At 31.5% G+C, this 72,089-nt stretch overlaps 3 protein-coding genes across 7 annotated transcripts; all 3 read right to left on the bottom strand.

Annotated features, from left to right (window-relative positions):
- Positions 1 to 4,198: 4,198 nt before the first annotated feature.
- LOC115952764 lies at positions 4,199 to 12,307 on the bottom strand. 4 transcript variants are annotated; one of them, XR_004083533.1, is made up of 9 exons: positions 12,215 to 12,307; positions 11,788 to 11,950; positions 10,687 to 10,792; positions 9,567 to 9,749; positions 7,062 to 7,574; positions 6,163 to 6,246; positions 5,990 to 6,085; positions 5,699 to 5,819; positions 4,207 to 4,859 (listed from the first exon to the last, which is right to left on the bottom strand). XR_004083533.1 is itself a non-coding variant. In XM_031070005.1 (8 exons), the coding sequence occupies exons 2-7, from the start codon at positions 11,833 to 11,835 to the stop codon at positions 6,024 to 6,026; spliced, it is 996 nt and encodes a 331-aa protein (XP_030925865.1). In that variant the 5' UTR covers positions 11,836 to 11,950; positions 12,215 to 12,307; the 3' UTR covers positions 5,288 to 5,819; positions 5,990 to 6,023. The 4 variants fall into 4 exon arrangements, 2 of the variants coding, with proteins under 2 accessions (XP_030925865.1, XP_030925868.1); XR_004083534.1 differs by lacking the exon at positions 5,990 to 6,085 and having other exon boundaries at positions 4,199 to 4,859; XM_031070005.1 differs by lacking the exon at positions 4,207 to 4,859 and having other exon boundaries at positions 5,288 to 5,819.
- A 2,846-nt stretch (positions 12,308 to 15,153) lies between these two features.
- LOC115952763 lies at positions 15,154 to 23,323 on the bottom strand. Of its 2 annotated transcripts, none has more exons than XM_031070004.1 (7): positions 22,897 to 23,323; positions 21,694 to 21,854; positions 20,523 to 20,628; positions 19,379 to 19,561; positions 16,623 to 17,111; positions 15,712 to 15,866; positions 15,154 to 15,593 (listed from the first exon to the last, which is right to left on the bottom strand). In XM_031070004.1, the coding sequence occupies exons 2-7, from the start codon at positions 21,739 to 21,741 to the stop codon at positions 15,249 to 15,251; spliced, it is 1,326 nt and encodes a 441-aa protein (XP_030925864.1). In that variant the 5' UTR covers positions 21,742 to 21,854; positions 22,897 to 23,323; the 3' UTR covers positions 15,154 to 15,248. The 2 variants fall into 2 exon arrangements, 1 of the variants encoding a protein (XP_030925864.1); XR_004083532.1 differs by having other exon boundaries at positions 15,181 to 15,593; positions 15,712 to 15,808.
- A 21,097-nt stretch (positions 23,324 to 44,420) lies between these two features.
- LOC115951201 (two-component response regulator ARR9) lies at positions 44,421 to 46,510 on the bottom strand. Its single transcript, XM_031068388.1, has 5 exons — positions 45,973 to 46,510; positions 45,724 to 45,827; positions 45,524 to 45,601; positions 45,068 to 45,138; positions 44,421 to 44,949 (listed from the first exon to the last, which is right to left on the bottom strand). The coding sequence occupies exons 1-5, from the start codon at positions 46,073 to 46,075 to the stop codon at positions 44,628 to 44,630; spliced, it is 678 nt and encodes a 225-aa protein (XP_030924248.1). The 5' UTR covers positions 46,076 to 46,510; the 3' UTR covers positions 44,421 to 44,627.
- Positions 46,511 to 72,089: the final 25,579 nt, after the last annotated feature.

Here is a 72,089-nt window from a genome sequence, read left to right on the forward strand (position 1 = left end):
CATATGTTTTTCATGATTCTCAAGAACCATGAATAGCATAAAATAAAAATAAAAATAAAAAGTGAATATGAAATTATGAAGAAAAATGGTAAAGGAATGAGGAGAGCAATTGAGCAAAAGTGAAATGATAGGATAAAAAATGAAATGTAAAAAGTGGAGGGAAAATGACCATACCTTTATCTAGCGCGTGTTTGAATCAAATTTTGCTTTGGATTTTTTTTCTACTTCAAATCATAGATCCAATAAAAAATAAACTTGTATTCTAGAACCCGAAACTATGGAAAAACAAAAGGGTCAAGGAAGGAAACAAACAATATTCAAAATTAAATGATAGAATGACAATAAAAATAAATAAATAAAAAACCATACCTTAATCCAACGAACGTGAAGGCATACTAATCCCATTGTATAATATTCCAATTTTGTTTTTTAGAATCAAATATTATTCCAAAATCAGAATAGCTAAGCACATAACCAAAAAACAAAAAGGTATAATATGCTCATTATTTTTTTCAAATAAAAAATCAAATACTTATGCACTTTCAAAAGGTAAATATAAATGAAAATTTGGGCTGATAAGAGACATCTAATCAAGTAAAAAACCATTATCAATCAACATGAAAAATATAGAAAAACCCACCTAGCGTCAAGATCATAGGCACAAAATGAAGGAATTGGAGATATAGTGCAATGAAGAGGGAAAATATTGTGAGTTGGGTGTGGTAGTTTTCTTATTTTAAATGTAATCATATCTTATCCAATTGCGATTATCTGTTTGTTTGTATATATTAAGAGAATTCAGAAAGTTAGTTATTACTTTTTTTCCTGTCAACAATACCCATAAATTAATTAACCAACAACTTAAAAATAAGGTTAAAATAGTAAATTGGAAAAAGAAAGTTAGTTATTGCTTTTTTTACTGTCAAAAATACCCTTACCTAAAACTTAAAAATGGGGTTAAAATACTAAATTGACAAAAATAATAAATTCCTACTTCTACGTTGAAATGTCTTCCTACTTCTAATAAATTCCTACTTTTATGTTAATTTAAATTCTTACTTCTACTCACTAACTTCCTACAAAATAGGATTACTTTTTTGTTAGTTTTAAAACTCCTCCAATCTATAAAACGCACTCCACGTATTCATTTCTTTTTTTAACTTCATCACAATGTATTTGTTTCTTTGATCTTCCTTTTTTTTTTTTTCTCAATTTTTTTTTTTAAATTTCATTACACCCTTAGATTTTTTTTATTATTATTTTTTTTTTTTGTGATTGAAAAAAGTAGAAATCCCAAATTATAATAAATGCAAATTATTAATCTTTATCCAAAAAATAGAAGAGCCTAAATAGTTTAAATGTGAAGGTTTTTGAAAGAACGTGAAATTTTTTATTATATAAAGTTTTAAACGTGATTTTAACTTTTGAATTTGGCATGAGAAAAAAGAAAAGAAAAAAAGAAAAGGAGGAATGAAGATTAGTGATAATTGTTAAATAGATGAGAAATTGAATTAAAACTCAAATATATGAGAAGTTTTAAACGGTTTTAATTTTTGAAGTAAATATCCCAAAATTTTAGTAGTGATAAACTTAAAGAGATTTGAATTTTTGTAGTGGGAGAGTAGAAGTTTATCTAAACTCAAGAATTTTAAAAATTGGTAATATGACTTATTTTCCCCCTTAATAATTATAATTTGTTAACTTTTTAAATCTTACGTTTGTTTGTAAGGATAATTTAGTTTGTAAGTAGTATAGATTAGTGGTATAGATTTGTTTGAGATTAAAATTAAAAAAGAATAAAAAACGTGCTTGATTATTATTTTTTTTATAGAACCATTCTTCTTTTATTTTTTTTATTTTTTTATTATTTTTTTGATAACGGATAGAACCATTCTTGATAAGAGAGTTTGCATTTTTTCTTTTTTCTTTAAAGTAACCAGGAGTAATTTTTATTTAAAAGGATAACTCAGAGTATTTGAATTCAAATAGGAAACAAACTTATCAAATAGAGAACAGATGGATTTGAATTCTAACATGTAGTGAGATGATCGTGATTATAGAGTCTTGGATGGTTTGAATAATGTGAAATCATGCTTTTAACCTTGTTGTTGTCTTTTATAGCAAATAAAATTAAACTAAAGGGTATATTATTTCAGAATTTGTATGAAGATATCTTGATACACTAAAAATTGAAGGCGAAATAGAAGAATCCTCTTATTAGTAGTATAGAAAGATTATATGCTGTTAGAAAATTGAGGAAATGTAAATTTTTAGTATTAATAATATAATTAAGAATATGAACACATTTCTTGAATGTATTGAGAAATATTTGATTATTTTCACTATATTACTCTCGCAATTATTTTTATATATTCTCAATTGCTTCTTAAGGGGCAAATTTGCTTTTGTATTTTGTTGAATTTTGTTTAACAGTTGCTAAAGCAACTGAATTTGAGTAAAAAGACCATATTTCAAATTGACTGCTTCTAATATAAATTTTAGGAAAAACACCATAAAAATACTTTATTTTATAAATAATTGAGAAATGTTATTTCCACAATACTTTCACAGAAAATCCTAAATAGCAAACTGTTACTGGTTGTTATTGGTGAGATCAAATTAGAACTAGTAACAATTTTACTATCTAAAATTTGTTGTGAAAGTGTTGTAAAAACATTATAAACATAGCACTTCAAATGAGAAATTTAGGTTTGAATCTTGTCTACACCATTAATTGATCGATGTCTTAGAATAGTGATTAAGAACAATTATTATGGAGTGGACGCTATAGGATGAAATTCTATTGTATCAATCAAAAAGGAAAAAAAAAGAAAAGAAAAGGAAAAGTTGGAATTTTTGTTTTTATTTCTATTTTTTTATGGAAGATAAGCTAGGATTTCCAAATAAAAACAATAAGATAATTTGAGAATATCCAAAAAAGGATGAACCTGATATTTTACTTTAAAAAAAAGAAAGAAAGAGATTTCTATCTTTTAATAATTATATATATTGTATAAAAGATAACTCAAATCTTTAAAAAAAAGTTATAGTGAGAGATAAAAAACATAAAAAGGTGAGAGGATAAAAAAAAGAACAAAGTTTCTCTCCAATCTAGTTTGGAGAGAAACCTTACAAACTCATCATATGTTTGGAGAGAAACCCTACAAACTCATCATATATATTTATATTGAATGTGAATTTTGAAAATCTAACCGTTAGATTGCATGTTCTTATTAAATCTTTAATGCTTACAAAATTTCAAGAAAATCAAAGATCAATTGTTATGTAATCAAATAAATGTTATAATTTCAAGTTTTTGTAATCTAAAGTTGTATATAAAAAAAAAAGTTAATTGATCAAATAGTAAATAATATCCAATTTAAAGAAAATTTGATATGTATGTTAAGAACATAAGGAATATGAAATTCAAAGGTTAGATTTTCAAAATTCACACCAAAAAAAAATATATATGAAAAATTTGAAAAGTTTATTTCCAAACTAGTTTGGAAAGAAATTTTGTTCTAAAAAAAAAATAGTTATATAGTTTCAAGTTTATCTCAAAGAAGTTGTAATATTTCAATATTTGATTTTGTTTCTTTTTTACTTTGAATTTGACTATAAAAAAAGCGGAGGGTACGCTGTTTAAAATTTTGGGAGTTTTCTCCTTTCAAAAAAATAAAATAAAATAAAAATTGGGGTTTAATTTTTTATTATTATTATTTAACTTACTTATTCTCATTCGTTGAAAAATTTTAAGTTAATTGATTGCTGGTATTTTAGGAAATTCAAAAAATTGAGTTCAAAGCAGGGAATCCTTTAAAAAATTGTACAGATGAAGGAATTAAAAACTGATTTGTGTAATACCACATAATTACTCAACCACTCCCTCCATTACTCTCTAGGGGCTGCCTGCCATGTTGCCATGTAATATAGTGTAAGGGTCAAGTTAACAGATGTCCTTAGGACAATTTTTAATAAACCACAATAGGAAAGTTTTGATACTATTTTTATGAAAAATATAAAAAGTTGTTAGCAACATTTATTTCTTTATTATTCTTCCAATAAAATGTTTCTAAAAATAACTCTTAAACCAATGCCCTTAGGGCATTGGTTAACAATTCCTATGGAGTAATAGATAGGATTGAATGCCATATCAGTGGAATTCACTCCTATATAAGAGGGTGATTACATAATCCAGATAATACAGCGCAAAGATCGAGTTGAGATCAGAGCAACACAAGTGCATTGAACTTTTGCAATGAAAATTGATTGGGATTGAATTGGGCTAAAAATACAAATTTGTGAATGGTTAGAGCCATGTTCAGAACAGTCCAAACTAGCTCGAGTCGATGTTAGATTCCGATTGTCCCAATCTATGTACAAACTAGAAACCATTTCAGCTATAGCTCTAAAGTGGCAATTGAATGAAAGAGTTACTGTTTTGAGTATGAAGGGTGTGGAAACTGAGAAGATGAAGAGAGAGTGGTTTTGCCAATGGAAGTCTTGGTTAATTTTAACATGTATCATTGGGACAGTATCAGTTTCCTAAAATTCAGATAAGGCAACCTATTTCTATAAACAAATATTCATTGATAAATTGTTACCACCATTTTTTTTTTTTTTTTTTTTTTTTGGGGGCTATGGAAATAGGAAAACAACTATTTATCAGAGACAGAGGACCCCATGTTCCCACTCCGCTTCTTGTCCATATTGACAGCTTAAAAGCGTGATGTATGACTGGAATCCCACAAACCGGGATGAGTAAGCACAAAAAAACAATTTATTTAATTGTCTTCATTTCATTAATGTTTCTACATTCTAGACCCACTTCTCGTCCTAGCTTTCCCCATGGCACAAATCTGCAAAACAACTGACTGATACCATAAGGTTTTATTTTCTTATTCCAAAAAACCTAGCAGCACAAAATCACAGAAAAATTCACCGAAAATTACCCAATGGTACTAAAGAGCGAAATTTTCCATGATTTTTTCTAGAATAAGTTTATTGACCCACCAAAATTGATAACAAATTTCACACTTGTACGAAGTGGCAAGTTGTTAACAGTAGATAATAAAGTAGTGTCACTAGTGTGCAATCAATAATAACCTGCCAACTCAACGAGTGTAAAATTTATTGTGAAAACAATTGTGTCTATAGCATTGCTCTTTTTTTTTTTTTTTTTTTCTTGTGGCAAGGGTCTCACTTTTTTCAGGGATTCTAAAACTGTAAATAATTTAAATCCAAATTTTCTAAGGATTTCATGTTAGCATGATAACTTGAGACCAAATGGCACAGAGAATTAAACTTTACCTAAGAATTTTTATGAGATACATACACAAATCAACGAAGAAGAAAGCCTTTTCAAATGTATCATGAAGCACATGTTATCCAATTTACATTCTTATTGCATTGGGTATAAGAGACATTACCAAAACTTTAAAATCCACATGGAAGATTTTGATCCTTAGACGCATCTATACGTCCTTGTCAACTGTCAACCTCTAATTCTAATGAAAGGATAGTAAAGATTATCCACAAATCTATCATCATCATACCAAAGTACCAATATTTGTTTCTGTGACACAGACTGTGCAGTAAGATCACCTTCTCATGGTCACTGAAAACCTATTTTCAACATCAGTTTTAACTTCCCCCCAAATTCTTTTCCTACAGAAGCACTCCAAATGTAGATTCTTACCAATACATAACGTCAATGAGCTTCTACACACCAATTAATACCTTCAAGGAATTTAAAATCCAGTCTCTCCAATTCTACGATGCTATGTACAGACACTTCTATCCTTGGGTTCTTGTTAGACCTGTAGCAATAAAACACAGGATGAGCAGTTAATTGTGCTATAAGACTCACAAAATTACTAAGGAGTGTCAAGATTGTGTTTTTGAGGACTAAGGGCTTTTAACTACAGCTGGCAATTTGCGTTGTGAAGAGATAGTGATGGCATATAAGTGAAAGCAGCCCAGCAACTACCTCAAATAGCAGACCAGTAGATATAGCTTATTCACTATTCACTCCCAAAGTCTTCACAACTCAAGCCCTCTGATATAGATTCCAACCTTTTATTGTCTAGTGTAAGGCCAACACACCAATATCAGTTTCAAACTTTGAAACATGAAACATGAAAAATATGGCAAAAACCTAACCTTGATGTTCTCTGTCACGAGAATCGAGAAAGCTTTCTGAATCTGTTGCTAGGAAAGGTGATCGAGGGTAAGTCTCCAGTATATCTGAAATTTTCAGATGTATTACATTAATACTAAACGTACATACAATGTCTTGGAATGATTAAAGCTACGCATACACCTAGATACATGTTCTAATACAAAGTAAGATCCTGTTCATAAATTTAGTTAGTTAAAGCTATGCAAAAACTCATGCACACAGTTAATGGCCAACTTTTAAGTTGATATCATCAACTGAACTCATATAGCCCAATCAGCATTTCCACCTAACAGTCTATAATTGTTTGTATTACAGTATTTATTTATTTATTTTTTTACATTTTTGGTTGAAAGGGTTTTCATTCTTTCTCAGATGAATTTTACGAACAAAACAGTTGTTCCACTTAAACTGGCTGAGTTCCAGCTGCCTCGCTGACTAGAAGAGTAATCTTGAGCAAAAATAAAGGAGGAGCATATAAAAACTGATGCAAGAGCACAACCAGAAATTATTTCAATATTTTATTAAGGATTTTCATTGGATAATTTTATATTTTAAGTTTTTGTTAGCTAAGTTTGAATTGTGATAGGGATTAAAATTTCATGTTCTTAGATAGGGATTAGTTTAGTATTTGGATTAGTAATTGAGTTTGGCTTAGGATTAGTCATTTATCTTTATCTCTTATTTCTTGGAAGCACTATAAAGCTCCAGATGATTTATTTTGTATTCAAACTATTTTGATTAAGAATATTCATTCATGCAAATTGCATTTGTATTTGGTGGTGAATCCAAACAACTGTGGGACTGTTCTAAGGTGGTGAAGCCTAGGCTGTCCCGCATCGTTCATTCATGAGAGAGAGAGAGAGAGAGAGAGAGAACATACCAGAACTCTGAGAAAAGTCTGCTGCCAGGTCTGAGAGACTGAAATTTCGAGGAATCTGGCCTAAATATCCAAAAGAAGAAGATTCCATATCCAGAATTTGTTCATTCAGGGGTTGTGAGTTAGACTCTACACTGGGGAAAGATGCAACAGATGCATCCCCAATTGTTGGACGCAATTCCAGGACATTTCCATCAGAGCCAAACATGTAAGAGGAACTGCCAGAATATCCAGTTTCTGATTTGATTATCCCACCATTTATTCCTTGAATCATACCCAAGTTTGAGCTCTGAGCAGATAGCATATTTGGTGGGGCATCAATCCTACTAGAATGAGCAGGCATTTGAACAGCAGCATGCATATTTGGGTGCAACAATGATCCACCATTAGTAAATGCATTAGGCACACCATTAGTAAATGCATTAGGCAAACCGGAACCAATAGGGTGGTGGATATTTTCTGCCTTCACAGCTGGTCCTGTATGCTCTGGGCCATAGCAAGCTGAATTCTGGTGCACTGTCAAATAAAGTAACTATCAGTTGCCAATTTAATGAAAGTATGACATGCCATAACAAGCATGTGCTGGAAATGAAATTGTCCAAGGGAGTGATCAAGGAAGCATTAATTGAAGTGCCTTAACAGTCCTCAGGCCATCCAATAAATATGTAACAGACTAAAATATGGCATTTTGAACAAAATTAGCCCAGCATTACAAAGGAAAGACCAAATTATGTCCACCTCCCCTCCTTTGCCCCCACCCAGCCCACCAAAAAATGCCAAATTCCCCATAATATGAAGTTGGCTACATGCCTGTAATTATATCACATGCTATGCTTACTTTTGTCACCAACTTGATCAACACTTATTCACAAAGCATTATCAACGCAAATAAAGTTGGCAATCATTTTTCAATAAGTTCCAATAATTAGCATATCAGTCTTTAGTTTGCATGTGCATATGGTGCATTCCATGCATAGTTTTACAATTGTTAGACATTCATCCTGTTGAAATATGATGTTATGGCATCTACACAACCAACAAGTAGTCCTAATTTTATATAAATCACTAGCAACTTCATTAATCTGGCATCCTGACTTCATGAGATGTTCTCTTTTAGGGAAAAAAAATCATTTAATACATCAAGAATGGAGGCCTACATTTCAACAGAGTGCCAACTTCTAAAAAACGGTTCGCATACAAGTGCAGCATTTTCAGCTATGTAAGCAATCTCTGGATTATTGACCAATGTGGATTTATTAACAATAAGAAGCTCCTGTGTTCTATCTCAGAACTTTTTAAGGGTTTTGTTATAGTACAAACACTGGATCCTCTTGAAAAAGGTTGAGAAACTACATAATATTTATCAAAATTTAGGGGGAGAGAGAGAGAGAAAGTAATAAGACCACTCAGCTATGATTTTTGAATATTAATCCCTCGTAAACAGCCAATCAACCTAACTAAGCTGCATTACTGCTCATGGTCCACACCAGATTAATGCAACAGTAAAACAATGATGAGATGTAAGTTCATGTGAGCTAAAATTAAAGTCACGGTTAGATTAGATAAAAATTGAAGATTATTCCACTCTCTCTATAGAATTTCTCACATCATTCTACTTCACACAAATATTTTTTGATAAATATTCTACTTCACACAAATTCTCAAGCTTATACAGCAAGAGCCATTTGATAATGGGCTAGCATTGAGTTTCTAGATATTTTGCTAAACCACATTTTAGGGCTTTAAGTTTTCCATGAGCCATACAAATCCCTAAGAAATGCAATCAAGAGATATACCATAACTGAAAATTACTGGTACAAAATGGTGGGTCAACATGAACCCCTTTTCCTTTTCTCCAGTCCACCTATGCAAGCCAAAACTAGAGGCTTTCAAGATTCAAAAGAATAGTCATAAATAAGACATTTAATTTGTCAGAATGTATTGTCTTTTGTGACACTTGCAAGCAATTTTAGTAGTGAAGGAAAAATTTTAGGGGCTGTCCCCGTTCCTCTAGATATTATTAAGAAAATTTAAGGAAGTGAAAATGGGGTGATATTCTAGTAAACAAGTATAAAAGATTGACCAAAATAAAAAGAACTACAGAAGAAGCAGGGAAAATGAAATGTGCTAGGGATTAAAAACACTCTCTAGGCCAAACATAATATTCATCTCATAAGTGCAGCAAAGTGAAAAGGCTTCTCTATTTTCAAGTGACAGAGCAAACTGTATGTTATCCAAAGACAAAGATGCATAACCCACTTACATAGCAGCCATAAATTCCAGGAAAATGCTAAACAAATTTACTCCTGGGATTAATTTAATGACTAGTATTATGCAATTCAGGGCTGCTCAGGAACTGAGAGCAGTAAAATGCAACTTAGAACAACTAAACCTACAAGTAAAGCCGTCGGCCAAAATGGACTTCTAGGGATTATAGAAATAACCCTAGTTACTAAACTTTTTTTTTTGATAAGTAACCCTAACTACTAAACATAGAAAAGGTCTTACATGATGAGATATGAGATCCATTAGAGGTAGGCAGTGAAGCAACTCCACTTGATTGCATCTGACGCATTAACTGCACCTGTTGATCAAGCAACCTGTTGAATTCATTTATTTGTTGCTTCACCATCAATCTAAGATAATAAGCCCTGAAGAAATCTCGATTTTCTTCTTCTAGCTTCTGCCAAACTGAAAAGCAAACAAGATACTAAGTTTGTGAAGGGGAGAAGGGCACAGCAAATGCATAACGACTGTAAATAGAATTGGGTGGGTAAAAAAAGCATTCAGAAATATAAATTTTCTTTTTATGAATCCACTAAAAACTGTGGGTGCATGGATCTGATTTCTCATCATTGATTCATAAATCGACAATACAAAAGCCTTATCTTGCTTGCTCTTCTTTTGAAAGAAATTGCTTGAGCAGCTGCAACTGCACTGGGTTTATTTGTTTAAGTTGACTGGCAAGGAGAAGTTAGTATAAAGCTTTGGATGGAAAGCGCTGGGGAAAGATAAGATATTGGATTAGGTTGAAGGGCCGGGCAATCCTATATTTCTGAAGAAGTCGAGTGATAAGTTTGCAGTGGTTCATGACTCCTGATTGCAACAGGTTCGTTGATGACTCAATATCCAAGTAGGACAATGAGCAAAAAATTCTTTTAGATTTCAAAGTTCAAACTTACTTGGTAACCATATAACACAATTACATGAGCTATGGTCATCTTGTAAATTAGAATTAATAATATAAAAGAAAGCCATAAAAGAAGCATGAATAGCAAGGTTTAGAATGCAAACTAAACGAGTTGTTTGGGCAATAGGCCAATGATACTTGATCAAAATTGGTCTTCGACATGCTATAATTTCTCCTTTTTTCTTCCTTAAAAAAAGAAAAAAGAAAATTGAAGCTATGCAATTTAAGGAGTTAATTTTCTAACTCTTCTAAAATTAACTTAATTATCAAAAAAATTACACTGTATTAATTTATTATCATGCATTTTTTTTTTTAAATTTTGAGTATGCAAGAAATCTCCATATATTGCTTGTGCAAATAAAACCTACTCGTATCTGTTTCAGAACACATAAATAAAATGAAAATAATGACAACTATCAAAAAAGTATCCATAATTACCAAGTTCTGTAAAACCAGGCTCTATTTTTGCCTGATCCAATAGAGTTTCCACAACCTCCTTCTGATTCATGTACAGTTGAAGACATCGCTCTATAAGATTTTGCACCTGAAAAATCAAGGCATATATGCCCCAGAAAAGGGAAATAAAAAAGATCAGGACAGCCAGATTCTTTTTCTTATGTACAATACTTGGACTAAAAGCATGGTTTACATTTTTCCATGTCATCAACATTCTACGGTAGGGTTCATCCCAAGAGCTCAGGGTTCAAATTGCCCCATCCCCCACTATTGAATTATAAAAAAGGGGGTCAAACTTTGGTGCGATAGCAAGTGCCTTCCACCCAAAGCTGCATATGTCGTGGGGTGTGTGTGTGGTAAGACTACCTAGCAATCACCTCTTCCAGACACCACAGATTTGGGAGTTTTGTTGCACTGGGTACAACCTTTAACATTTTATCAAGGTTCTATGGTAACTCTGGGGTATGGTACCCATCAAAATCGTTTATTTCGCTTGATTTATTCTTGGTAAAATTAAAACACATGCAAATACAGGCTTCGAAAAACACGAGATACAGTACAATTCTCGCATTTAAATAAACATTTACTAGCACTAATTTAACATCTGTTTAGATAAGATTTTAATAATTCTATAACGGAGTTACCCTAAAAAATCTAGAAAATCTCAATCCATATCCCCTTATATCATACATACATACAAACACACAAAATTTAAAATAAAAAAAAAATAACAAAAAAATTTAAATTAAAAAAAATTAATTCAAGAAAAAAAAAAATTATATTTAACCTTATTCTCCAATTTCTCTAAACCTAAGCAATAATAGTACCACAAACACACATCACAATACAAATTTAAAAAAAAAAAAAAAATTTACTGAAATCAAAATACAAAAGATGAGGAAAAAACAATCATTATTCAGAACTAAACAAGTCAATTACACAAAGAATTTTAAAAACAAATAATCAAAATACACAAAAAGGAGCAATTAGAAGAAGTATAAACCTATATAATTACTTTTTACTAATTAAAATCACTATTTTTTTAATCGAAAAAATTAAAGAAATTCAATCTGAAAAGCTTACCACTTGTATATCTTGGCGCGAGACTCTTCTAACGGAACCGCTCGACATTTTTTGCACGCAGAGAACCGAAACGAAAATCACTATAAGAACGAACGCTGTGAGGAATATTCGAAAATTGAAGCTTACTTTTCACGCTGATTCTCGTCCACTTTCAGCTTAAAACCTATCAAAATAATCGAATATTAAATCGCTTTGATCGAATCAAAAACAAAATTTCACAGCAACGAAAAAAAAAAAAACGAAGCTAATGATTTTAGCTGATTCGCTTACAAAAAAAAAATATATATATATATAGAATGAAAATCCAAGGGTTTGAATTTGATTATTATGTAACCAAAAGCTCAGATTTGTGAGGTAAACCAATAGAGTTGTGAATATATGTAGAGAGAAAAATTTGGAGCAAATTGGTGATTTTAATGGAACTTACCGGAATTGGATTCGAAAGAGAAAGAGAGAAAATTGGAAGGTGACGAAGCAAATGTTCGCTTTTTATGGTGGAATCGGTTTGATATATTTTTTTTCTTTTTTAATTTTATAAAAGAAGTCATAGCTGGGAAGAGTTTTAATTCCAGCTTACTACTAAAAATTTATTGTAAAAAAATAAAATTTATTGTAAAAATAATATTATAAAAGTAACATTTTTATCATTTTTTTTAGTCCAACCTTCTATGCATTTGTTAAAAGACTTTTTTTTAAGTAAAATTTGAAATCACTTTATAAGAAATATAAAACGCGGTAAAAAAAATCAACTTTTTTGTTTTGAACTCTCAGAAGTTACTAAAAGTATTGTTTAAATTAATACCTTTTAAAACATTGGTTAACATTTTTTTATTTATTTTACAGTCATAAAAATAAATAATATATTAATGATAAATAATAAAATAATATTAAGGAATGCTTTTTGGGATGGGAATTTATTTTACTAGTAAAACTGTTGTGTCCGCATTTCTAGGTTAAAAGATTTTGGATGGGTTGGCTAAAATGAAGTGGATAGTACTGGAGGCTGACACGTAAAAAAAGGTAGGGTCCACAGGCATGGGAGATCAGTTGATTTGGACTCTCATTATTACCACCTGATCGAATTCATTTATTTGGCTGGGGGCGGGTTTTTTCTTGCTGTTTACACTTGCATACTTGGATCGGATTGAGTCAATTTGTGGTCAAAGACAATGACTCGAGGATGAGCCTGGCACGTAAATAACACTTCCAGAAGACTTTTTTTTTTTTTTTTTGGAGAAGAAACATTTCCAACACTTGATAAGTTGATAGTAGATTGGGTAATTAGGATTTAGGAGTCCTATTCTAAAATTGTGTTATATATATATATATATATATCTAGTTTTCCATGTCTATAGGCCACAGGAAAATTCATTTGTATCATTGTATGCCTCACAATTATTATTTTAGAATAGGATTCTAAAATTGTGTCCCTTGCATATGGTTTTGGCAATGCAAGAATATTAAATTATATACCTTTAAATTTTGGTAAATTGTCTTTTTTGGTCTCTTAAAGTTTACTTTTGTTATTTTAATTAGTTTTCATATTTGACTTTTCTTTTTTTAACAAATGAGAGTATCTAAACCTTCGAATATTCTCTTGAGTGTATGCAGTCTTCCTTTTCGTACACATCAGGTTATTACAAATAAGAATCTCATAGGAGTGGTCTTAAGATGTTGGCAAGAAGTTTCGAAATTTCATGGATATCATTCATGAGGTTTAGGAACTACTTAGCTAATTCCTTGCAGTTTGATCGAACCTTTCTAAAATGACATGGTTTTGGCTTTTCTCTCAATTCAAAAATTACATTGAGAAAAATTATCCTTATATATATATATATTTATATATTTATATATTTTAATGTATGCATCACATGTCTAATAGGTAGTGGAGCCTACACATCTATAAAACCATAATGTGAAACGTCTAATACACGCATAAGACACATGATACATATTCTGCTCAACACATTTTGGAGAATGAGGCAATAATTTTAAGTGATGTATTTTATCATATTCAAATATTAATTGAATAATGTTCATATAATTTTTCATCTAAAATATATTTTTCTTTCTTTTTGAGATGCAAAAGTTATACTAATTATGCTTTCATATTCAACTCTTGCTTATGTTTCCCTTTTTACTCTCAATATGGTTAAATTTGCTTAGTCTTTCTTGTGATATAGTTGATCTTAAACATGATTTTTATCAATTTTGATTTTGGAAAACTTCTTTCCCCACATACAAGTGTAATATGTATTGTCAGTCATATTCTTAAGCAATACATGCAAAAGAAAAAGAAAAAGAAAATCTAGTCTTTTTATATAATTTAATACATTAAATGGAGTATTTTTATCTATTTGTAAAACTTCTTCTCAAACCTTTAATTTTAAAAATTAATCTAAACCATCAATATCATTATAAATACAATGTTTGAGATAGTCACTATTTCTCTTGGTAATATTTGATTTTAGTATTGAACATTGGATTTTAGTAATGAATTTGTATTAAAATCTATTAATTTTGATTTTAATTTGATATAAGCAGAAATGATGAGTCTATTCATCTTTCATGTGTCTGGGAGATTGAAAATTTTCAACTAGAGTAAACTGTATTAATAGTGTACAACATTTGAAAAGATGATAATTTCTAAAAATAATTTTTATTTTTTTAAAATTTTGGGCTTTAATTAAAAAGTTTACACACAATAGATAATGCATTCAATTGTTCAATAAAGGGTTTTTTTTTTTTTTTTTTTTTTGTTTGCTAAGTGAGGGGCCTTAGTTTATTATTATTATTATTATTATTATTATCAATTTTTGCTATACTATACAAACAGAAAAATAGATATACTATATTCTATATTCTATTCTAATAGAATAAAGGTTGAGATGCCACTGGCACAAGATACCTATCACCCACAGATAACATATGTCACCATATAATCTTAGACTTGGCAGACGTGTCGAGTTAATTAATTTTGGGTAAAAAACTGGGCCCATATCTAATTATAACTTACACCTAGAGAATGCATCAATGACAACAAGTGTTCTTTTATCAAAGCATAATATAATGACATGTGTCATAATCGAAATAATTCTAATAGTAAGGAAAACAATAATGGGAAATGCTAACGAGTGCCCTTAAGGTATTGGTTAAGAATCCAGTTAAAGAAAGTTTTTATGAGGAAAAAAAAAAAAACAATTACTGTTTTGATAGCTTTTTTCATTTCCCATAAAAGTGATGTCAAAACTTTCCTAAAATGGATTGTTAATAAGTGCCCTTAGGGTACTCGTTAGCATGACCCAACAATAATAAAGATAATTAATTTTTCCCATAAACATTTTAAGTAAAAAAAAAAAAAAAAGGTTTTGGTAAAAACTTGGTTTTAAGTAATGACATTCATTACAAATTGTCTTCAAGTCATTAAAATACAACATCTTACATATCATATACCACAATCCTTATGCAAGACTCAATGACTTCAATCCAACATCCTCAATCCTACTAGAAAATACAAAGAAAGCAAATAGAACCCATGACACAACCAGTGTAACTCTATACATTCTTGCTCTGACTCGAGCAATCATTTCTCTCACCCTTGATTTTTCTTCCCTTCGCCTAGCTATACTTTCCCTCTCCCTTGCCTTTTCTTCCATTTCACGAGCTAGTTTTTCCCTCTCATTAGAGGCCTTTGCCTCATTCTCCAACCTCTTGAATTTTGCCAAGACTATTGGTGCAACTTCAGACCCACACTTACAAGTTTTTTTATCCAACCACTCACAGAATTTACAAGCCTGTACCTCTTTCTACACATAAAATCAAATCAAATCAGTTCAAACAGCCCAATTGCAACAATTTAATCAACATTAATCAGGTTTTAAAAAATAAAAAGCATTTCAAACTGAAGATGATTACATAACTCACCTCATCATAAAAGTGACAGCCATAAAACCTCCTCCCAAAATTATCCAATGTCAAAGACGTCCTTTGTGCGCATCTATCTCTCGAACATAAATGGTGACTGAAACTTGAGTAAAAATCACTTGATGAAGACATAGTGGGACACAAATTTTTGATTCCTACGGACAAATATCAAACATTACCCATCATCAGTACAAAATTTTCAAAATTTGAAATCCTAGAACACGCACTTACCCGTGAGAGACAAGAATGGAGGTCAAACTTGTATTTCCTTGCTTGCAATCAGTAGCAGAAGCCGAATCTTGCGTTAATCTCACACAATTTTGATCATGAAATGCGATTTCAGCCACAGGATTTGATTTCTAAGAAAGTTGGAGAAGGAATTCGAACGAAATATCTCTTGGATCCTAGTTCTAATTTGTCTTGTATAGTAGAGGGTTTTTAAGTGGAGAGGCCGGGGGGGGGGGGGGTGGTGGGTTACAGAGTCCTAACAGAGGCCACATCAGGTAGATAAAGTAATAAAGTCCAAACCATGGGTAGGCATTATTAAAATGGGCCTAATTATTACATGTGGATAAACTGTAATTACCCAACAGAATAAGATCCTGTACATAAATTTAGTTAATTAAAGATACACAAAAACTCATGCAGTTGTTGTCATTAACTGAACTCATGACCCAATCAGCATTTCCACCTAACAGTCTGTAATTGCGGGTATAACAGTATATATTTATTTTTACATTTTTGGCTGAGAGGGGGTTTTCATTCTTTCTCAGATGAATATATGAACAAAATAGTTGTTCCACTTAAACTAGCTGAGTTCCAGCTGCCTCACCGACTAGAACAGTAATCTTGAGCCCAAAAAAAAAAGGAAAAATATAAAAAGGTTCATGAGAGAGAGAGAGAGAACATACCAGAACTCTGTGAAAAGTCTGCTGCCAGGTCAGAGAGACTGAAATTTCGAGAATCCTGGCCTAAAGATCCAAAAGAAGAAGATTCCATATCCAGAATTTGTTCATTCAGGGGTTGTGAGTTAGACTGTACACTAGGGAAAGATTCAACAGATGCATCTTCAATCGTTGGATGCATTTCCAGGACATTTCTGTCAGAGCCATACATGTAAGGGGAACTGCCAGAATATCCAGTTTCTGATTTGATCATGCCCCCATTTATTCCTTGAATCATACCCATGTTTGAGCTTTGAGCTGATAGCATACTTGGTGGGGCATCAATCCTACTAGAATGAGCAGGCATTTGAACAGCAGTGTGCATACTTGGGTGCAACAATGATCCAGCATTAGTAAATGCATTAGGCAAACCAGAAACAATAGGGATGTACATATTTTCAGTCTTCACAGCTGGTACTGTATGCTCTGAAGCATAACAAGCTGAGTTCTGGTGCACTGTCAAATAAAGTAAATATCAATTGCCAATTCGATGAAAATTTGACATGCCATAACAAGCATGTACTGGAAATGAAATTTGTCCAAAGGAGCAATCAAGGAAAACATTAATAGAAGTGCCTAAACAGTCCCCCAGGCCATCCAATAAATCTGTAACAGACTACAATATGGAATTCTAAACAAAATTAACTCAGCATTACAAAGGAAGCGCCAGATGACGTTCACTTCCCACCTCCTTTGCCCCCACGCAGCCCACCCAAAAAAAGTCAAATGCCCCATCATGTGAAATTGGCTTTATGCCTGTAATTATATCTATGCCTACTTTTCTCACCACCTTGATCAACACCTATTCACTAAGCATTATCAACTGAAATAAAGTTGTTCACATGGTGCATGTATCTGTATCATTGTAAAGAAGGAATTTTTTGTTCATTTTATTTTTCTCTTGAACCTAACAATTCATTGTAAACCCAACGCAGCAATCAGTTTTCAATAAGTTCTAATCATTAGCATATCAATCTTTTGTTTGCATGTGCCTATGGTGTATTCTAAGCATAATTTTACAGTCATTAGACATTTACCCTGTCAAAATATGATGTTATGGCTTCTACACAGCCAACAAGTAGTCCTTAATTTATATAAACCATTAGCAACTTCGTGAGTTTGCCATCCTGACTTTTTTTAGATCTATGGTGTATTCTAAGCATAATTTTACAATTATTAGACATTCATCCTGTCGAAATATGATTTTATGGCTTCTACACAGCCAACGAGTAGTCCTTATTTTAAAAAAACCAGTAGCAACTTCGCTAGTTTGCCATCCTGACTTCCTGAGATGTTCTCCATTGGGAAAAAAATACATTGGGAATGGAGGCCTAAATTTCACCAGTGTGCCAATTATTAAATAAATAGGTTCACATGCAAGTGCAGCATTTTCAACTGTGCAAGCAATCTGTGGATTATTTACCAATGTGGATTTATTAACAATAACAAGCTCATGTGTTCTATCTCAGAACTCTGAGGCTTTTATTATGGTAATCAAATGCTGGAACCACTTGAGCAAGGTTGAGAATCTACATAAGACCACTCAATTATAATTTTTGAATGTTAATCTCTTGTAAACAAACAACCAACCTAACAAGTACTCTGCATTACCTGCTCATGGTCCACACCAGAATAATGCAACAGTGCCAGACTTATAACAGTTAAGCAATGAGAAGTGGTCAAGCTCATGTGAGCTAAAATTAAAGTCACAGTTAGATTAGATAAAAATCAAAGATTATTCCATTCTCTCTAGAATTTCTCATAGCATTCTACTTCACACAAATTCTCAAGCTTATACAGCTGCAGCCATTTGATAATGAGTACTAGCAGTGAATTCTTAAATATTTTTGCTAAACCACATTTTAGGTTTTTAAGTTTTTTCCATTAGCCATACAAATCCTGATGAAATGCAATCAAGAGATATAACATGACTAAAAATTACTGGTACGTAGTTCATCAAAAAAGAAAAAGAAAAATACTGGTACATAATGGTGGGGCAACTTGAGCCCCTCTTCCTTTTCTTCCGTCCACCTATGGAAGCCAAAACCACAGACTTTCAAGATTCAAAAGAAGATGAAAAAATAAGACATTAATTTCTCAGAATAAATTGTCTTCTGCGACACTTGCAAGTAATTCAGTAGTGGAGAAGGCAAAATTTTGGGGGCTGTCCAAGTTCTTCTAGATATTATTAAGAAAATTTATTAAAGTGAAAAAGGGGTGCAATTCTAGTGAACAATTATTCAAGATATTGCCCAAAAAAAAAAAAAAAAAACAATAGAAGAAACAGGGAAAATGAAATGTGTAAGGGAGGAAATACTCCCCCTATGCCAACCATAATATTCATCTCATAAGTGCAGCAATGGGAAAAGACTTCTCTATTTTCAAGTGACAGATCAAACTGTATGTTATCCAAAGAGAAAGATACATGATCCACTTAGATAGTAGCAATATATTCCAGGGAAATGCTAAACAATTGTACTCCTGGGATTAATTAAATGACCAGAACTATGAGCAATATGCAGGTATAAGGTTCTTGAATGTTGCAACAAAATAGATATGGTTTGTGCTAAATAATAAGAAAGAAAAAGAAGATCAGGGCTGCTGAGAAACTGAGAACAGTAAAATGAAACTTAGAACAACTAAACCTACAAGTAAAGCCGTGGGCCAAAATGGACTTCTAGTGATTATATAACCCTAGCTACTAAAAATAGAACAGGTCTTACATGATGAGATATGAGATCCATTACAGGTAGGCAGTGAAGCAACTCCACTTGGTTGCATCTGACACATTAGCTGCACCTGTAGATCAAGCAACCTGTTGAATTCATTTATTTGTTGCTTCACCATCAATCTAAGATAATAAGCCCTGAAGAACTCTTGATTTTCTTCTTCTAGCTTCTGCCAAACTGAAAAGCAAGCAAGATACTAAGTTTGTGAAGGGTAGAAGGACACAGCAAATGCATAACGACTGTAAATAGAATTAGTTGGGGAAAAAAAGCTTTCAGAAATCTGAATATATTTTTTTGAATCCACTAAAAACTGTGGGTACATGGATCTGATTTCTCATCAGTCATCATTGATTCATAAATCAACAATACAGAAGCCTTATCTTGCATGCTCTTCTTTTGAAAGAAATTGCTTGAGCAGCTGCAACTGCACTGGGTTTATTTGTTTAAGTTGACTGGCAAGGAGAAGTTAGAATAAAGCTCTGGATGGAAAGCGCTGGGGAAAGATAAGATGTTGGATCAGGTTGAAGGGCTGAGCAATCCTATTATGTCTGAAGAAGTCCTATCTCTATAGATAAAAGGAGTGATAAGTTTGCAGCGGTTCATGACTCCTGATTGCAACAGGTTGGGTGATGATTCAATATCCAAGTAGACCAATGAGTAAAAAATTCTTTTTAGAGTTCAAAGTTCAAACCTAATTGGTAAACATATAACACAATTACATGAGCTATGGTCTTCTTGAATATTAGAATTAATAATATAAAAGAAAGCTATTAAAGAAGCCTGAATAGCAAGGTTCAGAATGCAAACTAAACGAGTTGCTTGGGCAATAGGCCAATGATACTTGATCAAAATTGGCCTTCAACATGCTATTATTTCACCTGTTTTCTTCCTTAAAAAAAAAGGAAAAAGAAAGTTGAAGCTATGCAATTTAAGGAGTTAATTTTCTAACTCTTCTAAAATTAACTTAATTATCAAAATAATTACACTGTATTAATTTATGATCATGCAGTTTTTTAATTTTGAGTATGCAAGAAATCTCCATATATTGCTTGTGCAAATACAACCTACTCATATATGTTTCAGAACACATAAATAAAATGAAAATAATGACAACTATAAAAAAAGTATCCATAATTACCAAGCTCTGTAAAACCAGGTTCTATTTTTGCTTGATCCAATAGAGTTTCCACAACCTCCTTCTGACTCATGTACAATTGAAGACATTGCTCTATAAGATTTTCCACCTGAAAAATCAAGACATATATGGCCAGAAAAAGGAAATAAAAAAGATCAGGACAGCCAGATTCTTTTTCTTATATACAATACATGGACAAACCATGTTTTACATTTTTCCATGTCATCAACATTCTATGGTAGGGTTCATCCTAAAAGAGATTTTTAGTCCGACTGGCACTCCTAGTATTTCCATTAGAGACATCTAGGGTTCAAATCACCACATCCCCCGCTATTGAATTTTCAAAAAAATGGACCGACTTCAATGAGATATCAAGTGCCTTCCATCCAAAGCTGCATATATCATGGGTTTGAGTCCGGAATCAACCTTTCCCAAATAATAATAATAATAATAATTGGGGGGGGGGGGGTTGAGATTTGAGGGTTTTGTGCACCGGGTACAACCTTTACCATTTTATCAAGGTTCTATGGTAACTCTAGGGTATGGTACCCATCAAAATCATTTATTTCAATTGATTTATTCACGAACAAAAGGGTAAAATTAAAACACAAGCAAATACAAGGTCATGATCAAAGTGGATACTATACCTTCGCAAAACACTAGAGGTAAAGTAGAGTTCACTAAATTAACATCTGTTTAGTTAAAATTTCAATAATTCTACAACGGAGTTAGCGTAAAAACTCTATAAAATCTCAATCCATATCCCCTTATATCATACATACATTGATACATACACACAATATAATATATATATATATATATATATACAGAATTAAAAAAAAAAATACAAGTAAAAATAAGAAGATTATATTTAAGCTTATCCTCCAATTTCTCTAAACCTAAGCAATAATAGTACCACACACACACATCACAATACAATTTTAATTTTTAATTTTTAATTTTTTTTTGAAATCACAATACAAAGGATGAGGAAAAAACAATCATTATTCAGAACTAAACAAGTCAATTGCTCAAAGAATTTTAAAAACAAATAATCAAAATACACAAAAAGGAGCAATTAGAAGAAGTATAAACCTATATAATTACTTTTTACTAATTAACATCACTATTTTTTTTTTTATGGAAAAAAAAAAATTCAATCTGAAAAGCTTACCACTTGTATATCTTGGCACGAGACTCTTCTAATGGAACCACTCGACATTTTTTGGATGCAGAGAACCGAAATGAAAATCACTATAAGAACGAACGCTATGAGGAATATTCGAAGTTGAAGCTTATTTTTCACGCTGATTTTCCTCCACTTTCAGCTTAAACCTGTCAAAATAATCAAAAATCAAAAAACAATCTAAGATAATACGCCCTAAAGAACTCTTGCTTTTCTTCTTCCAGCTTCTGCCAAACTGAAAAACAAGCTAGAAAAAGTTTGCGAAGGGCAGGATGCAACAAATACGTAAATAGTAGTGTCTGGGGAAAAAAAATTCTTTTAGATTTTTTTTTTTTTTTTTTGCTTTTTTTTTTTTAATTCACTAAAAACTTTGTGGGGGCATGGATCTCATTTCTCATCATTGATCATGAATCAACAATACAAAAGCCTTTATCTTGCTTGCTCTTCTTTTGAAAGAAATTGCTTGAGCAGCTGCAACTGCACTGGGTTTATTTGTTCAAGTATTGGATAAGGTTGAAGGGCTGAGCAATCCTATATTTCTGAGGAAGTCCTATCTTTATATATAAAAAGGAGTGATAAGTTTGCAGCAGTTCATGACTTCCGATTGCAACAGGTTAGTTGATGACTCAATATCCAAGTAGGCCAATGAGCAATTTTTTTTTTTTAGATTTCAAAGTTCAAACTTGGTAAACATATAACACAATTACAAAAGCTATTGGAGTCTTGAATATTAGAGCTAATAATATAAAAGAAAGCCATAATAGCAGCATTAATAGGAAGATTCAGAACGCAAACTAAATGAGTTATTTGGGCAATAGGCCAATGATACTATTTCTTCTTTTCTTTTTTTTCTTTTTCATTTATTTCAATTAATTTATTCATGAACAAACAAGTAACATTAAAACACTTGCAAATACACATGATTATGAACATAGTGGATACTACACCTTTGGAAAAACACAAGTGGTGCCGTATAATTTTCCATTCAAACAAACATTTACTAGCACTAATTTAACATCTGCTTTAGTTAAGATTGTGATAATTCTACAACAGAGTTAACCTAAGAACTCTAGAAAATCTGACACACACACAAACCAAAAATAAAAAAGAAGACTATTATATTCAATTATCCCCCCATTTGTCAAAAAAATTGAAAACAAAAATTTTGAAATTAAAATCTGAAAAGCTTACTACTTGTATATCTCTGGGCGAGTCTGTTCTAAAGTGAGCTGCTCGACATTTTTGGGTGAAAAAAAAAGAAACGAAGCTCGTCGTATAAGAATGAACGCTATGAGGAATATTGGAATTGAAGCTTAGTTTGCAGGCTGTTTCTTCTCCACTTTCAGCTTAAACCTTTTGAGTAATCGAATATTAAGCGCTTTGATCGCATCAAAAACAAAATTTCACAAAAAAGAGCTAGTGGCTTTAGCTAATCTCGCTTTTGTATTACCAAAAACAGAGACAAACATCCAAGAGTTTGAATTTGATTATTTTGTAACCAAAAGCAGAGAGTTGTGATGTGAATTTATTGAGAAATATGTTAAGAGAGAAAGTTCTGGAGCAAATTGGTGATTTTGATCGAAATTCGATAGAGAGAGTGAGAGAGAGTGAATGGAAAGGTGACGAAGCAAATGTTCGCTTTCTATGGTGGAATCCGCTTTTATATAAAGTAATATTTTTTATTTTTTATTATTTTTTCATTCACAAACCAATGCTGCAATAATCTAGAGGCATGACAAATTTGAAATTTTACAACGTGGCAAGTCATTAAAGAAATACCAAATAACAAAAAAGAAAAAAAAAAAGATATATAAAGTAATGTTAGTTATGAATTTATTTTTATATAAAAGTTGATAATAATTAGTAAAGTTTTGAAATTTATTATGAAAACTATCGTGTTTGTAGCATCACTCGATAAAAAAGAAGAGAGATGTTACGTCTACAATATTTTTACAACAAATCACAGGTGATTAGTTGTTACTGGTTCAAATTTGAACCCAACACTAAGATTACTTTTTTGCTCCAACAATAACAACTTGCCACTTAGGATTTGTTATAAAAATATTGTGGACATATCATTTCTCAAAAAAGAATTGTTTTTGGGTGAGTTGACAAGGTGGATAGTGTAGAATGCTTATGTACATTACACCAGTCAAGGCACATGAGAGTGCTAACGTGGCTAGATCCAGACCCTACATGTGGAATAGCTATGAGTAAAAGAAAGGAGACGTTGGCTATAGAGGGGGATCTTTGGCTCATGCCAACAGAGTGACCATCTTGGGGAAGAGTAAGATTTGCACCTAACATGGACACCCAGCACTTGCACAAAAAAAAGATAGCGACCCCTTATGGTCAGATACTATAGAACACCCTTTATTGGCTGAACTTGTGTTGTACTGCTGTTAAGGACACGTGTATCACTCCTGGTATCCCTGATGTCACTTTTCTTATCCAAGGTTTACGCCCCACGTAGTAGTAGAGCCACCCTCCGTTCCACGACCCTGACATTGGCATGTTTTCTCTCTCTTCTAGCCATAGTATAGTACAATAACTGTATTAGGGTTTGAAATGGGCAAATAAGGGTTTAACACCTGTCTTGATGTATCTCATAACATCCCTTCTTGGCTGAGCTTGTGTTGGATCACTGTTGAGGACACGTGTATCACTCCTGGTATCCCTGTTGTCATTTTTCTTGTCCAAAGTTTGCTCCCCACGTAGTAGTAGAGTCACCCTCCGTTCCACTACCTTGACATTGGCGTGTTTTCTCTCTCTTTCAACCATAGTATAGTACAATAGCTGTATTAGGGTTTGAAATAAGCAAATAAGGGTTTAACGCCTATCTTGATGTATCTCACAACATTCATAGTACTATAAGAGGAACATGTTGTTGAACAATTAGGGCAAGAACCTAGAGAAAACAGGAGAAAGAGCAGAAAATTTGTGTAGGAAAATGAGGTTGAGAAAAGGCTTTCTTTGGGAAGAACATCACCCCTGTACAAAGGCTTTCATTTTCACATAATAGAGAGCTCTAAAGAGTAAGGGACATTCTCTTCTTGCTCACTTGTGGTTTTTCATCCCTTCCAAAGGGTTTTCCATGTATTTTCCTATGCCTTCTTTACTTTCCACATTATGCTTTCCATTTCTCTCGACATTAAAGTGTTAAAGTTTTCCTTTTTATTGTTCTTAAGCTTTTTCACTTAAATGTACGGTTAGATCCATCATCCATTCTCTCACGTAGTCTTAAAAATCTAACTTGCACGTACAGTTGACATGTGAAAAGAGTGGGGTTCACAAATATGGGAAATTTTTTTTCTAAATAACAATAAATATTAAAAATTTTAGTTAATTGTCACATTTCAAAATAATGTTGAAAACTAGCATCTCGAGTGTCTAAAACTCGAGTTCCAAGATAAAACTCGAGTTTTTAAGTCTCGATTTGTAAGTTGATTTGTTTAAAGTGGGAAAAAATCAAGCTGAAGATCGAGTTTTAAAGACTCGACTTCTATAAATTGAATAAAAACACCGCTATAGGTTTATAAAACGTCACTATAGGACTCCTTAAACCTGTACTTATAAAAAATTTCTTTTGCAGGAAAACGCCGCTATAGGGCTTTAAAACGTCACTGTAAGACTTAAAAACGCCACTATAGGTTAAATTTTTTTTGCATGAAACTCGAGTTTTAAATACTCGAGATCTATGTGGCATTTTCACACTCGCAAAGCAAGTCTTTTAGACTCGAGTTCTAATATGAATCTCGAGTTTCTAAAACTTGAGATACTACTTTCCTTTATTGTTTCAAACGTTGCCTAACTAACTATATACAATTCTTTTGTACTGCTATTTTGCACATTACCTCCAAATATGGGAGATTGAGGGCCTATTTGGTAATAGTTTTCAAGTATTGCTGTTCAAAATGATATGAAAACTGTAGTTTAAAAAGTGTTGTAAAAATACATGTTTAAAGTATTCATAATGCAAAAAATGTATTTGGTATCATGTTTCAAACAATATATTTTAAAATGTGAAAAAACATAATTGTGTGTTTGGTATGTGTATGCATATTTTTTTTTAAAGTGGCAACTTTCTAACATGCACAATTATTTTATTAATATTTATTAGAGTAGAGAGAATTTCCCACGCTATTTATAGTTGGTCTTCTTTGGTTCTTCTTCTTCTTCCTCTTTAGAAAAGTAACGGAAGTGAAGAGAAAGATGAAGAAATCTAAAAGTGAAGAGAGAAGGAAGCGTGAAAGAGAAGGGAGAAAAAGAAAGAACAAAAAAAAGAAAAAAGAAAAAAGAAAAAAGAAAAAGAAAAAAATGAGGCGTGTTGCATTAGCGTGAGAGAGAGAGAGAGAGTTGTAGATATGTTAGGTCTTAGCAAGTGCGTTCCACACTTTTCTAAATATTTACAAAAATGCCATTGAACAATGTTACTTGAAAATTAAAAACTGGTATGAATGGGTTTTCTAAATATAGTGTTTAAACACCCTAAATTGAGAATCGTGACTCAAACACTCCTAAAAAAAAGTCATACCAAACATGTTATTTTTTTTTTTGGGCCCCACAGTTTTTAATGTTTAAACACTGAAAATTATTGTTTGAAATCACTTACCAAATAGGCCCCGAGTACTGACGTCCACAATAATTTTACAACAAATCATAAGTGACATTTCATATCAGGTAATGCCAACTAGAATGTGTTGTGAAGTTATTGTGAAAATATTATGGACATAACATTTCTCATGGGAGTTCAATAGATTTGGATTTTGGATTTGGACCGTCATTAATTACCATCTAATTCATTTATTTGGCTTGGCCAGCCTTGGATCAAATCAATGATGGCTCTAAGAATTTTTTCCAGGGTAGTCAATAAGAAATTTAGGGTATGTTTGATAAACTGTAATAGGTACTGTAATATAATAGTTATTCCTATGATATAGCTATTTAGTAGTTTGGTTATGCTTTTATTACAAGGAATAGTCAATCCTTATGAATAGTTATTCTTTAAAATGATGAATAACTATTCATCTCTAAAAGAGAAGTAATAGATATTCATTAGTAGGTGTATTAATTTCTACAATTAATATATTTCTAAATAAACAAACTTTCCATATGCACATAACAATTATGAAAATAAAAAATTCATAAAAAATAATTAATCTCTCTTTCAAATTTAAAAATATTATTTTTTAAGAAATATAATTATATGAGTAAGATATTTCCTAAAATATATTTTAAGTTTGATTTAAAATACTTTAATTCCATTATCTTCAGGGTTTTATTATTGTATTGTCACCAAACAAATGAATAGTAATAAGCATTACATTACAGTATTTTGTATTCTTTGTAATATCTATTCATATTCCTATGTAATTACCGTTACAGTATACCAAACGTACCTTTAGAGAAATCACTCATTGACAGACAACAAACAAGTGGTATCGAAAATTATACAAAACCTAATAAGTAGAAAACCTCATATATTAAAAAAAAAAAAGGTAAATATATAAAATTTTACAATTTTCTTTTATTAGTTTTCTTTTTTGGTGAAAGCTTTTACTAGTTTTCATATTTTGAAATCATTGCATGTTAATTTCATTATCAATGTTGTAAGCTACATCTTTTTAAATGTCCATAACTAAGCAATCATTTATCTATTGATCTCCCATTTAATTAAAATTTTTATATTTAATAATTTAACTCAACTTTTTTTTTTTTGAGAAAGTATAATTTAACTCAAATTATTCATTCTTGTACTTGTATTAAGAAGATTTTTTAAAAAATATTCTCTATTAAGAATTCAACTCAATAATTCAATAAAAAAAATATAATTATTTTATTTAACGATTCAACTCAACTTAGTAGCCTTTGTAATTGTATTAAGAAGAACTTTTGCGGTGTCCATAGCATTAGTTTATTAAGAATTAAACTCAACAATTCAATCAAAAAAAAATTTTGTCTTTCACTATTCATTGTCCTACACCCCAGTCCTCGTTGCCAGTTGGCCCACTTCCTCATGGTGTTATTTATAATTTATTAAAGTGTAAACTAAAGTCTATGCACTTATATTTGTCTTTACCCTTTAGCTTTTTACTGCCTACGCCCCATGGCACAGCCACTCAGCTCTTACAGCAAATAATAATTCTTAACAATAAACACTATCATAAAGAGGACAAACACTTATAAGACTATGCACTATCATAAATTATGAATTTACACCAATCTATCACAATCCACAAAACCAGACACTTAAAACAGTTCTAGAGAGAGAGAGAGAGAGAGAGAGAGAGAGCTATGATAGTTACCGGTAGATGAGATACTGAGAGCAACGAGCAAAGCGATAGTCAATTTGATTATGTTCTCTTTCTAAAACTCTTAGGTTTGCATTTATTTATTTTGAATAATTTGATTATGTTGTGCCAATATATTATTATTTTTATTTGAGCGAAGGAGTGAGGACTGACCGACTGAGCGAAAAGAGTTGTGTCAAATGGGCTTCTTTGTTTGTTTTTTTTTTTTGAGATTGTTATTGGGCTTCCTAGGTTTTTTTTTTAAAGGCCAGGGATATAATTAAGGGACCAAGTTTAGTTTGTTGGCTTAAATAAAATTTAGAGTGTGATGGAAGAATTCTTATCCTTGGATAAGGAGGGACATGCCTCTAACAAACTTACTGCTGTTTAGCTAATGCATAATCCTTGTTTACTAAAATTTAAAAAAAAAAAAATTAACATTATTCTGTCAAGAGTCTTGTAGTTGACACTTCATAGTATTTTCAAGAAAGATGTTCATGATTCAAATGTCTCATCCTCTTGTTTTTACTATCAAATCATCAAAAAAAGAAAAATAAACATCACTAACTTACAAGAGTGATCACTTGAAGAACATGTCTCCATAAAATCTTGAATTGAATCACAACTAAATAATTGATGAAATTGCTGAACAAATAAATGATGTATGGCATGGATTAAGGAAAAGGCAACATATTAAAGGACAACAATGACAAGTTCACTTGCCAATTAAAACTAAGCTCTCCATGGAATTAGTTACATGAACAATCCATGTAACCCCTTGAATACCAAGATTATTCTCACGTCAAGTCCCGGGGTCGAGTCTCGGGGTCTAACAAAATGAGCCTGTGATCTTGTTCCACTATAAAAACACCAGTGTTGGAGCAGCTAAAGAACCAGTCAAAAATTTTTGGAAGTACGATTTGTTTAGTGCACGACTCGACCACACCATAGACCTTCATTACCCATAGGCATATCTTAGCATCACTCATAGTAACCACAGCCAGTGATCCCTTGTATTCTACAAGAAACTCTTTATGCCCCACCTCAAGAAAGTCAATGTCAGGCAAAACAATCTCACGGAATCTCTCTTCATTGAGATCAAAACACAAACTGGATAGGCAGGTTCTGATATATGCCCTGATCCCATTGGATCTAATAGCATAAACCGAAACAAGTGACATCCAATGTAACGCTCCATTAACCAATTGGCAGGTATCCCTACGAGAGATTACAACATAGTGTATTTTCCTTGATCTTAGTGACTCTGTTGGTAGCCTTCTCCATGGAGAATCTGTACTTAATGTGTAAATTTCAGCCTCAATCCATGGCTCCATATGACTCCTAAGATATACAATTCTTACAATCTTGTAGTCATTGTTCTCAGAAAAATAAGAGAATCCAACAGCCATTTCATAAATTTCAGTTTGCTTTAACTAACTTGACAAGCAAGTAGTTGTTAGCACCTTAAACAGTTGAATACTAAGATTACACAAATATATTGTTGGTTCTAATGTAAATCTAAGACATACAATGCCATTAAACGCCCACTATTATGGGAGGAAAAGAATTTGGAAATTCAAATCTAGATAGTGGAATAGAATTTGGAAATTCTAATCTAGAAACCTCACTACTATTATTGCATGTAATCATGCACAAATTTGGCAAAGTATTATCTGGTTCTGTAAGTAGTAGAAAATGGGATTTGTTATTATTCTTGCATAAGAGGTTCGCTTTATTGAGGTGGGCGTTGATGAAACCTCAACTGGTGATGGAAGAGTTCCAAATTAAGCTTGGAGACACACCTGAATCGAACAAGAGACTTGACTAGTAGCCATGTGAGGATTTCGAGGACGAGCTCGTGTGGGAGATACTTGGACGACATTGACTCTTTTTTACTCATCTCGGAGCCTGAGACTCTGGCAGCTTAACAATCTGAGGTAATCTGGGACTTATATACATTGCCTTAAGTGTCGTACATTTTGTTTTTTTAATTGATTTCAAACACTTGGATTCATTAATGATTGACCAATAAAACACAAATGATGTTATGTTTTGTAAGTATAATTAAATTATCATTCCCCCTTAAGTTTATCTGGGATGATAATATTTCATAATTCTTAACAACCTGACCAGCTTTATATGCTAGCAACGTACAAAAGCTAAAATCAACTATTACTTATCAGCTGACAACAATCAGATGCTTTTCAGGGGAAAAAAAAATCAGATCCTAAAATCATGGACTCAAACTAAAATAAAGGACCAAACAAGTAAAGACTCCGTTGGATAAACATCCTAATGTTACAAATGACAAGTAATTAAGTACGTTCTTTTTTGTTTTTTGAAGCCGACAAAGACAATGGCAATTTTGTGGCAGACTTCTCCTCCTATATGCTTGCTGTTGTGCCAGTCCATTGCAACTACTCAATCCCATGTAATCCTTTTATCAACAAAAAAAACTAAAATCCCATTTAATCTTCACGTATCATATGAACCAAATGATGTCTTTTATATATAATGCGTGTTTGCCAAATAAAGGGCCTAAATGAGTTTGTCACTAAAAAAAACTAACTCTAGCTAATCCAGGCTTGAGAAATAGTCGATCGGTCTAGGTACAATTACATGTGTGCATAAGCTGGGTTGGGTTGAATTTAGAGTATTTTTCAACTAAACCCGACTTATTTGGGTTGAGAAATTTCAGCTAAAACCCAACTCAATTTATTTTAACAATCAACCCAAGCCAACCCATAGGGATTGGGTCATCGAACTGGTTGGGACCATTTTATCAAGTCTAATTTTTTTGTTTATAAAAAAATTGGGTTTTCATTTAAATATTTAAAGTCATTACTAATAGCTAATTATAATTTACATAATTGGGGCTAATATTAAAATACCATAATAAAAGCAAAGTCTTAAATTAAATTAAGTGTCTGTTTGGATCTTGATTACAAGCCAACTTATTGCTTTTATTTTTTTATCTTACTATTTGTGGGTCTTACATTCATTTCCTATTAACTAGATAAGTTGTTCCTGAACGGATACTAGCTCTTAAAATCCAAATAAATCAAACTAATAGACTTAAAATACATATATTTTTAATAAGCTATTAATAGCATGTGTTAGGTTAGGTTACTTGGGTTGAAATCTTTGCCAACCTCAACCTAACCCAAGAACTTTAAAAAAAAAAATTTAAGACTTAATCTATAATGAATTGTATTGTATATGAGCAACTGAGTATTATTTTAGTCAAACCTAGCTTATGTTATTGGTGTGGTTGTCTGACTCACGATGATAGGGATTGCGATCTATGGGTCCAAAGCAATGGTACACTAACCTTGGACAAGCAGCAGTTCAGACCTTCATTGAGAGCGCCACCTTACACTTTGGCGGGAAAGGATGTCATTTATTTCCCAGGGTACTATGAGAGGAAAGGAGGAAGGGAAAAGACACAGAGTAGGGGTGAAAGCGGTGATCAAAATGTGGCTCACCAAAATTCAGTCACCATGTCTCCAGTGGAAGCTAAACCAATCATGGAAGAGGAAGGGTGGAATGACAGGCGGACAGAAGAGGTAGTCAAGGTTTTGAAACCAGGACCGTTCATTGAACCGTAAAAGGGAGAGATTCAAGGTTTTTGAGGTCAAACCAAGGTTGAACTGGGGTCGAACTGTGATGACGTCATAATTAATTTAATAATTATTTAAAATATAAATAATTATATTAAATTAGTACAAATATTAAAAAAATTAACTAAAATAGTGCAATTAAATATAGAGATCTATTATTCCTTTATAGAAACAAAGAGATCTATCTTTCAAATGTATTTTCTATATCATAACTTTAAGAAACATTAAATCCTAGTATTATAATAATAAAATAATTATCTTTGATAGGTTATATTTTAATTTTGAGTTGATTTAAATAGACCAAAAGCTATGCTTAAACCCAAACCCAACTAAAAGTTAAGCTTAAGCCCAAATCCAAAACAAAATTTTTCCCTCTTTTTATTTCATCCTGTATTCCCTCCCCCGTACCTGCCAATTGTCACATCAACTTCTCATCAAAGCCAAACAATCTTTATTTTATTTACATTTTCTTCTCTCTCTGCAAACTCCCACCACACATTCATTCACTCTTTATTTTTACTTCTTCCTTTTGTTTGTTTCCTTCTTCCTTCTGCAACACCGTAACTCCCACTAGTTGTTATCACCTTCGATTTGTCCTTCTCAGTTCTCAAGCCTACGTTTCCTATTGTAGATCCAGGTTCATAGTTTCCTTTTTATCAATTTTTTCTTTTATTTTTTTTTCTCCCATCTCCCTTCTTCCCCAAGATTTCACTCTCAAGGTATGAAAAATTTTCAGTATTCACATTTTGGCCCGGTCAGAACGGAACTATATTCAAAACATTGGTCCACCCACCGGAAAAGCTGAAACAAAAAGAAACCATCCGAACCTCAAAAACCGGTCACGGTTCTAAAAACCGTACGGTCCAACCACAGTTCACACAGGTCCATTCTTTTTTTCCATAGAGCGGTTCTTGAAACTAAAAAAACCGCAAAACTGAGAGGTTCACGGTTTTCCCAGTAGGACTGTACGGTCCGGTCTGGGTTTCAAAACCTTGGAGGTAGTTACGGAATTAAATGCACAACAAATTTTGGGGGTTGAAATTGATTCAGTCAGTGGAGATTATGAGGGACAATCATTCTTTGTCGAAAAATCAGGAAGCTATCAAGGCTAACAGAAAGAGCATTAACTCTGGTTGCCTTTCTCAAGTTACTGAATTTGATAAGGAATTTAACTACTCCAGCTCAGCAAAGGCAACGGATAGGAGTCTGAATGGAGAATTGAATGTGGGGAACAACATCAAAGACCCCACCTTGAATGCAATTACCACCAATTCGTTAGGTTTGGAGAATGACAAAATATCATTGGTTTCAATCCTAGCCGCCTCCCATCAAACTAATCGCATGATCACCAATTCATGTGATGAGCTAAACATAGCAACAGCTGAGATTAATGTGCAACCAACAAACATTAGGTCATGGAAGAGAATTATGCGCCAAGCTAACCTTACTGGAGTCGCAAACACTCTTGACTTGGAAAAAAAGAGAAAAGTGAGCACGTGCATGGCGTCCACCTCAGACTTTCCTTGTAAACGAATGCAAGTGTTGGATGACGAAGTTTCATCAGATTTAATGGTGTAGGCTGTTGTGCAGCCCCGCTAGAAGCCATGAGTCTTATAGAGTGGAACTGTCACGGGCTTGGGAACTTAGTGACAGAGAAGGAGCTTAGTGATTTAACCCGGGCTAAAGATCCCTCCATCGTATTCATTGTTGAAACATGGACGGATGAAGCAAGACTAGAAAAAATAAAACGAAGATTACATTTTGATCATATGTTCTTTGTACCTCGGATTCATCGAGGAGGCGGACTGGTGTTATATTGGAAGGAAACAATGAATCTAAAAGTAGAAACATCCTCAAAAAATCATATTGATTGTATTATTGGGAAAGGCAGTGAAGGTGTTTGGAGGTTTACAGGCTTCTATGATGATTTTAACGAGATTTCGAGAGGAGCAGAGAAGAAAGGTGGCAGTAATCGGGGTCATGCTCAGATGCAACTGTTTAGGGATGTAGTTGATGAATGTGGATTCATAGACATGAATGGGCAAGTGGTTGCATCTACGGCTGAAACGTTCCCACTGCCTTTTTCGATGATAACAGTGGAGGTCATAGCTGCAACTAAAGCTCTCCGTTTTGCAAATGATCTTGGTTTGCCCACTATCATGCTAGAAGGAGATTCCAAGATTACTATAGATGCTCTAGCAGGTGAGGACTCGTCTTTAACAGAATATGGACACTTGGTTGATGAAGCAAAGGAGCTTGCTAAGGATTTTATGTATATTGAATTCAGTCATGTATTGAGACAAAAGAATGGTGCAGTCCATGACATTGCTAGACATGCAAGACATGTTAGGGAGTATTCGGTGCGGATGGAGGATGTTCCTCCGCATCTTTGTTCTGTAATTCAAGCCGATTCGGTTTATGTTTGAATAAAATTACAGTGTTGTTTCTCAAAAAAAAAAAAAAAAAAAAAAAAACTCTTGAACATGAGAGAGAGAGAGAGAGAGAGAGAGAGAGAGAGAGAGAGAGCTTTATTTATTTTTATTTATGTTATCTCTTATTCATGTATTTCTCAATTTGAATACAAACCTCGATTACCTACTGTAATAAATTCAAATTACACGTACAATAAGGAAAAAACAATAGAAGATAATAACTCGGAATAACAAATAAACAAATCTCCTAATCTTATCTCCATAACAAATAAATAAATCTCCTAGAAAGTAGGAAGATATTATTAATAGGATAAAGTTTGGCTCCAACCACCAATAGGAAGATGACAATTGTTCTTATCACGTGCAATGCATATGATCCACTTTATTAATATTATAATTTGAATAGCATATGACAAGGACAAATGTCATCTTCCTATTGAGAATTGAAGTCATGTTTGGAGCCAAATTTTGTTCTTATGTTATAGGAGAATAAAAAAGAGACATTTTACATTACATCCTTATTGAATTTAAACTTGGAAAAAAAATGGACAAGGGTGTTATTTGAGAATCAATTATTATACACATATATTTTGACTCATATGATGCCCCTAAGGTAATTATCTGCCCAATAAAGTGTGAAAGTCTAACTGAATGGTCAACTGCGCTAGTTTAAATCCTACAAGGGTTTAAATAATAATTTTGTATAATAGAGGGTGTGAGATAATGACCTATACCCAAAGTACCTTGTCAATACAATACTAGAAGTCATTTTGGTTTGATTAGGAGAACGAAATATTTTGGCATTGATTATTATCGATGTACCATTTCGAGATTACTGCTATATATATATATATATAATTTAGATATTTTATATGCCCAAATATTAGTCTAAGTATATTAACTCAATATATTAGATAAAGTAACATGTTTTATAATTTAAAAAAAAAAAAAAAAAAATTTCTTGTACTAACTAAAACACCTAAAAACTCATTGACACATCCAACACAAAATAGTATGTTTTAGGTAATATCATTATTGGTTTGGTTGCCAGTGCGATATATATTGGCCAATACAACAGGTACTAGTATAATATTTATTATTAAAAAAAGAAAAAGAAAAAGAAAAAAGCAAATCTATATTTAACCACCGTGACATTGGCATGAATTGGAAGATCTTGCACACATAAGGAACTCAAACAAAATATTACGAATGTATCAATAGCCACAATAAAAGCTCTGACAGAAGAAATAGTGTAATAATGGTTTATTTTGACGGATATCTCCATTAAAAACATTAGGACGTGTCAGTTGAAGTACAATACTTTTGGTAAAATTATGGTTTATTAAAACATTTGAATACTTTTCAAACATAGAAAGAGCCTACAAGTACTTAAAACTAGGTCACATATTTTCTTTTTACGCAGAATGCAACACGTTCATTCTTTACTAAGGAATTAGTTGTATGAGCAATCCATGTAACCCCTTGAATGCCAAGACGGTTCACATATTGAGTCTCAAGGTCTAGCAAAGCAAGACCATAATCATGACCTTCAACTAGAAACTCACCAGTGCTAGAGCAGCTAAGGAATCTAACAAATGTTTGGGGAAGTACAGTTTGTTTAGCCCATGACTTGACCACACCATACTCCTTCATTACCCATAGACATGTGACAATTCATCCTCTAGAAACACTTAAAGTAATCCAAGCCAACAATCCCTTATAGTCTGCAAGACACCCATGAAAAATCTATGCCATTTTTCGGCAACACTATTGAATGGAATTTCTCACCATGGACATCAAAAGAAATAATGAATGGGTACTAGCCATTATCGTCATGAGCATACATGATCCAATGCAAACCTCCATTAATGAATAGCGGGTTTCTCCAATCCTTAAAAGAGAAGTAAATGTTGAAGAATTTTCGTCTTAATGACTCTAGTTGTTCGAGCCTTCTCCATGAATTGGTACTCAAATTGTAGACCTCAGCTTTAAATGACTGCACTTCTTTGATTGACAATGAGTCATGAAGACGAGATTTTGACCAAACTCGATTTATTTGTCTATTTCGAACCAAACTCTCTTTACTTTGTCCTATTTATATATAAGAACAAGAAACCTGAACTTGTAGGAAGTTTCTTTTGAATCAAACTCTCTTTACTTCCCCACACAAGCATACCCAAAGTGAAGTACTATTATTATTGTTACTAGTTAAGTTCCCCACGATGTGTGGTGCAACTTATTATTAGTTTTCTCCAATATTTCGATAAATTGTACCAAAAATCTTATAACTTAACTGATTGGCACCTCAAATTCCAATAGAAACATTCAGGATTTAGATTCCCACCCCCAACTATCGATGTATAAAAAAAGATATTTCAATAAATTTTATTGTAAAAAATTGTAATCTATTTTATATATAGACAGAATATAAATACACTAAGAGTAGTATAGTGATTTGATCATACAATATATATGTTTGTGTGTTTACAAATTGAAAATTACATGATATAGTAGCTAATATAGATAGGCATGTTTCATGCCTACTAAAACATTGCATATATCCTTCAATTATTATTATTTATTTATTTTTTTGCATTCTTGATTGTGTGTTACTAAAAAAAATATCTCCTTTTTGTTGGACATGGTTTCAATTGTTTTAAAAACAACTAAATTTGAGCAAAAACGCCATATTTCAAATCAACTGTTTCTCACATAAAAAAAACCAATTGTTTCTCATATAAATCTTATAAAAATGATATTGAAATTTCATTATGCTTAAAATAATTAATATTGCAAAATAAACATATTTATTATATTAGTAATCTTTCTAATTACATAGAATACATACTACAATGTTATTTCCACATACACATACACACACGCGCACACACACAAAGGAATAAGGAAATTTAAAAGATTAAGATTAACTTTAGTGAATTCACAAATATTTAATTTTTTTTATGGCTTCTGTGACAATTGTTGGCAAAATAACTAAACATGAGTAAGAATGTCATATTCTAAATTTATTATTATTATTCCAACTAAAAATTATTTTCTATATAGAGTTTATAAAAATAATCATATAAGTTCATATAATATAAATAATTAATGCACAACAATAAATAATTAATATATGCATTTACTCTATTGGCTAATTCCATGAACTAATATTTTAATATCAATGCAAACTTTGTTAAAGTAGAAAGCTAAATAAAGAGAATTTCAAGGAATGCGTCACATGGCATAACCTCATACTCTCTAACATGAAGTCTCTGCTTTTATATATACTAGTATTATGCCTGTGTGATGCATGGTTTAATCAAAATTTATATGTAAACTATTTTTTATATTAATTTAATTATAATTAAATAATAAAATAGATAATAAAAATAAATGAATATTTTACTTTTACATTATATAATGAATGCAAATTTTGTGAGACTAATGTATTATAAAAGGCATATATATGTGTGTGTGTGTGTGTGTGTGTATATATATATATATATATAGAGAGAGAGAGAGAGAGAGAGAGAGAGAGAGAGAGAGAGAGAGAGAGATGGGTTCAAGTTATACCTTTTTTAAACTACTAGATTTAAGTAGATCCAACAGTCAAAAAATACCCTCATTAATGCTAAGATTTTGATTAGGATCTCATTAATTATCCCTCATTTATTATATTTTATACCTATCTTTAAACCCCAAAAAAGTGTTACTTCTGACTCTCTCTCTACGTTTCTCTTACTGTCTATCATAACAAACCTTGAAGCCTATTCATTCACAGATTCTTCAATACCCTATGAAATTTCAAATAGAGATGTAGAGCTCTTGTCACTCATAGGACCATTGACATAGCTTGTAGTCACTCCAAAACTTCGAAAACTCAACTTGGTTCTTTCAGATTCAGGGACATGGATATGGTTTGGAAGAATAGCAAACTGACGTTGTGGAAGATGTAACTCCTCCAACAAGAAGATTGACAAAAACACATGCCTACAATGGCAATTTTTCATTCAAAAGAGAATCAACCAGGCAATAGAGACAAAAAATGACAAAATCTATAGTTTTCAAGTAGCAAAACACGTGTACAATGTTCATAAAACATTAGATAATTATTACAACCAGAACTTAGCTTACAAATTAGCAAACTCTTTTTTTTTTTTTTTAATAAATTGATTGGATAACCAAATCAACAAACTCTTATTTAAAAGTACACATGCCCCAGATAAGAATAAAAATCATCTGCCCTGGACTACATACGAACTGACTTAACAATTCAAGGAATACAGGCAGCAACAACCAACTTTAGCATCCATGGAGGGTTTGAAAGAACCAAGTTGGGTTTTGGAAGTTTTGGTGCTGATTTTGGAGTGACTACAAGCTATGTCAGTGGTCCTGTGAGTGACAAGAGCTCTATATCTCTATCTGAAATTTCACAAGGTATTGAAGAATCTATAGATGAATAAGCTTCAAGGTTTGCTATGATAGACAGTGAGAGAAACGTAGAGAGAAAGAGTCAAATATAACACTTTTTTTGGGTTTAGAGATAGATATAAAATATAATAAATGAGGGATAATTAATGAGATCTTAATCAAAATATTAGCATGAATGAGGGTCTTTTTTTGACTGTTTGATTTACTTAAATCTAATAGTTTAAAAAATGTGTAACTTTTTAGAGTTACACCAAGTGTAACTTGAACTTATCTCATTTATATATATATATATATATAAAATTCAAGCCTTTTTTTTTTGGGTTGAGAAAAATTAAGAGTTAAGACATTGGCAATAAGTTTTCATCCACAATTGAAAAAATAGCATTGAGACATGATGAGAATTGAGAACTTGTGAACAATAATCTCTATTATTTGATCTCAACTTATCTATGTAATTATTAACAAAACAAAACAAGTAGCAAAAAAAAAAAAAAAAAAAAACTGCTTAGTATGATATTTGCTATCTAGTTCACCAAAATAAGTTTTATCAAAGCAAGGATAAAGCTTTAACTACGAAGAGATACAATATGCCAAGCAATAGAGAATAAAACTTAAACTACAAAGAGAATAGTAGACTATTAAAACAAATGCAGTAGCTTCCTAGTTAACAATATGAGCAATACAATCTACTATATCTTTTAATTAAGCTCTAAAACAATCCAAGTGTTGTGAATACCATGCAAGAATGTGTGCTGAAAACTCCAATCTATCAAACTTGTTACAACCATTTTTGCATCTTTACTGAGATGCCCCATCTGTGATATGTTTCCTAGGACCTCGCAATGCATATATAAAAAAGTTGATAATAACAATTAAAATTTGTGTCTATTAGTCTATCTATCTATCTCTATCGACTCTATCTAAAACATTGTCAAAGCATTAGGGTAAAGTTTTTGAACTGATTTAATGGCTGGAATTAAAATTTTTTTTCTCGTAACGAGCACCACATAAAGAAAATAAATCTAAAGCTTTCTAACCACAAAATTAAACTTTAATTTTATGCATGCTTGCATGGGATCCATATAAAGAGTATAAAAGAAGTGACCAAGGGAAAATAAAATTAACAATATATGCACAAACATCAAAAGATTAGGCAGAGTACAAAAGGCTATGAAAAATTGCAACAAAATACATATAATCGATGACTGAAGCTAAGCAAGTTCATGTGCCACCTGATTGTTTTCTAAGATTAAAACAATGGCAAGCCATGAAAGATGTTCTGTATCATGTGTCCGTTGATTCATTGGTTTGACTGCTTGAAAAAGCAACGTGCTCCTTGCTCTTAGGCGAAATAGATTTCTACTTCTAGTGCAAAAGCCTCTCTTCATTTTCTAAATAGAAATAGATAACTAGGTTTTCTAGTTTCAGAACAATTCTAGCAATAGTAGAGCTCTAGATATATTTGGAGATATTTATGATTTTAACATTTCAGATTGATTAGCCTCCATTGAACTGTTCTTGGAGATAAATATGATTTTAGCATTTCAGATTGATAAGCCTCCATCAAATAATTCTTTATGATCTAATCTAAAGTTGTTGATAAACTTGGAGGAGAGTAAAAATTATTGATAATTCATAAACTCGAAAAAAAAGGTTAACAATGCAGGAGATAAATTTGTAGGTGATGTAAGAATTAAATACATCCAATATAAAAAAAACATATAAAAACAAATAAGTGGTTGTTTAATAAGTACTTACTGTTTTTTTTTTTGTTTTTTTATTTTATTTTATTATTATAGTACATTTTTATAATACACTACATTGCTAGAATAATGCAGTATACCTTTTTTTTTACACTATGTTTGAGTTGCTGAAATTCAAAATGCATTAGGCCTCTCTTTTTTAGTATAGTATACGTTGCTGCAATTTAAAATGGATTAGACTTTTTTTTTAATCTAAAAATCTAAAAAAAATTCTGCAATATGGTAAAGTTTCTTGGTGCAACCACAGCATCTAAGCCAACTTTTATTATATAGTATATGATATTGATATAGATTAGCCAAGTTATTCTCTTTGTGTTATTTTCATTATTATGGTGTTTGCACCAACATGTTTCCCATAGTAATACGAGGAAGCTCAATTCTGCCAAATATGTAAAAAGTGGTTGGAGCTTTCCATATTCAGCCGAAAAGTTTATATTTTATTTATTTTTCCCTAATTGTAGGTAGATAACGAGGAATGTGATGTTTGAATCATAAACATCGTTACATTGGGGAATGAGTAATGTGAAGATGGACTCTGTCCTCTTCTTCATGGACTTACTCTTCCACTGTAAGTGTATTGTACTTCCAAGATGCAACCAGATGTTTCATCAAGTCCTGTTAATGGTTTTCTAAGTACGCAGTTTAGTCTAATAAAGGCCAAAGTTGAAGCTTCTACATTGATGGCACGGTGGACTTGGGTTGGGCATCCACAACCTGAGTTCTACAGCATCTTACACGCGTGACACAAGTGACCGGGCTGGTTGTGGGTTTGTAAGATGAAAAAGACCAAGTCCAACACTAAGCCCACTAATTTAAATACCAATAGAAATGAGCAATTTCTTAAAACACACATGCAAATTCTTTTTGTTGCTTTTGTTTGGGCCCTAGCATCTGAGTTAGAGGTTCGTGATTCGGGCCTGCTTTGTAATTTTTTGGGCCTTCAAAAAATTGACTACAAGCCCAATGGCTTAGCAATTAACCCCCCGTCTTGGCCTATAACTTACGTTTTAATTCCTATTGTTAAAAAAAAAAATTAATATTATAAAAATAAAAATAATTAAACAATAAAAAAAATAAAAAAGGAAGAAGAAGAAGGAGGTAAAGTTGCAACGAGGAATACAAAAACCTATGAAGTCATTTTGGTAAAAAAAAATTGATCAGAGACACTTTGAAGATTAGATTAGTGCTAAATCTTTTGATTGAGAAATATGAATGAATCGTTTGTTTGTTTAACATTTGCACCAATGATTGACTAAATTCAATTAAATTCAGTAAGGATTTAGTGTAAAACTCTTTATATACAGCCTCATATAAAATATTTCAACATTAAATCGTTTCACAGAGAAATTGGGAGTAGCACAAACAAATACAATCCTATTTAAAAAAAAAAAAAAAAAAAAAAAAAAAAAACATATTTGCTGAATAACTATTAGTTTTCTATCTTTGTGTTTGGGTATTTTTCCTTACCTAGAAATTAGTAACACTACTTATTCTTTTTGCTGCCATTGCAATTACAAATTAAGAATTTCAATCTAGGAATATTGTCAAAACTAGGTTTTGCAACAAAATGAAAGATGGTTTTCTAATGAATTGTTGTATTTCTACATTAAAAGTGTAATTGCAGTGAAATTTAATACATAATTAATCATAAATAATTTTCACAGTTTAAAAATGAATGAGTTCCACTTTGATATATCACACTAAATTTAGTTAAAATATATTAATAAAGACCATCATTTAGTATCTTTTCTTTTCTTTATATTTTCATTTTATTAATATTGGGAAGATGTCATTTTTTTTTTCATACGAAAAATTTTGTTCATATTTTGATCTCAAAGACAAAATCATAGTTCGGCCTTGCAAGGTGTATATATGTTCAAAGTTGTTTGTTTGTGACGTTGTATCAGTGAGGCAGAGAGCTGCTACAATATATATATATATATATATTTTTTTTTTTTTTATACAAGATAGAATTTCTATTCTAGCCTAATCTAAATGTATATATGTGTGAAGCTCCCTCCTAGATACTTAAATCCCAACCTTTGCCCCCAATACCCCACAAGCATTTATACTTGTGGAGTGACCATCGCTAAAAAATATTAAATCAGTGGATTTCCAAAGAAGTGTTTAGCGAGTACCAACGTTAAACTATTGGAGGAAACTAATATTTTTCACTTCCTACTTTAGATTGTTGCCTTAGAGCATCCACATCAGTAGATGCAAAATCTTGCAAAATGCAAAAAACCCTTCATTTTACACATTTTAACCAAAAAAACACGCACATTAGTGGGTGTAAAATTGTACATAAATGCACAATTACTATAGTAATCATGCATATATGCATGGTTATTGTAGCATTTGCGTTTAATATTTTATTATTTCTCTCTCTCTCTCATTTTATTCACTCCCTCACTCTTTCTGAACACTCTCTCTGTCCCTCACTCTCTCTCTCTCTCTCTCTCTCTCTAACTCAAGCTTCACCATCAGCTTCGTTGTTCGCTCTAATCTACGTGTTAGGTCATCACCGTTGCTTGCTGCATGTTGGGTCATCACTGTCCCTCACTCTCTCTGACCTTTACCGCTGATGGTTTTCCTTTGTTTCTAGTGGGTTTTGGGATTTTGATAAATGGGTTTTTCGATCTTTGGATTTGGGTAGGTTGATGATGGTGATTGGATCTTTGGATTTTTGTTGTGTGACTTGATGATGGTGATTGGGTAGGTTGATGATGGATCTTTGGATTTGGGTTATTGGAGGCTGGTTGATGGTGGCTCGGTTGAATGGGTATGTGAATTTCATTGATGGTAGCTTGGTTGAATGGGATGGTGGCTGTGTGGGTTGCATTGGGTCTGTAAGAGAGATGATTGTGGGAAAAAATGAATATTTTTTTGAATAAATGTGTATAATAAAGAAATTGATATGGGAGTTTTGTATAAATAGATGTGAAAAATAGGAAAGGCAAGGTTTTTTTTTTTTTTTTTTTTTGCAAAATAGACAGATTTTTTGCATCAAATGGTGCAGATGCTCTTAGATCACATATTGAGCTAGCCTTTATAAAGTGATATCTGTTAAAATTATATGTTTGAATGATTAAATTTATGATTTTTTAATAGCTTAAGTTTTGGGGAGAATTGTTCCTCAAAAAAAAAAAGAAGTTTTGGGGAGAATTGATAATTTAACATGGTATAAATCCACAATTTCCTAATAGCTTAAATTTTGAGGAAAATTGGTAATTTAATATGGTATCAGAGAGAGCAGAAAGTCTCACTCTATCTCCCATTTAAAATCTCATGTGTTGGGCCTCATTTATTAAAAATGAGTTTAAACCCACACGTGAAGGGGGTGTTAGAATTATGTGGTTAAATAATTAAATCAACTATTTTTTAATAATTGTGGGTTTCAGTTAACTCAATTGATAAAGTTTCTAATGATTGTATAAAAGATCTGTGTTCAATCCCTGCCTACATTAAAAACTAATTAGTGTTTTATTTTATTACCAAGAGCAGATGATATAAGTTGAAACTCTTTAAAAAAATTATTTTTTAATAATTTAAACTTTTAAGGGAATCGGTAGATTTCAAATTAAGAACTTTTACAATATTTTTTTTTGCTGAACAAGAACTTTTACAATATATACGCGATATATGCCACAATGTTATGGCTGAAATTAATTATCTTAAAAAATAAAATAAAACAAAAGTAAAAAAGAAAACAGAATCGGCAGTTGAATAAGCCAACTGGATATGGACAAAATTCATAAGATCAGAGAGAGGGACTTCAAGCAGCAAAACGTGCCTTTTTATCCTCAAACCAAGCCTTGAACCTTTATCTCCCCCTAAAGAGAAAAAGAAAATGAGCCTATGGTGGTTGAGAGAGTCCCACTAATTGAGAAGCAGAGAGACTTTTACGGAGGATAATGTGCTTTCGAACTCCATATCAATTGAAGCCTGTCTTTCTATTTCCTTATCCGTTGAGACAACTTGAACTTCAAGGTCAAGGAGCAAAATGTGCATCTACGTTGTATTCAGATTGAAATGACTTTGTTTGTGTTGTAACTTGTAAACCCCATCCCAAATGAAAAAAAAAAAACATCAAATCTATCGATCTACAAGATCCATGAATCTCACGTTTCAATACATTTTATTTATTTATTATTTAATTTTATTGTATTTTGGTTAGAATTAGCAAGACAAAAATTGGATTAAAATATTTCCATGTAAAATGTGTACATGAAACAACTCGCTCTACACTCCTATTGGGCCTCTGTATTAACCAACGTCAAAAATTAAAAAGTAAAAATAAAAAAAAAATAAAAAAAAAGTGAGAAAAAACTATAGAAATTACATTGTTCAAATTAAAAGTGGAAAATATTTTCCATGATTAATTTGTCAAACCACAGTGGCGATGCCATTGTATCTGGGTCTTGTTCTATCTGGTGAAAGCCCTTCTTCCAAGGTCTTCCTCTTGTTACTACTTGAAAGTTGTTGTTGCTGTTGTTGTGGTTGTTGTTGTTGTTGTTGTTGTTGCTCTTGTTGTTCTTGTGATTGAAACTCTGGCTTTTCTGTTTCATCATCTTTGTCTTCATGTTTTTCGAGCTTTTCTTGTATTGGATCCTTCAACTTTGTTTTCATCATATGGGGTCTAAGCCTATTCACATCTGCCAGTCGCACTGGCTTCAAGAAAAATTCTTCTGCTCCTTCCTCCAAGCACCTGAAACCAATAGTGCCCATTAATAAGTTTCACCTTAGGAATCCAAATTGCAAGAAAGTTACAACTTTCCAAGAAAAGAAATTTCCAAAAATTGTTCTTTTGTTCTATCCTCAATTACCTGCTGATCCTTGAAGGCACATTCTCAGATGACATAATCACCACCGGTATGTTTCTAAGGGAGGAAGACTCCTGCAAATATCAGAAAAAAAAATCCTATGAATTTTCACGGATGTTTCTAAAACAGATGGCCTGAGAAAGACTCATGAAAAGTCAAAGAAAACAAAATCTATGGAATATCTTGAACCTGATTTTGTTTGTGTTAAAAGTAGGTGGGAAAATATTCTGAAAGATTTTCTTTGAGAAAGTGGTGAGACAAGAAAAGGACCCAGATGGGAAATTTCAAAGCATTTCAATTTTCAAGTTGGAATGCAGAATTTCAATATGGGAAAAGTGTTGACATGGACTAGCGTTTGAGGAAAGAAAAAATGATCCTCAATAGGAAATATGGGAGAAAGTGGGAGGGAATATTATGATAGTAGAGAAAGAAGACAAAGCATTAGAAACCAAAGAATACCTTGATTTTCTTGAGCAAATCATAGCCTGTCATGCCAGGCATACAGTAGTCTGTAATTATAAGATTCACTTCCACTTCCTGCAAAACCACAAAACACCAAAGAAATTCAGAAACCCAGGAGAGAGAAAAAAAGTGATGAAAATTAACAAGAAAGGTAGGGAATCTCAAATACTGAAAGAGTGGACTTAAATGAAATATACCTGATGATTGTTTGGGGAAATAGTAAGTGTACTTGGTTTGCTTTGGTCATGTTCATGCAAACCCAGAAATTCTAAGGCCTTAGTACCAGAATCAACTGTGGTAACTGCCATTGAAAAAAACAGAGTATACTAATATTAAAAAGCAAGACAGAATAACATAAGCAAAAGAAACAACGACCACCCATGAATACAATGTTTGCACAGAAATGTTGAGAATCTCTTTTCTATGTTTGGCCACCAAGAAAGTACCTTGAAAAGATGAGATCTTGAGGAGCTTCTCAATCAGCTTTCTATCTATGAGGCTGTCATCTACAGCCAAAACATGGAATTGTGACTCTGCAGCCATCCCCATTGCACCAATTGAAGATAAAAGATCAAGCTTTGAAGCCACAGAACAAGCAAAATAGAAAGTGGAATTTATACTCTCTCTCTTTGTTACTTCCTTTTTTTTTTCTTGGTGGTATGATTTGTGAGACCTATGGGATGAGAAGGAGGAGAAAAGAAGAGGAGCTTTGTATTGAAATAAGACCAACCAAAACCCACGTCCCACAAAGCAAGATCCGACCAGATTTCATCCCAAATCTTCCAAAATTTCCAAGTTGATTTGAATTACAGGGCAAGCAATGAAAAAAATATATATAAGGAACCCAAAAAATATAGATCCAAATAATAAAAGAATAAAACAAACCCAAAAAAAATAATTCTTTGAGAATGAATATTTTTAAGTTGATGGAGGGTGGGCTTTATTTATAGCACCACTACTACATATACCAAAAGAGTTAATAGGAAGAGATAAAAAAAAAATGGAAATATAAAAAGGAAAGTTATGGGATGAAAGCAAAAGGAGAAATGGCTTGGGAAAGTTGAGAGTGATGTGGGGGAGGTGGGTAAGAGAGGAGAAGAGTGGGACCCAAGAAAATCCCCCAAGAGATACAGGTGAGGTCAGCAGAGGTGCCTTTTTCCCTGGGTGTGAAATCATGTGGCGCTTACCATATCTTGAGCAGGTGGGGAGAGTGGTGGCAAAGAGAGGGCAATTTCTTTTGATTCCCTTTTAAGATTTGCTTCCCATGCCCATCCATCTACCCATTCATCATCCCCATTACCACACCAAACATTCATGCATCCTAATCCCCAATATCATATGCTGTTTTTTATAATCAATATACCAATATAACTATTTCCTGTTTTAACTCTTATACCACCTGGTGGGATTATAAAGAATTGATGTGATCTATTATGAGATTTTGGAATCTAACTCTTTTAATCAATATCTTGAAATGAGTAAATTACATATGTATTATCAGTTTTATTACGTAATCTTTACTAATTGATGTGTCATCAATTAGTAAAAAAAAATAACTTAATAGTTTATTTATTAATGGTTGAAATTCATTAATCATATTTATTGTAACATCAATTTGTAAGTTTTTAAGTAATAAAATTTGTAGTACATTTGACTTTTTTTTTTTTTTTTTTGAAATTATCCTAAAAGATTCATTGAAACTGATGTCACAATGTATATAGTTGTTGGATTTTAATCACCTAATAAATGAATATTTGAAATATGATTTGGTGATTGGTAATACGCCAGTTTGTAAGTTTTATGTAATCAAAGTGGATGGGCTATGCACATCCTTAGAGTGGGAAAAAAAAAATTGTTACTTACTTTTAATAATAATAATACGATAAATAATTTTAGAATATGAGAGAAGAGTTATTGTGTGGGATCTTTTGGTATGTGATCCAGTGTCATGCTTTATGGTTGGGGAAAAAGGTCCCTTTAATTTTATGCTAATAAGGCACATAAATGCAAGTAGGTTTCATAATGGCTAGGAGTAAACAGGAGGGGCTAAGCTTGGAGAATTATGAAGCTTTGAATGCCCCTAAGCTCCCTACAATGTGTATAATTTCTGCTCAAATGTCACACTTATTAATGTGAATTGTGTTTCTAAAATAAGTGTATGCATAATGGCTAGGAGTGATGAGGAGGAGCTAAGCGTGGAGAAAAGAATGCATTGCATGTCCCTAACTACTACCAATGCATATAATTTGTGTTCCAATGTCCAATTTTTTAATGTGAAATGTTTTTTCAAAGTTTTGAAAAGGAATGAATTCTAATAATTTTTCTGATGAAGATAGCATTAGAAAGGAGATGGTATTCTTTTAAAATAATTTCTAAATCTATCTCAGAGTCTAAATAACATGATTTTATACCGTATAAACCCACTATTATAAGAAGAATTTTTATTACACACTTTATTTTATGACAATGGAATCTTCTCCATTTCAAATGTATTCATTTTGTGGTTAGGAATTTATTTAAAATTGAAAGGATTCTTGTCCTATCTTATGAGGTTGACAAATTTTCCATAATAAATTTTTGATATGCAGAATCATTAGCGATATTGGTCATCTTCTTAAAATTTAATTAAAGGTAAAATTCAGTGTCCAACTACAAAGTCCATAGCATAAATTTTAAAATAAAATCCAATTGATGCCTCTTTACATTGGAGTTCCCTTTCCTGCCTCTTCATAAAATGGGAGAGGCAGTATTTGGCTATTTGACCTCAGTAGCAGATGATGACAGATTGTTTTGAAAATTAAAAATTTACAACAAACTTCTTTTAAATAGTAATTATTTCGATTTCCTAATGTATCATATAAAAAGAAAAGGCAAAAATCAATGTTTACCTTGATTTGGCCTCAAGTTTCATCAGTACATAGTTTGCGAATCTAATATTGATAGATTGTCCTAAAGTATAACAGTGCACACGTTTTTTCTCCTATTTCACCAAGCATTGTGAAGAGGAAGTTACATGAATAGAGTAGGACAAATTTTTCTTCGAAAAATCCATCAAATTGACTAGCTATTCAAGCTGCAGGGAAAGTTTTTCTAATTCATATTTTGAATGGGATTTCCTTTGTCTTTAAGCTGAGAAGTTTCTTCACGATTATAATGTAGAACGAATGGGTCAAAGAACCCATAGTGTGTGAAATTTTATTAGACTGATTTTGACCCTCTAGAAACTATAATAGCAAAACCATTATAATTTTTGTGCATGTGTGTGTCTTTTATGTCAAATATCATTATGATGATGAGATCTTCATAATCATCTGATATCTTGCATTCTTCTTAGTAATAGATAAAGGATAAGACTTGTGGACACAAAGATGAAGAAAATGTTGCACATGGTAGAGATTGATAAAGTGAAAAAATAAAAAGCACAATAAAAGTGGGCCAATATGGCCTATATATTCAAAATTTACTTCTTTTTCTTTCCCTTGATTGGATGGGCATGACCCCATTTAAAGGTCGTGATTGTTTTGATAAACCGCGTTAATTTTTCTTTGTCAAAGTGTTTTTGCGATTACACTTATATCTTTTCAGATCTTGTACGAGGAAGATGAATGCAAAGAATAATAAAAACATTCAGTCAAAAAAGAAGAAGAAATAAAACGTGATGAGATGTTATTTTTAGTTGTTTTATTGAGAAAGAAAATACAAAACAAGATTTAAAAAAATAATTTTCATTAATGAAATTTGATTAAAGCTGATTTTTGTTCTTTAAAATTAATAAATTAGAATTTATCTCATAAAAATTCATTTTATATTTCTTTTGTCTTCCTGATTATATGTAGTTAAAGGAACACATACACAGCCATTGGACATTGGAGCGTTGACGAGGCATATTAAAAAATTTGAAGTGACCTAGAATGAATTTAATTTAGTGTTAAATTTTTCCATAGATGAAATTGTGATATTTTAAATTTGAGGGACAAAAAATTGAGTTAAAGTAAAATTTGAGGAACAACATGGTGAAATTTTATTTTATTTTTTTGCTGTCGCTGACTTAAAGTAAAAAATTGGGTTGTTCCCTTCTTTAATTGAAGCCTATAAATGACCTAGTTAATTTAAGAATGGAGGGCATGGTTCAAATTACCTTTTCTTTTTCTTTTACTTTTACTTTTTCACCTTTTATGAAATGGAAAATGATAGAAACAAATATATATATATATATATATATATTTATATATATAATAGTCTCTTTCAAACTATTTGATTTAGCATTAGTATGGACTAAAATTAAGGTAGAAATCACTGAATTTATAAAATTAATTCCAAAAAATCAGTATTTTTGTGAAAGAAAAGTATGGGGACAAGGATATATGGGATTTAAAAGAAAATTCAGGAAATAAACACAATCAATAATTTAGGAATAAAATTAAACTTTGACATATAATTCAATAATAAAAATTACAATTCATCCTGTTAGGACTTTATAATTTGGGAAAATTATATAAAAGACCCAAAATTTATGCCATATTTCATATTAGATCCCACATTTTTAATTTTGTAAATTCAAGTCTGAAATTTTTGAAATCATTTCAATTTGAATACCCAACTTCGTTATTTTTGATAGTAACAAAGTAAAGAAGAAGAAATAAAAAAAGAAATCATTGATTAAATTGTGCATTTCACATAGATTAATTTGGTAGCATTGAAACAGTGCATACATTTTGTGCCTCTTATGTAATTTTTCTCTCAAATGATAAATCTTGATGTGATTATACCAATGTTTCATCAATAATTCATAGGTGCTTTCGATTATAGTAGTTGAACCAAGGACCTAGTATCCACCAAAACCAATTGAGAGAAGTCTAATGACAATTAAACCACCACCTTTGGTGGCGGTCATTCTACAATACACATTCCTTTTTTTAAGTATCATACCTACATAATATTAACAGTTATAAATAGTCAATTTTTATATAATTTATCTTTATAAAAGTTAGGGTTTATTTTCTTTATAGAAAATAGCAAATGTCAGTATTAGCTAATTTAGTAAATTCCTTTGTTGTTAAAAAAAAAAAAAAAAAAAAAAAAAAAAAAAAAAAAAAAAAAACCTATTGGAAATGATTACTTCTCATTATGGTATGGAAATTGCTATTGCCATTGAAAAATTAGAATTTTTCAAAAGTGATGTGACTACCGTTAATTGATAGGGAAAAAAAAATTGTGAAACTTTTTGGTGATTGGTTTTAGGTTAGAATTTTTTTAGTCTAAATAGGAAATTAAATATGGTTTTATGATCATCGTGGTATTATACTAAACATGAAATATTAAACATGTAATTGATATGTTAAATGCATTTCATACAAAATATGACCACATTACCACAAAGATTTTTTATGAGTATTTTAACTATTAAATAAAAATTCCGCTCAAATTTGCGGTCCGCAATTTTTTATCATAAGGAGACAATTTATGTTTTAATATTTTTTTTGTTGTCATAATTAATATATATATATATATATATTAATATATGTATGAAAGCTAGGAAAAACTCTTTTTAATATACATTATTATATTTTGGGTTAGATAGTACCCTCCCATTTTACCTGTGCTGACATCTAAAAAATGTGAAATATGTATAAATTAGAGAGATTGATTAAAAAGAGGGCCCTGTTACAAGGAGTGCATCCCCACATCGGCTAGCATGTTACATTAAAATTGGTACTGTTGTTTTTTATTTCCTAGCAAAGATTCCCCGACACACTTTAATTCATTGTACAACCTGTCACATATAATCCATACTTTGCTAGATTATAGAAGCTTATTTTTGTGGGGGGCCAAATAAGCAATTGCCCAAACATGCTGGATTTGCCCTGCTGTTTTAGCTCGCTCGATCAACCTTGTAGATGTTGTAGTAGTAGTTGTTGTGTTGAACAACCATAGCTTTTACATCACATATTTGCTGTATAGTTTAGCCTTCTCATTTTGCTCTTAATGCAAAGCTTTATTGACTGAGCTGTCAATTGATGGAGTACAATAATTTGGTCACGTATTTTGTAAGGTTGAATTTAATGTTGTTGTATAACACAATGTCATCTAAATTTGTTTGGTATATTGCTCGCTTAGGACCCAATATTATTCTAGTGGCCATTATGGTGTGAAGGCCAATGGGTCATTTAGGTTGAGTTTGGATTGCGTTTGGCGTCTTTGTGTCTGGCGTTTAAACAGTGGGTTCTGTCCACTATTCATGGGACCCGCAAGTACGAAAAACAACAAAAATTAAGTTAAAATTGAGTCCCATGATACTATTCACACATTTGAAAATTATTTTACTACAGTGTTTTCAGTTTTTAGTATTTAGTAATAAGCGGTATTCAAACAGACTCTTATTGAGATTGCGTAGAGCGTTTGGAATTGTAAAAGACTTCGTAAGTATAGATTATTGTTGCTATTTCTTCTATAGTGATTTTCCTATAGAGTTGAGATCTGCCGGGAGTTATATTTTTCTTGAAACTTCCTTCTACTGTTTTTCCACTTTATCACCAAAATCTATGTATTGATTTTATTGTTTTTACTATTACAGTTGGTGATTGATAACAATGGTTGGACTGTCTGTATTGTGTAGAATTTATATTAAGTTATTCTATTAATTAATTAATTAAGTTTAGGGGTCTTAATTGGATATTTCAAGAAAAAAGGAATTTGAGGTGAAGGGAGAATGAAGTTCATAAGGGAACTTTTAAACCCATTCTAAATAGAATACTATTGTTGATTTCAAGTCGGGTTCAACATTATCCTACCAATTGACCAATCACCTCAAGTTGGAAGTTTGCAACTGATGTTAATCGTAGAAGGATTAAATTATAGACTGAATTTCCTTTTTAAAATTGTAAATTAAATTGACCAATTCCATTAGTTTGGTTCGTTGAGGATGTTAAAGGGAGGGGATCAAGTGGAGATTTAAGTAATTCAAAGGTGACGAGGACATCAACAAGGTGAGGTGAGGATCTTTTAGATCTGATAATGAAGGAGTGGAAAAGTGTGATGCTGATGACAAGTAAGATAATAGAAGGATGGGAAGGGACGGCAACAAAGGCAAAATTGATGACAATCGTGAGGTATGGTCAAATAACGGAGAATGAGAGAAGTGGAGAGAGGAAGAGAGAGGAAAAGAAGTAAATAAGGTGGACGTGTGTCATAAAGCAAAGGTGGAGCCAAAAGGGGGCGATCAACTCCCCCTCCCCCCTCTTTTCTCTCAAAAATAAAATAAAATAAAATTTTCTTTAATTTAAACATTCAAAGATTTTTGTAAAGCCGTATATAAACATAAAATTAAAAAAAAAAAAAAATTACTTATTTGGATGCGATATAATTTTTTTTAGAAGCAATCAATAGTTCAATACTCATAGAAAAAAATTTAGATATATTTTCATACTTTTAATACTTCTAATATATATTATTTTCTCAAATAATCAAATTTTTTATTTAAATTTCTTATAATAGATTTCCAATGGTAATTAGTTATTAAATTTTTTTTTTGATAACGAAATATATATTGATTATTTTTTTTTTATAACTTTTAATTTTATAATATATACTTGTAACTAACTAAGATTAGGGACAAACATCTAAAAAATAATGAGTCACAATTAAAATTCTAAAAGATCCTATTAAGTAAATTTTGCGAATCTTGAAGAAAATAATTTTTATTATTACTATCCCAATGATAAATTAGAAAACAAATTCAAAGAACTTATCAAAGAAAAGGACAATATCAACCAACTAATTCCAATTATTTTAATTTTTCTTAAATAATTTGTTAAAATATAACTATGGGGCCAAAGAATTTGACAACCCCGGCCCACTTTATACTGGGCCCAAAACCCATGCCGAGGATGGAGAAACGGCCGAGGATGGACAAAGAAAGCCCAAATGGCCCAGAAGCGTTGCCGAGGACGATCCTGCTCTCAGCACCCCAAATCCCAAGGGAAGAGAACAGCACCCCTGTAAAGGCAGCCTCCCAGAGCGCCCTCAGGAGAAGGGTAAGTACAGTAGAATACCCATAGGCGTATGGTGCAGGAGCAATCCAAGGAGAAACTGTCACCTCCGCATTGAATGCACCCAATTAACGTTTTGGCCGCATTAATGAGGAAATGACCCCTGAACAGTGTGGCCTTAGTTGTCGCAACTCACAGAGGGTTTGAGAAGGTGGCTGATGGGACGAGCACTCGAGTAGTGACTTGCATGATCGATAAGTGGAGGGCCAAGATTGACTGGAAAGAAGTATATAATGTGAGAGACCCTCCAAGAATGGGGGATCGTGAGAAAAGAGTAGGAGGAGAGAAAAAGGAGGAAGTTGTGGCAGTCTGCATGATCTTGAAAACCTCCGTAACCTAGTATTGAAAGAAAAAGAAGAAGAATACTAAGTTTTTCGGACGAAACGCCCGAGGGTAAAATTCCATACTTTAACCTATTTCCTTGTTACTCAGCCCACACACAACCGTGTCTAGTGATTGTGGTTCGGACTAAGACCTAGTTCTTAAACCCATTCTCTAAAAATTTATTGTATTGGGCTAGTTAGGCTTGAGACCTTTCGTCCAATAGAAGGAGCGCTCGAACCCAGTCCCTACAATAACATCACTTAAAATCAATATAGTTCAAAGAAAATGTCAATTGATTGGAATATAGTATTACAACAAATGTTGCATATTTTTAATTTATTATTATTTTTATCTCAAGACCATAGAAAAATTAAATTTCTATTTAATTGTTTACTATATATTTTTTATATAAACTGTTAGGACATATGTGAGACTTGTTAGAAACATATGTTATGTAAATTGGCTAATTCTTTGACAAAACGCATTTTACTTGTAATTGAGTAGATCTAAGATGGGTTTAGTATTTTAAGGAATAAGAGTTCAAGTTTAGTATTGAAACCATGCAAATCTGTCCAAGAAACAAGTGAAGAAGTGCTGTTCATTAAATCTCGACAGATAGCTTGACAAATCATATCTATCGAGATTTAATGCTAATGCTCGACAGCAACTTGATAGAAACTATATCTATCAAGTATTACGAAATTCAGATTTTCAGATTTGATTTCACGCATATCTATCTGTATTTGTGTAGAATTTCTTTTCTCATAACCTTAAACATATATAAGAATTATTTTAAGGGCCGTCAAAGGGAATGTAAATTGATGCAACTTGATGTAAAGTGATAATACATGTATATTGTGACCGGAGACAATTTGCCCTAATTTATCTTCCTCTCTGTAGAAGCTACTGCGTCTTTGCGCCAAGGGTTTTGTAATCAAAGAGCTTCTTGATCTTTATTGTTGGATGAACTGAAGAACTTTGTAGCCAACATCTTCCTCAAATTGGTGTGTTAGTCATGTACCAGGATCTGTGCATTATTGATTAGTCACGTACTAAGAGCCGTGCATTGAAATGAGAGATTGTCGCTACATTACAAGTCCAATTGGGTATTGGGGTAAAGATTCAACTGTAGGTTGGTATTACGTACTGGGATTCCTTTTACTTGTAACTACTTGTTTTGATAATAGTGGATTCTCAGGAGTGGTGACCTTAAATTCACCTAGTGGGGTTTTACCTCGCTAGTTTTCCTCATTCATAAACAAATCACTTATGTCAAATTTATTTTCCACTGCATTTAATTTAGTTGGTGATTTGTTTGTATTACCACGCTTATTGCATGTAATTAAATCTAATTAATTAATTTGACTAATTAATTAATTAATTTACCAAATGAGTCAATACATTCTTGACCTATCATAAACTATTTGTTAAGAATTAACTTTGTTAAATCTTATACTTTAATGTTCTCCTCAACTTAAAAAAAAAAAAAAAAAATGAAAAAAAAGAAAAAAAGAAAAAGAAAAAGGAAAAGAGGTTGCAAGGGGGTGTGCATCCAATAAGTAATAATAACATATAGCTACTGTACAAATAGTCATTGCCTTGGTAATCGGTCAGGTCGGGTGCTCATTAAACTAGACACCCGAACCGATTCAGTCCGATTTCAATCAATTGCCTTGCCGAAAGTGATTGGACCCACTCGGGTCGGTTCCTTTTTAATTTTTTTTTAAAATTATATATATATATATATATATATTTTTTTTTTTTACAGTGTTTATTCCATGATGATTGTTTTTTATCATCAGGCCAAAATATCAATTAGTTTTTAGTATAAATAGAGTTCAAACCTTAAATCTTTTATTTGATGACAAAATTTTGTACCAGTTAAGTTAATTAAAATCTACTTCATTTATAGTTGAATGGTTGAAATCATCTAAACGAGCTCATACCCCTGATTTTAAGGGACTATTATTTGAAAGGTCAAGTACTTGAGTTTATTCCATATAATTGAAAGATTTTGGTCTACTTAAATGATCTTATAGCCATTGATTTTTGATTATATAATCCTATAAAGCGAGGCTTAGGTGATAGCTTAGTGATACTGAGTCTAGAAACATCCTTTACTGTGATACCTCAAATTAGTGGTTCAAATCTCAGGTCTCCCCTACCCTTGCCCTTGCCCCTGCCCCTGACTATCTAGCTATCCTAAAAACAAATTAAAAATAATTATAGAATCTGCCAAGCTAATTTTGTAGTACTTTGTTAGCTTTACAATGCCTTGTTGGTGACCAAGGCACTTTGAACTATTCTTTCATGTGCTTAAAGAGTTAAACAATTTTTTTTTTTTTTTTTAAACTTTTTTTTGAGAATCAAAGAGTTAAACTATTGATGTTGCTAACCAATGGGTGTTCCAAATTTGACCTAAGTGGATCAATTAAAGTTCTGAGGCTTAATATAAGGCAATAAAATACAGAGAATTAGAAAGAAGTGGTTAATGATTTGTTAATTATAAAAAGTAACCCGAGATTAAGACAAAAAATCAAGTGTAATTTGATTTAGCATGGCCATCTGAGACAGAGAACCATTCTTCTGGCAAAATCTTCACCCAAAACTACCTTTTTGTCAAATCTCTAGTCTAGTGAACGTGATCACATCCATGGCTACAGTGTGTTGCCCCCAATTGATTAATGGGTAGTTAATGAAATGGATTGGAAGGACAGGTCTAGGCAATTGTTCCACCATGATGGACAGTGGTACCACCCTGCAATAGTTAGATTCTAACGGTGTTTGTCAACTACTTAAGAAACCTTACATGTTCCCCTCTCTCATTTTTCATCATCATTTTGACCCTACCAGTGTCTCACCAAGGACATTTGGTTGTTCATGGACCATTAAATCATTCTCGGGATTCTCTATTAATTGTTCATTTTATTATTCTTACAAGCTCTATAAACCATAGTTTTATTTTATTTTTATTTTTATTAACATTTAAACCATAGTTAAAGCTACTTTCCGTCCATATAAACTGTATGAAGGATTTTTTTAATCTTAGAATCTTCAGGAGCTTGTCAAGATTAAGCAAGAGGGATTCATGAACCAACTTCAACCCAACTTTAATTATTTTTTCTTGAACTTTTAGCTAACTTGGTTAAGAATAAACTTTTAACCACTCAACTAAGATACATGCACATAATTTCCCTCCAATGTATATAGTTTCTCCATTCCACACACACCATATTATTACAGAGAGAAATTCTTTAAGGGTGGTCCCAAGATGCTGATAGGAAGTTTTGAACCCAAGATCTCATAGATATCATAAGGCATTATGAATATATATTGTAATTGTTATTGAAATAGTTAAAAATATGTTGATTAAAAAGTCTAAACTAATCTCTTTTCAAAAACCAAACAAATTAGAAACCTGAATTATTTCTCCAAAATAAAGAAACCTGAATTAAAATTAAAATTAAAATTTTTTATAAGGTTTAGTCACCTCAGGTTAGCCCAACAAACGCTACTGCCATCTTTAATAGCATGCAATACATACCAAGCTTGTAGAAGGAAATTTTCAGTACAGTTCTTTATCTCCATTACATTGGTAATGCACAAGTGCTTCAAATAAACCGGAAAAAGAAGTATATAAACCGTGCTTATTGACTTCTAAAAGTAAACCATATAATAGTGAAATATTTCAAATTAGGAGAGTAAAGAAACAAAATAGGATAGAGGAAAAAAATACTCAATTAGTTGGCTTTGGCTTGATGTTTTTGTTGGACTAAAAAAAAATACAAAACAATGAAGGCTAATTTTAGGCACAAGGCAAAATGTGTTTGGATATTGCTTATTTTTCTGAAAATTGAAAACTTATTACTAAAAACAATAAAAAAAATACTTTTTGAATTACTGTTCCATCCCCCAAACACTGTACATTTGCCTTAATGTATTATTCATGTCCCATGAGTAATGCAAGAGACACTGGTCACCAAAAAAAGAAAAAAAGACAAAAACGTAGACGCGTGAATTTTCATCCGTATCCAAATGGATACTAAGTATATAAACAACCTTTGGGCTGGAGGTGAAGAACAAAATAGAAAAAAAAAAAATTTGGGAATAATTTTTTTTACCTATATATGATTTTCACATTTTTATAGATAAAATAGAATATCAACTATTAGCATTTGTTCTATAATGATTACTTTTTATCATTAAGTTAAGATTTTTTTTCATAAAAAAAAGTTTCAAGATTTTTTTTTTCGAAATCTTACAATATACTATTAACCCTACAGTATAAACCCTTTCTCTCTAAATCCTCAAACACTTTATGCATAGAGAGATGCCAACTTAGCTATAAGAACATTGATTTTTGGCATAGACGGATGATACATGTACTTTATTAGAGAGAGTAGCAAAAAACCAAACCCTATTGAGTATCCAATAAAAAAATTATAGTTTGATGGCTATAAAAACATTACAATTGGATTAGTTAATTTAGTTAAAATTTACACGTCCAACCTAAAAATCAGTTCTCTTGGGCTAAATTGTCATTAGGCAAATGCGAGCTACGGTAATTGTCAAATTTGACTAGCATTGTAGCTTAGCAATTAAATTTTCATTTAGTCCTCTGTGTCTCTGTGTCTCTGTCTCTCTCAAAGATCTTGTGATGTGGAGAGCACAATCTTGATGGCAATTTTAATTTATCCAGTAACTCAATAAATTAAAATTTAGTTAAAAAATTGGTTATGTCAATCCTAATGTTCTAATTTTATTTTTTTGACTAATGTATTTTTTTTTTATATACAAAAATACTGAAAATTCATTTCCATTAATTTTTTTCTTGGCCAAAAAAGTTCTCGTACATATTGTGGCCTCTAATTCCATATCTTTGTTAGATGGAAACATATCTAAACTTAATCAAAACGCAAAACAATGACATTATGGCTCCGTTTGGATTGAGCTTATTGTTGCTGAAACTGAAAATTGAAAACTGAAAATACTGTAGCAAAATAATTTTTAAATGTGTAAATAGTACCGTGGGACCTATTTTTAATATTTTTTAATGCGTGAACAGTGTCAACACAGTGCATGAACAGTGTATTTACTATTCATAACAGTAAAATTAGTCCCCCCAAAGTCAACAAATGCGGGCAAAAAAAAAGAAGCAAAACGCAACTCTGGAAACGTGGACGCAGGATTCATCTGAATCCAAACGCCCTCTATATTCATATAATTCATTATAGTTCTTAGAAATATTGCTTTAAGATGTTTAGCTTCGAATTTGCTATCACGCAAAGAGCATTACACAATTGAAATCAAAGTTGGTAAGAAGAAGAAGTGAAAGATTGACACATGAATATTGGACTATATAGTATATATATCATATTGGTTGTATTTGCATTTCACTTCAAATTAAGCACATCGAACCTATCTAGATTTTTTCCTTCATCATCCGGCCTTCATATCTAACTTGCAAGTGATTGGCTAAGGGTTTTGTAGTTGAATTGGCACCTCCCCATATACTAAGTGCTTGGGGGTTTAAGGAGAAAATAGTTCGAACCGTGAGGTTAGCAGCATTTGTAATTATCTTTCTTTAAAAAAAAAAAAAAAAAACTTGCAAGTGATTTGGGTTGAAACATTTTGAAATCATGGATAGTAACATACTGTTAAGGAAATATGAAAAAGTTATAATCTGAGGTATTGAACAGTGATCCCCATGCATCTAAGATTGATGTTCTGCACATTAACCACTACATTGGCTACCTTCCTCAATTTCCATTGAATTTATATTATATTTCTTTTGTATTACAAGATTCATAGTCTTGCATTTAATTTTATTACCATTTACTTAATAGTGTTTGATAAATTTATTTGTATTCAAGAATTATTTGTTTACATCAATACATGGAATGTGAAATTGTAAATTTAAGTTAAGATTTATTTTATTTTTGATTAAAATGCTTTTTATTTGAATGATTACTAAACACAATTTTTTTAAAGCATGTTTATATTTTATTATTTTCTATTCACGTTTATAAAAATAATGAAAATTCATTTAAAAGTTGTTTAAATTGTTTTAGATTTTTTTTTCTTGGGTAAATTTCTATATTTTTACACATTTAATATAAATTCATTTGTATTTTAATTAATTATTAAATTAATTTTGACATCATCACAATTTGACCTTGATTGAACCTCTGTCTAAACTCAAAGCCTTAAATATCTTCATTTTCAAGTTTATTGAACAATTCGGTTTTTAAAACCATGGTTATGAGTTGTGGAAGACAATCCCAAACATAATTTTTTTGTTGAAAAAGAAAATCCTATTTTGGTATTTCTTGTCCTTCCACTTTATTTTTGTGAGATATTTTGTGCTCTAAGCATGCCAAATTAAATTTTTTTACTAGATAGTAGATACGTCCTACAACATCTTCTCACATTAATCTTTTTTTTTTTTTTTTTTTTTTTGAGAATCAACTTCTCACATTAATCTGATGCCGTTTGATTGTGATTTAAAATCAATTAAACAATAACCAAGCTTTACGTCACTTTATAAAAAATGATTGTCTTTTGGTTAGATTTCCAGTATTTTTACAATATCTTGCGTGTTTCAACTCCGATTTGGGTCCATAAGCTACCTTTCGAAGAAAAATTTATGATCTTTCACATGGGCACGAATTCATCACAATTGGAATGTTGGATTTTTTGTCAAATCAAGGTCAAACCTCGATCAAGATTGGCCAAACTTGGTTAAATGGCTTTAGAAGATAGATTTCGTTAAATTGAATCTACATGAGTAATTTTGGAATTTTGGTCTCCTAAATTATAAACTTGGTGCAACCAACATCCAATAGGGATGCAGTTTCCTAATGTCTAGATGAAACATGCAATTTTCAGAAATTTTAAGGCTCAAATTGAAAAATTTTGTGCGTAAAGTACGTATCAATAATAAACATAAGTTTATGTTTTATTAAAATGGTTATTGGCTTTATTTTTATTGTTAGTTTTATTTTTCTTGGTATTGGTAATTTTATTGTTGAATTTATTATTATTATTATTTTAGTAGTATTGTTATTATTATTATTGTGAAGAACAAATTTAGCACACCCATCGATGAAAAATAATTGCAAATCCAACTTACTGCATTAAAACAATCTAGTTTCTAAATTTAATGACAAGAAGAAATAAAAAAAGGCGACAACCTCAAGTCCTCAACCTCAAAACCTGTAACTCGTGCTGGGCTCGAAGTAATGAGGGAGAGAAGCTGGGTACGCTAGTGATAACTGATAAATGCGGGTCACTTGCATCTACTTCTATTTCTGTGAGTAAATATTTATTATAAACCAGTTGAAAATTATCAACCATATGTAACTTTTTCACAAAATATAGGAATTCATTCTAATCACTTTTATTTAGAAAAACATTAATTGTCAAAACAATAGCTTAAGTCAGCCAACATTTGATTGGCTTGAATATTGTGCTGTATGCAATTGAATTTACGAAAAACATTTCCGTAATTGACTACTTCCTAACAACTTTTAATGTCTGCTTTCTTACCCATTGTTGGAGCTATTGTGAAATTATTTTTGGTTGACATTGAAGACCTAGGATACCTTATTGTAGTTATGGCGGTGGCACCAATTCCCTTCTCCACTTCATATGGTAAAACTTTATAACTAGTTGCAACTTATCATGATCAAGTAGTGTCTTTTGTTCTTCTCCTCCAAAAAAAAAAAAATAATAATAATAATAATAATAATAATAACTAAGGTTTTTTTTATTTTATGCACTTGTAATAATACTGTGGGTTTCTCGAATGTACTGATTTATAGCATTTGGCTTTTACTTAGCATCCTTTGGAGTCCTATATCGAAAGAATCTTCTCCCACTTTCTGCTTTATAAGCTCTGAAGCGAAGGAGTAGTGTACTATTACTTATTATAAGACAGAAAGTGGGGGAAGATTTTTATGCTGTGTAAAAGCCAAAGGCGGTGATCACAGAGCGAACTATTCTTTTGCCTTTTACTAAAAAAAACTTATCCTTTACTTAAAAAAAAAAAAATCAATATCATTAATTCACTAGAATTTAAATTAACAAGGATAGATTTACAAATTTGTACTGTTTCACAAAGCGTTAAAAGATTTTATATCAAAAGTTAGATTTTCTAAACAAAATCAATTATATGGGATTGGGATAATAATAATAATAGACCAAGAGTAAAATACAAATACCAATAGCATAAAAACAAGAACAACTAACAACAATTTCAATAAACATAAACTTGTTTATATTGTAAAACTATTCTAACCGCACTTAGAATAAAATAAATGATTATTATGTATAGACATAACAAATATAAAATGTTTAAAATAAACAATCATGATAATTATTATGTATTTTGATATTCGTAAGAAATGACATATTGTGTTTTAAGACAATATTGCATTGGGTTTTGCTACCTTCCGTCCGAAGCTAGGGACCAAAATAAATATTTTATTAATATTAGTATTGGGAATGAAATAACTCTTAAAATTTTTTTATAAAATAAAAAACTATTTTTGATGCCATAGAATATCTCTGCACTATCCTTCTTGGTCGCTTATTTATAAAATTGGAATTAAAATCTCTTAAATGGTTATTTTGTTTTTATTTGAAAATGAGTGATTAAAATGGAAAGATAACTTATTAAATTAATTTTTTTTGGAGAAAATATTAAATCAAAATTTAGTAAAAATTTTGGGTATGTCGGTCCTATTTTTCTATATATATATACTGGAAAAAAATTGTGGCCAAAAAAAGTTCTCGTACATCTTGTGGCCACTAATTTCATATATTTATTAGATTGAAACATATCTTTTTTTTGGTTTCCCAACCGGTATCCGAGCCCACTGGGCCGACTAATCCGGTTTCGGAGCGGGTCCCGGGGTTAAGGTTTTAAACTCCTCCCAACGGGCTTGCGGGGGATCGAACCTTAGTTCGCCCTACCAAGTCTAGCCCCTGGCACCACTAGACCAAGACACCGTTGGTTAGATTGAAACATATCTAAACTTAATCGAGACGCAAAACAATGCCACCAAATTCACATCATTCATTATAGTTCTTAGAAATATTGCTTTAAGATGTTTAGCTTAAAAATTTCTCTATCGTGCAAAGAGTGCTACCCAAACTACCAATTTAAATCAAAGTAGGTGAGAGGAAAAAGTGAAAGAACGATTGACACATGAGATTCGGACTGTCCATGTCATATTGGTTACATTTGCATCTCACTCCAAATTAAGCACATCGAACACTTAATTGAAATTCAATACGTATGAGTAAGACGGGTGCCATTTTTTTCTCATGCAATATACACATACAAAACTAAATGAAAATTATATGAAATAGACAAGATAAGACCCATCTAGATTTTTGCCTTCATCTCTGGCCCCTTCATGTCTAACTTGGAAGTGATTGGGTTGAAACATTTCTCTTACAAAGGCAATGACAAAGTCACTGAGAAAGTAAGGTGTAATTCTTAAGTACTCCTAATGCATGGAGAATGGTATTTCATCATCTTACATTTATGGTAGAGTCTATCATGAATGTAAGAGGAGAGAACCTTATTTCTTTGTATTTTGAGAATACTTAAAAATTTCTCGAAAACAAGAGTAAAAATGTGAATAGTGGGTATTTTTATAATGAAATATGAATAAGCTTATAGAAAAGTTGAATGAGGAGGCATCTCGCATCACCACATGGCTTGTCACATAGAATTTGACAGGTAGAATACTAATTAGCATTGGCTTTTTCGCATGCATATATATGGTCCCTCTCTTCCCCTGTCTTTGGGCTTTCTAGTTCAATGGTCCCCTCTCTCTTGTTCTCTCTCAATTTTGTTTTCTCTTAATCTAGAAAAGAAGCATGCCTAGATTTGATTTTAGGTAAAACAGTGTTTTTGCAAAGTTGGCTCTTATCATCATCATCTATTGCCGTTATTTAGAGCATGGACTTTTTTATATTAATATTTAATGTCACAACTTTTTCTTTAATTTATTCATTTCTTCACATTAAAGATTATAAACTTATGGTATTCAATCATGTTTTACCCCACTTCAACAAATAAATAAACTTTTCCCTAGTTCACATGCTCTTAATTCCTATTCCAAAACTTTTTTTTTTTTTCAACTTATAAGAACTCAAATTTTAATTGAGACTGTACTTATTATTCAAGGCCTTGTCTCTACTTGAAGAAGAGCTATTCACATTTTCAATATGTCATAAGATGACAAGCAAAGTTATAATTGGGTTTCTTATAATTGTTTATGTAATTGACCTATAGGACATTTTTGATTTATACTCACACAACACAGATGCACATACAATCAAAATCCAATATAATCCACACAATTTGATATTTCACCCTCAACGTTATTTTTTCTTAGGCTACGTTTGTTATAGCATAAAACATTGTTCCTATTTTTGAGTGTTTGATCCGACTAAAAATGTTGGTCAATCCAAAATAATTTTGGTTTGACAAGAAACAACATTTTCAAGGGGCATAAATTAATTGTTGGAAAAGGTCTCTCTTCAAATTAGTTTAGAGAGAAACCTTTAAACTCCTCTTATATCTTATTATTGAGTTTTAATTTTGACAATTTAATTGTTGGATTGCATATTATTATTATATCCCCCTATGCTTACAAAATTTCAAGAAAATCAAAGATCAATTGCTATATCATCAAATAAATGTTTAAATTTTAAGTTTTTTTTATCTAAAGTTATGCATAAAATATAAGTTTATAGATTGAATTGTAAATGACGTTTGATTTGAATGAAATTTGACATGCATGTTAAGAATATAAAGAACATGTAATCTCACAGTTAGATTTTTAAAATACACTAAGTAAAAAAAATATATGAGAAGTTTGAGGGATTTTACTCCAAACTAGTTTGAAGAGAAACCTTTTCCTTTCTGATAATATTTTTGGTGGTATTTTGGTTACCAGCCCCTTTTATGTATAACCAAATAATTTTATTTTATTTTTTACTTTTGGTTTTACGTACAAGTCAAACAATAGGAAATGTTTCTAGGACATTTTAGAAGCGCACTTAAGCACTAGAAACAAGCAATTTTCCTTGAAAATGTTTTCAACTAAAAACGTTTCCATTTGAAAACATTTTACATTGAAACACAATTTTTCAAATACTAATTAAGATGTAGCTTTTTGCATGAACTTCAAAATGAATCAAGCATACAACTTCTTGCTTAAACTTCAAAGGCATAATCTAACCATTTATGTATTCATTATTCTTATTATCCAAAATTTATAATTATATATGTTATTTCAACACTTTCATCTGAAAATTAGAAAAAGAAGGAGAAGAGCAATGTAGTTTAACTAACTGGCATCTTCTAAAATTTTCAACGAAGATATTTTAGATACAAATCACCTCACCTTCAATTATCAAATTATCAAGAAAATAAGAGTATTTAACTACCCTTCATTAAAAGGGTTAACACACATTTAGCTAGTGGTTTTGGGTGGCAAACGTTCAAACTAAAAAAAGAAATTCAAAATCTGGGACATCCTTTGACAAAATTCTCAGTAGAAATAATTACTTCATAGACATTCCATTTTATTTTATTATTATTTTTTTTACCGTTCACGTAAAACACAGGTAATAATAATGTTGTGACTTGTGACTATGAGTGAAAACTTAATCATACTTTTAATTAGCTGAGGATATTGCACATAATTAACTATAAATAAGTAGCAGAGTCATCTATCTACAATTGATTTCTGGATTATTATTATTAAAAAAATTTTGAGAATCGTTTTCATTGGATTTTACGCTTCAAAGTTCAAACCATGAACATTCTAAACTTTGATGAATCATTTGACAAAAAATAAATTCACACCTTATGCCTAACATACAAAAGGTTTATTTTTAAGTGGAATATTTAGTATTTGACTTGTAATGAAATAAAGTATTAGTTTTATAACTTTTATTAGGTCAATGTCAACGAAATGACAATATTGACGTGCTCAGGAATTTTTAACATGTGACTAGATATGGTGGACCTGGTTCTATTGAGTGATCATACAAATAGTGAAAATGAAATGTGCCAACCGAACCCATTTATATTGAAATTAAACCCATACACCTATCAAATAAAGACACATAATAAGTATACAACCATACATTAACTTTTTTATTTATTTATTATAATTTGGAAGGTTACTCGTGCTAACAATATCGTTATCATGATGCATAAAAAATATATATATCACCAAGACACTAACAACCCAATCAATATCTATGTGTGCGTTTGGCATGAATTATTTTTGCCAACTTATTTTACTATTTAGCTTGTTTTTACTATTATTTATGAGTTTTACTATACTTTTTGGTATTATTTAAAGATCCCACTATACTATTTAGCTAATTTTTATCTTTATCTACAGTACTTTTAACAAAACAATTTCAGTTTCAGTAAAATAAGCAGATCTCAAACAGACAATAACTAAAAAAAAAAATGTTTGGACTGAACTATATATATATATAGGCCACATGATCAATAAGAGGTTTAACTAAAGACTAAATTTAAGAAGTAGAAAGAAGAAAGGGTTAGACCTAATATATTTATTGAGCAGGTGCAACCAATTATGTCATAATTTTTAATTGGAGAATGAGTCAGCTTATTTGCGAGATGCAATGAACCCACCACACCAGCGAGGCTCTATTAGTTTTAAGAGATACGGTTGTACTTTGAGATATGTTTTGGGAATATACGATTAATGTAAAAAGATTAGATCTAATTTTATATTAGACTCAGAAAATTAGATCTTAGCTTGTATCATGGAGAAATCATGCACGCCTAAAGTAAGATTAAAAAAAAAATATATATATATATATATATATATACACACACACACACCCACTGCAAGCCAAAACCATCACTTTGCCAAAGATGGAAATAAGCAAATTTAATATGCACTCTGAATTGCAAGAAAAGAAGGGGGAAAAAAAACATAAAATATAAACCTTTAATGAGTGGTCCTTAATTGGGGTTTTTCTTTCTCTCTTCTTAAAAATATGAAGTCTTAGTCTTGAGGCCCATTCTTAAGTATTATAGAGTTATTATAAAAGCTTGATCAACTAATATTAATGAGGATAGTTATAACACCTGGATCATGCATGAACTTGATCTTTCATACACCAACTTGGTTGAAAGACCGTATAATTAGATCATTGGTTCAACTGCCAAGTTAATGCAGGTTGGTCTATTATTATTATTAGAAGATTGTACTACGTATAATTTATATTAATAATTTTGAGTAGAGAAAAAAAAAATCATTTACAATTTTAATATCTAAATTTGATAAAATTGTAAAAAAAAAAATTGTTAAAAAAAAGGAAGTTAAATTGGATGTAATTGACTAGTTTGGTTAAATTTAGAGCATGGGTGGCTTGATGCATTTAGGGGCCTAAGGCGAAAATTGATTATATTGTTTTAGATGCAAAATTACTATTAATTAACATGAACAATGTAGAATTTTTTCTTTTTTAGAAATTTTATAGACACAAAAAAGTTGATAAAACTTTTCACACTTGTTGATATGACAAATTGATAGTGATAAGTAAAAGAGTGGGGTTAATGGTAGACCTAGATGAAAACTAGTAAAAATTTGCTAACTCAACTCTTATTATTATTTTATTTTTTAGAAGTATAACATTCACAATATTTTTCATAACAAATCCTAGGTTTTAAGTTGCTTCTTGTTTCCTATTTGAAAACACCACTATAATTATTTTTTTTGCCATCAATAACAGGCTGTAACAACCTATTATTTAGCATTCGTTGTAAAAGTGTTGTGAAAAATATTGTGGGAGTAGCATTTTTCTCTCTTTTTTGTTTGTTTTTCATTTGATAAAAAAATATTATTTTATTTATTAATTATAAATAACACTATTGGTTAAAATTTGGGGGCATTTTTTTTACTTGGGGCCTTAAGCGACTGCATCTATTGCTTTTACTATTCAACCGGCCTTGATTTAGGGATGACAATATATCAAGAATTTCTTGTCCTCTCTTTGGAGAAAGGTGGGTTCAAGACAAGTTTGAGGTATTTGGTCATTTTCAATAAAATGTTCTCGACATTAATGAAGTAGAGATGAAAGAGGAAGTAGATAGACGTTGTGAGAGAATGCTGAAAGGAAGACAAAGCAAGTGTTTTAGAGATTATAATAGAATATGTAAAAAAATTACAAGTAAATTATGTATAAAAAAGATTAACTTATATATGTAATTTAAATATTCATAAAATAATATGTATGTACACACATTTGGGACGAGATTGGATGGGACGAGGTAGAATGGGTAAAACTTGTCACCTTTTTGAAGAGGAGAAAACTCGTGCAAGATAGAGCAAGACAAGGTGAATCAAATGGGAGAGAAATTTTGACATCCCTATCTAAGTTACCAAAATAATGTACATGTTGACAATGTGAGGAAGTGTATGTCCATATGTATTTGTTTTCATTTTCATTCTCTTAGGTTTTTGATTTCAAACATTTTCATTGCCAACTCAATTCAACCTCAAATCCAGGTCACCGATATTCAATTGGTTGAATCAATTTGAGTTTGATGAGAAATTATACTAGGTACTTTCTCTTGTCTTATGAATAATAGGTCTCACTAATCAAATCTGTATTCATATAAGAGATAGGCATATTGTTGTACTTCATAAGTATCAAATGATTTTCATAAGCTCACTAACGTATGTGCTTTTTACTTGCCTTAACTTAACGAGCTAAGAATGTAATTAGCTTAGCTAGTGAAACCTTTTGTCCAGAAATAAGAGATTTGAAATTAAATGTTGTCTACATCAGAGAAACGAAAGATTGAAGGAAGGAAGACAACTACCTCACGTAATAAATAAATAAACAAGGTGTCTCTGAGCCAAGAAAAAGCAAATAAATGTGGGTTCTAGTTCATTAAACTATTAAAGTGTCTTGTTGTTGAATAAGAAATTTGAAGTTCGAACCCTATTTACACCAAAAACTAATTAATCATTTGGCTTGGTGATAAAGATAAATAATCATGAAGTGGACAACATAAGTTGAAATTAAGGTTGGATATCGGTCGGTTTGATTGGGGTTTAGAATGTTTTTGAATCGAACCATATTAATAGGTCTTTATAAAAATGGAATCCCTGTTGCACCACAAGGATCGGAATTCTGACTATGTCTAGTGGTTGTTTCTATTGATGTGTTCGGTCAGATTCTAATACACATTCATCAAGCTATATCAAAACCCACAAGAAAATTGAAACCCACGAATTGAAAAGATAGAAATCCATAAATTGAAAAAATTGAAACACACAGAGCGCAAATCGAAACCCATAGATCAAAACACAAAAAACCCACAAATCAAAATATTAAATTCCACACACAGCACACAGATCTAAAGATAAACACTATAATTTTCAAAATCTTTCACTCATGATTTGAGTAGGCGATCGTGAGAGGTGCTTAATCTTCAACGACTCCGTTCTTGATGGCTCTATTTCTCAATCTCTAGCAATTTTGCAAATTTTGACGATGCTAAGAGGAGGTCACCTCGATTATGCATGTGTTCAACACTATAGGGGCTGGGTATAGTGGGGAGAAATATTAATGAAAGGGTAAAAAAAAGTGTCTGGGGGAATTTAGATATACATTAGTTAGTTTAGTGTCGAAAACCCAACGCCTCTACTGACCACCATCATGTTCACTGTTGGTGACCCCATCTTGCAGTTCGATCAGCTTGACTCCGGCCTGCATTTCTTTTCATACCAAAGATAATTTGATTACTTACCCTAAATGTGTTTTCATATTTTGAAATAGTTTTTATTTTATTTTATTTTTTTATTCTTAATAATTTTGAATATATCTTTAAATTGTTTTATGATTTATTTATTATTACTAATTTTAAATATATTTTTCTCTATGTATGTGACTAAGCAATCATTCATCCATTGATATATTACTCTACTATGTAATTGGTTTTTTAATTGCTAATGAGCAGAGTTTACAACAAAAATCCAAAGTTTGAAATTGTTAAAGAGTCAAGAGATTGAAGGTAAAAAGATTACTATAGCGATGGAGATGTTAGGGATTTAGTGTCGTGAGAATATAAAGTATTTTTTTTTTTTTTGAAAAAAATCTTAAGTTTAAAATATCGACCATTTATTGTATTCTTATTTATTTTGGAAGTTCAATTTTATTTTAATTTGACACATTTTTCTATTATACACCCACTAATGGGAATGCTCTTAAATAATAGAAAACAAATTGAATAATATTGCTTTCCAAAAATGAATTTATCACTAATGTGTAAAGACAGTTAGAGCAACTGTATCAGTCAATGCAAAATTTTTGTCTATTTTGCCCAAAAAAAAAAACTTTTTTATTTTATATATCCACTTTTACAAAACACTCACATCAGTTTGTCTATTCTACATCTTCTATTATTTAAATGATATTTTTCTCACATTTTTATTATTATTCCACATCTACCCATGGCCCACCAACTTTAACTCACATCTACCCATTTTCTCTTTTCTCCGAACACTTACCTTTCCTTTTCTCATTATTCTTCTTTCTTTTTTTGTATTTTTCTTTCTTCTTCCAAGGTAGAGGCTCAAATCAATACCAAAACAAAACCCACAAAATTCTCATTAATCAATATCATTGATGATGGGAGGGGCAGATTTGAGTAGCTCAAGTTTTCATATTAGATCTCTCTCTCACGCTCGTCGAATCTCAAAGATCTAAAGTAATCCCTCTCTCTGTTGAAGCTTGCATTGTACGATCTCTCTCATTTGGTTTCAAGCGTTCTGCCGCCATTGGGTTTGTATTTGATTTTGATTTTGGGTTTGGGTTATTGGTTTTCAATTGATGGTTTAATTTTGAGTTGATTTTCTATGGATTTTGGGTTGATTAGGTTTGATTTTCTTTGTATTTTGGGTTTCCGTTGTTTTAATGAGTTTTGGTGGTGGTGGTTGTTTTAACAGGTGATTGTGGTGGTGGTTGGGTGGTGATGGTTGGACGATATTGGGTGGATGGTATGTGTGTTTGTGTGTATCAAAGGAAGAAGAAGATGATGAGAGAGAGAAGATGCTTGAGTTGGTTTTGCAGATAGAGAGGAGAGAGAAAAAAAGGGCAAAATGTGAAATTAATAAAATATTAGTATGTAAAGTTACAGTAACCATGCATATATGCACGGTTACTATAGCATTTTGTATATATGCACAATTTTGCAAGTACTAATGTGAGTATTTTTTTTTTTTTGGTTAATATGTGTAAAATTAACCACTTTTTGTATTTGGACAATTTTAGAGCCTGTGATGCGGTTGCTCTTAAAAGGATCTATGGGGAACATTGCAAACAAATTATTATTTTATACATTTTGGACGACCACACGTCCTTGAAAATTTTAGCACATCTTGTAGTTTTGCCGACCACCACCATGTTCACTGTTAGCGCATCTTGCAATTAGATTAGCTCAGCTCTAGCTTGGTTCGTCGGTCTAGACCAGTTGTTGAACACCCCTTGTTAAAATTTTGCAACATCTATAAGTAAATAATAATAAAAAAGAAAAAGAAAAAAGAAAATTAATAGTCTTCACCTAGATTTAATCATTTAATCCTAGATCTAAATCTTAAGGATGTCATCCCCTTACACCTTTAACGAAAAAAGAAAATTGAGTAAGTCAATATGAAAGTTAAAAACTCTCTTTTTTTTCTATTTTTTTTTGGTGAGGGGGTAAAAACTCTTTTTCCAAGTCCGAATTTCTCATTTGGTTTTCTTATAAACTATGATGACAACTTTTTTTTTTGTGTGGGGGGGGGTGGTTAAATATGTATGATTACAAGTTGTTACAGTCACAAGTTGTTCGGAGTGGATAAGCCAATTTATAGCAAATCATAATTTCTAACCAACAAAAGAAATTGGAAATCATATATAATTATATATTTCCCCGCGAGGAATCATCGTTAGGTCAACTCTTCGACTAAATGATAAAACGAGATCTTGTTTAGCACATGAATAGATATGGTGGGGCTTTTGATCGATACTTGATTAGTATTGTTATTATGTAGTTCTTTGGGAGTAATTGTTCTTTTGTTGCATACTACAAGCTCAAAAGCCAACTATTGCCGTCCTTCATTTTTTTT

Source organism: Quercus lobata, chromosome 7, assembly GCF_001633185.2.
Source record: "Quercus lobata isolate SW786 chromosome 7, ValleyOak3.0 Primary Assembly, whole genome shotgun sequence".
Classification (NCBI taxonomy): domain Eukaryota; kingdom Viridiplantae; phylum Streptophyta; class Magnoliopsida; order Fagales; family Fagaceae; genus Quercus; species Quercus lobata.

Excerpts from the sequence above, each read along its gene's own strand:
- LOC115952764 (XM_031070005.1), bottom strand. The coding sequence starts at position 11,835 with ATGTCGAGCGGTTCCGTTAGAAGAGTCTCGCGCCAAGATATACAAGTG. Across the intron at positions 9,750-10,686 it reads GCCTGGTTTTACAGAACTTG|TTTGGCAGAAGCTAGAAGAA; the intron begins GTAATTATGGAT and ends TTTGCTTTTCAG. Across the intron at positions 7,575-9,566 it reads TGGATCTCATATCTCATCAT|TGCACCAGAATTCAGCTTGC; the intron begins GTAAGACCTTTT and ends TTTATTTGACAG.
- LOC115952763 (XM_031070004.1), bottom strand. The coding sequence starts at position 21,741 with ATGTCGAGTGGTTCCATTAGAAGAGTCTCGTGCCAAGATATACAAGTG. Across the intron at positions 15,867-16,622 it reads AGACTTTTCACAGAGTTCTG|GAATCAAAAATTTGTGTCCC; the intron begins GTATGTTCTCTC and ends ATTTGTCCGTAG. Across the intron at positions 15,594-15,711 it reads GCTGTCACTTTTATGATGAG|AAAGAGGTACAGGCTTGTAA; the intron begins GTGAGTTATGTA and ends TTTTATGTGTAG.
- LOC115951201 (XM_031068388.1), bottom strand. The coding sequence starts at position 46,075 with ATGGGGATGGCTGCAGAGTCACAATTCCATGTTTTGGCTGTAGATGAC. Across the intron at positions 45,602-45,723 it reads TTTCCCCAAACAATCATCAG|GAAGTGGAAGTGAATCTTAT; the intron begins GTATATTTCATT and ends GTGGTTTTGCAG. Across the intron at positions 45,139-45,523 it reads ATTTGCTCAAGAAAATCAAG|GAGTCTTCCTCCCTTAGAAA; the intron begins GTATTCTTTGGT and ends TGATATTTGCAG.